Below are 72089 nucleotides of genomic sequence, written 5' to 3'. Positions count from 1 at the left end.
ATTTCCACAGAGCACCACAGGGAGACGTCTACAGAGTCTAGAGAGATGGCCTCCCAAACATATTCAACGTTGTCACAGGAACAGCGAGAGACGGACAAGGGACATGGACTGTTTGATGCAACGATGCAACCTGTTGTAAAGTTGTACAGGATAGGTATGTAAACTTATTCCTAAACTTAAGCTTAGTAAAACTAGGTCTAAACCAAACCTTATTCATGAATATAGAGTAACTAAAGTAAAACTATGCAATGTTGCTTTCTAAGAACTGCTAGAGATGCCAACACACTATTTTTCATATAAATACACAAGGACGGGTGTGAAAACCATCAGCAGTAATGAATGGTAGAGCACTGTAGTAAGTCATGTCATATCACAGGCCTTATTATTAAAGTCCTTATTGTATTCCTTGATTGCAGACCAGTGTGCAGAGTCCAGCCTGAAGGTGAAGATGAGTTGGAGTGTTTCTGTTAAACAGGAACCTGAAAACCACCTGGACAAAAGTATGTTTCATGCTCTCTCTATCCTCTCTTTGAGAATAGACCTTTAGTTTGGAAATGGAAAATGTTTTTACAGCTAAAGTTTTTCCAACTACCAAAGATATAAAACAGATGAAATGCGGCATGAAATAATGTAAAATTCAAACTAATGTCTAATGTGTTTTCTCTCATTTCATCTATTTATTCCCCCCCAGACTTTGTTTCCCTCCCTGTGTGTAAAGAGGAGCTTTTCCCTGAACATCAGGAGAGGAGTCCCAGTCTGGAGGAACCACAACCTCCACAGATTAAAGAGGAACAGGAGGAGCTACTACAAGAGGAGGCTGATGGATCAATGTTGACATTACTAGCAGTGAAAAGTGAAGTTGATGATGAAAACAGAGAGACTGAGGCTGTAGCCAGCACCTCAACTGAACACTTGAAAACACAAGATGATGTAGAGGACTGTGGAACATCACAACCAACTAGTGGTGACCAGCTCCTCTCTCCACACTGTTCTCAATCTGACGTCACTGAAGACCGTGATGAGCAGGAGGAGGCCAGGGAAGGTCAGTCGGTTGTAAACACGCTGGATTCACACAAGACAAAAAATGTGGAAGAACAAACATTGTCTGTAGGTCACAAGCTGTCAAGAGACCTGCCGTTGTCGAAACAAACGCACTCCAAAAACAGTTATGCAGGGAAGAAAATGTTTAGTTGTACAGAGTGTGGAAAAATGTTTAAGCACCGGGCATTTCTGAAGAGGCACATAGTTGTTCATACAGGGGAAAAGCCCTTCACTTGTACAGTTTGTGGCAAAGACTGTGGTCATAGTGGTAATTTAAAAGTACACATGAGGACTCATACAGGTGAGAAACCTTTTACTTGTACAGTTTGTGGCAAAAGCTGTGGTCATAGTTGTGAGTTAAAAGTACACATGAGGAGTCATACAGGGGAAAGGCCTTTTACTTGTACAATTTGTGGTAAAGGCTGTTTTCACAGTGGTGCTTTAAAAGTACACATGAGGACTCATACAGGGGAAAAACCCTTTACTTGTACAGTTTGTGGGAAAGGCTGTGGTCAAAGTAGTAATTTAAAAGCTCACATGAGAACTCATACAGGTGAGAAACCTTTTACCTGTACAGTTTGTGGCAAAGGCTTTGGTCATAGTAGTGATCTAAAAACACACATGAGGACTCATACAGGGGAAAAGCCTTTTACGTGTACAATTTGTGGTAAAGGCTTTGTTCATAGTGGTGCTTTAAAAAAACACATGAGGACTCATACAGGGGAAAAGCCCTTTACTTGTACAGTTTGTGGTAAAGGCTTTAGTCATAGTGGTGCTTTAAAAGTACACATGAGGACTCATACAGGTGAGAAACCTTTTACTTGTACAGTTTGTGGCAAAGGCTGTGGTGATAGTAGTGATTTAAAAAGACACATGAGGACTCATACAGGGGAAAAGCCTTTTACTTGTACAATTTGTGGTAAAGGCTGTGGTACCAATGGTGATTTAAAAGAACACACAAGGACTCACACAGGGGAAAAGCCTTTTACTTGTACAGTTTGTGGTAAAGGCTGTTTTCATAGTGGTGCTTTAAAAGTACACATGAGGACTCATACAGGGGAAAAGCCCTTTACTTGTACTGTTTGTGGTAAAGGCTTTGGTCAAAGTGGTCATCTAAAAAGACACATGAGGACTCATACAGGTTAAAATGCCTTTACTTGTACATGTTGTAGTTAAAGCCTTTAGTCGAAGTGATGAGCTAAAAGCACACTTGAGAACTCCTACAGGGGAAAGCCTTTCACTTATCTAGTTTTTAGGTTTAAGGCCGTAATCAAATGCAAGCTATAGACATACATATGAGGTCTCATAAAAGGGGGGGGGGGCACTCTGCTTGTACAGTTCGTGGTAAAGGCTTTGTTTAAAAGGGTAATCTAAAACACACAATCTCTCATGCAGGGGAAAAGCCCTTTGCTTGTACAGTTTTAAAAAAATACATTTTGAAAGAAAACATAAGGACAACCCCTTTAGTTTGTGGCAAATGCTTGGTGAAGTTACTGAGGATTCATACGGCGCCATTATGGACGTCATAATTAATGCCAGGTCTTGTGGAGTTGTGACCAATGCCATTTTGCTACTATGGTTGCTGTAATCTGCACATCAAGCTGTGTCACGGTAAAACTGCCCTGCATTAGTCATGGGTGTGTTGGGTGTGAATTACTTTAATCAAACCAATCAGAGTATCTACTGCCATTCCCTTTAAGATCAGTGCAAGACATGCGTTAAGCGGTGAGACCAAAAGAGTATGAAACATGCTATTGAAAGGAGAAATGTTCAAGTGCATGCATGGCCATAATATAAATGATTGCAATCCCAATAATTGCATTATAAGTTGTAGCCTTTGCCTGCATTTGAATGAAACCGCATTTGATTTGAAGTAGGCTATCACCCACATGTTACTGATTCTAGACATTTGATTTGAAGTAGGCTATCACCCACATGTTACGGATTCTAGACATTTCCAGGACATAAGAGGGGGGAACAACCTACACACTCACTCCATGTGTTTCTCTTCTAAGCTCTGGACAAACGGCTAAACCGTGAACCATTTTCTGTTGATTGTCATTATCTTGTACATGATTTCTGACTGTTTTGTAGTTTTTTTCTCCCCCTTCTTTGCTGTGCATGGCCATAATATAAATGATTGCAATCCCAATAATTGCATTATAAGTTGTAGCCTTTGCCTGCATTTGAATGAAACCGCATTTGATTTGAAGTAGGCTATCACCCACATGTTACTGATTCTAGACATTTGATTTGAAGTAGGCTATCACCCACATGTTACGGATTCTAGACATTTCCAGGACATAAGAGGGGGGAACAACCTACACACTCACTCCATGTGTTTCTCTTCTAAGCTCTGGACAAACGGCTAAACCGTGAACCATTTTCTGTTGATTGTCATTATCTTGTACATGATTTCTGACTGTTTTGTAGTTTTTTTCTCCCCCTTCTTTGCTGTACACCTTGTATAGAACTGAATAAAGTGTATCAAAAAGTTTCAGTGTTACAAGTATTTCCGACCTGAAAATATGTTTTCTGTTTAATAAAGAGCTGGAGAGACAGGGAGGGAGACCCCTTTTACTGATTAAACACTCCATAGCAATGAGTACTGTCATACTATAGAGATATTTAACATTTAATTTAACCACAGACAATAACTTATAGACTTAACCCAAATCTTAAACTATCACTATTCTTCATTTTAGTCTTCAAACTATTATGACACAGTACATTATTTATTTAACATGGCATCACAATGACAATCATGATGTTTTTTTTTCCTGTCTTTATTGATAGTGAACAGTAGACTGACAGGAAATGGGGAGAGAGAGATGGGGAGTGACACTCAGCAAAGGTCATCGGGACTCGAACCTGCGACACGCTGTCAGGCTGAATTAGCAGCGTGGTTCCTGGACCGCTACACTAGCAGCCCAGGCCCATCATCATAGGCATTCTAACCACTTTATCCATTCATACGTTGGCTATCAAGAATTGCAGATCTACAAGCCCCTGCCCAGGCGCCCACTCTCAGACTTGTTATAGCGCCATCATGAGGCTGATTTCAAAAATTTGAAGTGGCATTTCTTTCTCGACCTAGTGGGAATGTTTGTGCGCGATTTCATGATAATTGCACTTTGCGTTTGGGATTTGAGGCATTTTGTTCAAAACGGCTCAATCCTACAAACTTTGGAAGCCAATCTTAGCCAATCAGGATGGAATATGCAAAATCGGACAGATCCGTGTTGATCACATGACTGTCGAGATACCGCCGAACGATTGGTAGGACTTTTGGACGAAATCTGTAAGAGTAGTGCACAGAAATGTGTTTTGCAAACATCGGCCACTAGGTGGCGCTAGAAAAGGCCCATTTGAAACATTTAGGGCAGAGGTTCTAGATTGGCATCCAGGGAATGTGTGTGCTCACTTTGGCAGCGACCGGGCCAACGGCGACTGAGATTAGGTGCACACAAAGACGGACGGACGGACGCATGGACACACGGACGGACGAAGGGGAAAACATAATCTCCCCCATGCCTTCGGCTGGTGGAGACAATAAATACATGTGTAATTCACCCTGAAAGTTTTTTTAACCATTCAAATTGGCTTGGTGGTTAATATATATATATATTATATATATATATATATCATTATATGATATTCTGTATTGTGACAAACTCAGTATCATATGCCACTCAATGGCAAAACTGAGTGGCGACTGAGTGTCAAAACATGTGTAGCTTTGGAATTTGGAATTTGGAATTGCTCCTCCTCACTCCTATCTACTGCTGACTCCTGCTGATAACTTCCGGGTACGAAGATGTCACGCTGTAGCGAACATATGAATACTGAATATGGATACAGTATTAATATATCGTAATATTAAAAATCATATTTCATAAATAAATTATGAAACATACATTTTCTATCACGCTATTGTTTAAAAGCGTGAGTTCTTGGCAGAGTTGCAATAAATGTTCATTACTGTGAGTGTGCATACATACTGTAAAATATGAATATTTACGAAAAATGACAAATTCCCTTATCAATAATGCTCATTTATTAAAAAGGAAAAAGGCATATAATAATTCATAGAAACAACCATAAATGGAGTAAAGGATAAAAGGTCAAAATCAGGTTAAAAACCCAAAAGCATGTGCGTTAAAGTATGCAGTGAAAAAGACAGATCTACAAGCAGAACTGGTCAGATGGATAAAAGGTCAAAAAAGGTCAAAATCAGGTTAAAAACCCAAAAGCATGTGCGTTAAAGTATGCAGTGAAAAAGACAGATCTACAAGCAGAACTGGTCACTGCATACATAAAGTATGCAGTGAAAAAGACAGATACAAGCAGAACTGGTCAGATGGGTACATCCTAATAAAAGGGGATAAAAGAAATAAAATCAAACAGAATCCTTAAAACATATCTCCTCTACACTGCACTACACATTGTGGAATTGCCAATTGATACGGGAAACTGTTTGACCTGCAAACATCTGATTTCTTCGCGTCCTGGCGTGTCGTGGTGATGAAGAAAAGGGGAGGAGAAGAGGCTGAGGATTAGAGCTGGATGGTGACCATGTGGTGTTGCGTCCGTCGTGTAGCTGCTAGCATGGTAGCAAGGCGTCGGCCCATGCGGCTTCCATGTGCTGAGTGGCGGTGGCCATCTTGGAGTTGGTGGAGCAGGGCGTCGACGTGCATCCCTCAGGGCAGGAGAAGAGAGGCTGGAAGTCGAGGCGTGCTGCTGGAGTAGAGCTGGAGGTATCTTTGGTGGTTATCACCCAAGTCTGGTGTCTTTGCCGTCGATGGAGTGAGAGAGCGCTGCCTCCAATCCCACTAGTCGAGAGAGTCTGTCAGAGAGGCAGGGTAACTTGCCCGGCCGCTGGTGAGAGTCTGGCAGGGGACGTGTGTCGACCCTGTGTAGATGAGGCCACAGAGGACAATGCGTGGCCCACTCTGTGATCTCTTTGCAGGAGAGACAGCGAGAGGATGTGAGTCCAACTCTCGAGTCCCTGCTGGTTGAGCGCGAAGCTGAGCTCACAGACAGAGGACCTGAGTCGACTCTGCTATGAGTTTGGTAGGAGTCTTGGAAGAACTGAGCAGAGAGGATCTGCAGGAGACCGTACGTCTATCCTGCCTCCTTGCTGATGATTTTCCGGAGAGAGAGATGAGCAGAGAGGATGCAGGAGACCTCGGTCTGATCCTGCCTCCCTGCTAGTCTTAAACGGAAGAGACTGGGGAACCTTCCTGGTCCTGAAAGGTCCAGGCTTTTAATGGGAGGCGGAACTTTTTGTCTGTAAGCTCCGCAAAGGGAGGAGCGAAGGCAGAGATGCCTGTGTCCATCCTCCTTTGATCAAAAATGAAAACTAATTTTGATGATAAAGTTCTAAGGAATATTACTTTCCTACATCTGACCAGATATTTGTAATCATCCTTAATATGCACTCGTACAGATACCAAACATCATTGCTTCAAATTGTGTAGAGAGTACATGATGTTAAAAAGTCAAATAATGAAAGAAAAACATATTTGTACACGTTAAATTCAATATAGTTGATGTACATCATATGGCAATACAACCATATATTTGAATGGTATAAATGTCATTGCATTATGAAGATTTTGAACACATTCCATGTTCCAGTTGTCTGTCCTCTGCTAGTGAAAACTGAATATTGCATGGCAGGAGAGGCGCATGTGGGCAGGATTCTTATCTCTAGGTAAACATTCCAGGGGGCAATAAAAGTGTATCCTTGCACTGCATCAAGCCATGCGTGACAGGAAGTGGGGGTTGGTTTAGCCAAGGAGTCCCTTTAAAAAAAGAGGGTCTCTCCCTTGTGTTCAGGTCATAACACAAAAAGTGTACATTATGATTTATTAATATATAAATCATACTTCTGTTGTCCGTGACTGATCCATGAATGTCATTACAACGCGCATTCCCTCTATTATTACTGCTTTACAGGGACTTTAAATAACAGTAACAAGATGCAGCACAGCATGGTTTATTTGTCAGTAGCATTGGTTAGACAGACTGTTTTGGGGTGAGATTTCTGCTATTCAATAAACCATAATGTTCACGAGGGCTTTTTATTTTTTTATCCAAGAGAGACGCCATGAAAAACACAAATACAAATATTTATTAACCACAATGAATTTTAAGCACCTTGAATATAAACGTCCTTGTTGGTAGCCATTTGCTGTCACCTTTTCAAATGTCTATAAACTGTCCATAATATTAATGAAATTGCATAAACACCCAATGCAATGTCAATAACTTTCACAAACAAAACAACAGGTGACATACCGTGTTCAAAATATTTAGGAGCTGTTATGTTATTTTTATATTATTTCAATTCAGAGACTCTTCACAGACCTTTATATTATTTCAGAGAGACTCTTCACAGACTTCATAGACAATGAAAGAGCTCTTTCCCTCTTCAGAAACTCAGTAGTACTGATTACATGAAACGTCTGCTCTAACAGGTGAACGTTCATGTGCTTGGTGTCACAATCTGCCAATTCAACAGACCACGATGCAGAGAACATGGCAATTTTCAAGTTTTCAGAATGAAAAAATATTACAAAATGATTAACTTAATGTGAAACATTACAAAACACAAAGTTGCTTTAACGTTCAGAGTTGGGTGTAATGCGTTACAAAGTAATGCGTTACAAAGTAATGCGTTACAAAGTAACGTGTTACTGTAATTACACTACTTTGGTCGGCGACGAGTAGTGTATTGATTGATTGAAGAATTTATTAGAAGTTTGCAATAGAAAAAAGTACAGTTTCATGACAAATCACTGGTACAAGGTCAACTAAAAGGAGATCCTAGAAAGCCGAGGCTTATTTCCACAGGAACCACACTTTAATAATAATAATAATAAACTTTATTTATATAGCAACTTTCATACATAAAATGCAGCTCAAAGTGCTTTCCAGAGCAATGATTTGTACACATGATCAACAATAAAAAAAATAAAAAATACAAAATAAAAACAATAAGAAAATAGAATTAAAACAAAACAAAACAAGAAACAGCATTAGAAACGTTCAAAGACGTCCATAAGAGCTCTATAATAAAAACATTTTACCAACAGGGTGGACATAAAAGATAGCAAGCACATATATTTAAAATCACCCAAAAGCAAGAGTGTAAAAATAGGTCTTAAGCTGTGCTTTAAAGCTATCAACAGAGGGTGCCTGTCTTAAGTGTGCTGGAAGTTTATTCCAGGCTGTCGGCCCATAGAAACAGAATGCCGCTTCACCATATTTCTTATAAGTCATTGAGGGCACATCGAGCAGACCTGCAGTAGAAGACCTGAGGGGGCGGTTTGGCTCATATCTAGACAGGCAGTCGACGAGGTACGACGGTGCCAGACCATTAAGAGATTTATAAACAAGTAAAATAATTTTAAAATCAATCCTAAAACCAACTGGGAGCCAGTGTAGCGAGGCTAAAACTGGAGTGATGTGTTCTCTCATCTTAGTTTTAGTTAGGACCCTGGCTGCTGCATTTTGGACTAGTTGAAGTCGATCTGTAGTTTTCTTTGGTAGGCCAGAAAAAAGTGCATTGCAATAGTCGAGTCTCGAGAAGACAAAAGCATGAATCAATGTTTTTGCATCATCCAATGACAGATAAGGTCTAATTCTTGAAATATTTCTAAGGTGAAAGAAAGCAGTTTTGGTGACATGATTAATGTGAGTATTAAAATTTAGTTCTGCATCTATGATCACACCCAGGTTCTTTACTGAAGTATTACTTTCTTTGGCCAGGCTACCGAGTCTACTTATAATTGATTCTCTCTGTTCACAAGAACCAATTATGAGGACTTCTGTCTTGTCCTCGTTTAGCTTAAGAAAGTTGTTGCTCATCCAGCATTTTATACTGGACAGACATGACAGTAGTGGGTCAAGAGCACGGGGGTCATCGGGGGCTACAGAAAGATATAGCTGCGTATCGTCAGCATAAAAATGAAAATTCACACCGTGAGCTGTAATGAGTTCTCCCAGCGGTAATATATATAAGGAGAACAATAGGGGGCCAAGTATTGAACCCTGAGGAATACCAGATGAAATATCATGCTTGTCTGACTCAAAACCATCCAAACCAACATAGTAACTTCTGCCTGTCAAGTACGAGCAGAGCCAGGACAGAGCCGTACCTGAGAGCCCTATCCAGTGTTCCAGACGATGTATTAAGATAGAGTGATCTATAGTGTCGAAGGCCGCCGTTAGGTCCAGAAGTAAGAGAACAGATACATTTTTATTGTCAGCGGACACCCTGAGATCATTGATTACCTTTACAAGTGCTGTTTCAGTACTGTGTCCCTTTCTGAAGCCAGATTGAAATTTATTGTGGACCTTGTTGTTCTGAAGAAATATTTCTAATTGATGGAGGATAATCTTTTCAAGGACCTTGCCCAGAAAAGGGAGATTCGAAATGGGTCTATAATTGCCCGGCATGGAGGGATCAAGGTTGTGCTTTTTAAGCAAGGGCCTAACTACGGCCATTTTCAATGTATCTGGGAAGACCCCTGACAAGAGAGAGCAATTTACTATTTTTAAAATATCACCAATCACGCTGTCTAAAACCTCCTTTAGAAAGGGGGTGGGGATTGCATCCAGCGAGCAGGAGGAGGATGTCATCTGTGATATGGTTCTGCGAAGTTCCCCTTCATCAACTGCACAGAAGGAAACCAGGCTCCCCCTAGGTTTATTCGTGCTCCCATACATGGCATCACTTGCCGTATCTGCAATTAGTGAATTCAAGATACCAGCCCGAATATTCAAAATTTTAGTATCAAAGAATGACGCAAACTCATCACACCTTGCCTTAGAGGCAGGGAGCGACTGTTTGTAAGACTGGAGGGGGCTTAGGAGGTGGTCAATGGTGGCGAATAAGACTCTGGCATTATTTTTGTTGTTATTAATGATACTAGAGAAATACGCCTGCCTAGCCAGACGCATGGCTTTGTTGTAAGCAGCTGTTGATGACTTAAAAATCTCTAGGTGGATAGTGAGTTTATGTTTCCTCCAAGTTCTCTCAGCTCTGCGGCATTCTTTTTTGAGAGAGCGCATGTGCTCATCTATCCAGGGTGTAATTCTGGAGTTCCGCTTCTTTTTTATTTTCATGGGGGCCACTATGTCAAGAGCTGACTCTAGTTTTAGGTTAAAATTTTTAACCAAGTCATTTACTAAGGGGGTATCAGTTAGGGGGGGAGCACAAGCCAAATGGAGAGGAAACGCCTCAGCTGCAGATGAGCTGAAGAATCGTTTTTTTATAGTAGGCCTATATTCTCCATTGTCTATAACTAGACCAGGCACATCCATGCTGAAGCACAACAAGAAGTGGTTTGATAACTCAGGCTTATCAATAATCCTTTCTATGTTAATACTCAGCCCTTTGGAGATCACCAAATCTAAGGTGTGACCAAGCTTGTGTGTCGGCCCAACAACGTGTTGGATAAAATCTAGGGAATTTAATAACTGTAAAAAGTTTATTGCCACAGCATCTGAGGCATTGTCTATGTGTAAATTTACATCTCCGGATAACAGAGTTCTCTCATAGTCTGTGGAGCAGATAGATAGCATGTCTGATATTTCTGTTAAAAATAATGTTTTACTGCTCTTTGGAGGACGATAAATGCTGATCATTAGTACAGGGGATTTATTTTCCAATAGGGTGGCCTGATATTCAAAAGATGAGAACGTGCCAAGAGACAGACACCTATATTTCAGGGTGTCTGAAAAAATATTTGCAAGCCCACCGCCCTTCTTTCCTTTGCGTTCTGATTGAATATAGCTGAAGTTTGGAGGACATGCAGCAGCTAGTGGAACCATACCATCAGAGCCAAGCCATGTCTCTGTTAAAAACATAATATCTAAATGTTCTTCATTAATAATATCATAAACAGAGGAAGGCTTGTTTAAAAGTGACCTTATATTAAATAGGCCTAGGTTTAATTTGTGGCAATGCTGTGCTGGACTATGGCCCTTATAAGAAATTAGTGTTAAATTTGCCTTATTAGCGAAACCACTCGTTGTCCTGAGCACTCTACTAGAAATCACTGTAGAAATATTAAAAACATGCATTTCATTTAAAATGTTAAAACCATCAATAGTATCTCATATAACATTGAAAGACAGACGGATAGAACATAGTACTTCATCTAGGATAATATCAGTTTCAAAAGCACTCGTTACTTGTTACTACAATCATCATCAAAATGTATTGTCACTTAATTGACCGGTCGCTATGCCCCTCCTAAACCCGTGCTTGCCCGGGAGCGTGTCGCTATTTCGACGTGTCATTTGTTCGACGGCCCGCAATTTCGACGCGCCGATAGTTCGACTTAGGGATCGCGAGATTTCGGCGCCGCTGTTTCGACGGCACCCTTTTTCGAAAAAAAGGACGCCAATGTTTCGACACGACAACTGTCCTACACGACAACAGTTCGACGAGACGGCACGGTATTTCGACAATGAAAAAACAAGTCTCTCAGCGACACGCTCCCCCCGACAGACTCATGGTGCCAACGCTCCTCCTAACCCAGCCTTCCCCTCCCCCGACCCTTCTATCGTTTCTAGGCTATTTGTTGTTCTGCCTATCTACATAGGCCTACTGTGTTTTATCTGTCTGTCTGTCTGTCTGTCTGTCTGTCTGTCTGTCTGTCTGTCTGTCTGTCTGTCTCTGTCTCTCTCCCTCTCTTTCTTTCTTTCTTTCTTTCTTTCTTTCTTTCTTTCTTTCTCTCGTCTCTCTCTCCCTCCCTCACTCCCTTTCTCACCCTCACTCCCTCCCTCACTCACTCACACGCATAGACAGACCACAATTTTCTGTGGAGACCGGGTTGCACACACACACACACACACACACACACACACACACACACACACACACACACACACACACGCACACACACACACAACACACACACACACACACCACAGGGCGAACGGCGGACTGGTTACTGTCTTTCTCACAATGGCCCAAATGTAAACTTTTGTTCTGCTGTCATAAGCCCGTGTTTGCCAATAAAGCTCCTTTGAAGCCTATATGTTGCGAAGTGACCTGTATTCGTGACATGCATGAACTGTAGGCAGGGGTGTTGTGGCAACTTGTGGGGGGAGTGGGTCTCCAGAAGCCCTGTGCACGGATTTATTAGCTGGAGCGGTCGCATGCATGCGCTCGCGCACGTGAGTGATCGCCGATTAGGCCTATAATTAATAACCTCTTTAATATGCTCCAGACTGACCCGACAGAACTTATCACACCTACTAGATCAGTAGTGTTTTTGCGAGGTGCTAAAACAGCAAAGGGTGTTCGCGCATCTTCTGTCTGTCTGTCTGTCTGTCTGTCTGTCTGTCTGTCTGTCTCTCTCTCTCTCTCTCTCTCCCCTCCTCGCTTTCTCTCTCTCCTCCATGCTCTCCTCTCCCTCTCTCTGTGTGCATCTTAATATTATAACTCTATGGTGTGCATGCTTAAAAGAACAGATCTGCAAGTTAACATCCTGTAGGCTACTATCCGACGGTGTTGATATTATTTTTGCCTTGTACTGCCTTGTTTAAAAAAAAAACTCCATGCTCTGCAGCTTTCTATTGGACACAGACATGTTCATATGCATAGGCCTACAGCTAGGGAGGAGAGTATATTTTACGTTTATATGCACCCATATTACTGTCATGTCTTTATAATATGTTGCTTTTAACAAGTAAGATAAGTGATTGGCGGAGCCTGTTGCGCACTGACTGTAGTCATTCATTAGGCTACTCTTAAACAGGGCCGTGCAGTCCATACAGGCAAACCCCACAGGCTGGGGGCCTCATGAGATTTTGATTTTTTTTAACCATATATGGGCATGGGCCCCAGTTGAGCTGTTGAACAGAGAACAGTTGAAGTGAGGGTTAACATGAAACAATTGCTTTGGACATTTTAGCTCATTGGAATATGTAAAGAGATTGGCTCTCAAAGGTGCAGGCCAGATAACAATGGCCCTAATTTACCCAAGCAGTTCCTTCATGTGTGTTCTGTGATGTCACATACATCTTTAAGAGGCCCCAACAAACCCTGTGAAAATGTTATCTCATCCTGGGGGGCCCACTTCAAACTGTCCAGGGCCCCCAAAAATATCAATTTGGGGGCCCTCAAAACTTTTTTAAATGTAAATATTTACACAGACTTTAGAAGAAATGTATCCATTCCGGATGCAGGGAATGGGGGCCCCCCAGGATGAGATTAATTAAAGTAGCTATGGACTTGAAATATATATGAGGGTTACCAAATTGAGGTACATATATTGATATATATATATATATATATATATATATATATATTCAATCTCATTTGGGGCCCCCCTGACAGTTTGAAGTGGGCCCATGATGATATCAACATAATGAACGGTAAGCGACTTAACATAAATGTTATGTTTAACTTAATACTTTAAACAGGTTTACTGGGGCTTCTTAAAGATGGCATGCTAGTTTGTTTTACTGGCAATAATTGAAGTAGCTATGAATTGAAATATAATTAACAGGCTGCCTGTGGACACACATCCATTTACATGTATTTAGTGTGAGACAAAGGTTGAGAACCACTGCAAAACATGCACTTAAAGTTATTCTTGTTCTTATTATCATTAAGGTAGTTATTTGTAGGTAATAACTCTGATATTCCAATTATGTAATCTTGTAACTCTAAAAAAATTATGTGAGAGTGAAGCACAATTGCTTTGGATATATTAGCTCATTAGAATTTGAAAAGAGCTTGGCTCGCAAAGGTGAGACCAGATAACAATGGCCCTGATTACACAAGCAGTTCCTTCATGAATGTTCTGTGATGTCATGTACACTAATTTAAAGGATGCAGGGAATGGATCCATTTCTTCTAAAGTCTGTGTAAATATTTATATTTAAAAGGTTTTGATGCCCCCTAAATTGATATACATATGTGTATCAATTTCCTTTAGTTTTGGGGGCCCTGGACAGTTACTTTAAAGTGGCGCCCCCCAGGATGAGATCATTTTTTTACAGGGTTTACTGGGGCTTCTTAACACTTTGAGTGCCAGGGCGTCATATGACGTCAGACACGCACTTGGCAATGATGCCAGAAAATAATATTGGCGTCATATGACGCCAGATGCTTTTTTTTCATATTACAGTAGTACAGTGTTGGATCTATGCGGTAACCAAGATACAGCCCTTTTGGACGATGGGACGGTCGTCATGCATGACAATTCAGTGGCGTCAGTTCAGAACAAGCTAAGGTATGGCACCATGACTGGTGTCTGGTGAAGACACCAGTCATGTTGCCATACCTTAGCAACAGGCACGATGAAAAGTAGATTTTTATTATTTCCCCCTGTCAAGGTATGGCAGCTGCATACCCCTGCCATACCCAATTGACGCCCCTGCATGACATCACACGCTTATGTGACCAAATTCAAGCATGCTGATTGGCCGGTTCCCCCCAGAAACAAGGGTCTCAAAGAGTTCAGTGACTTTTACATTTTCCGGACACACAGCAATCAGAGGGAGAGAGAGATATATTGAGAGAATGAGCTAGAATTAGTTATAAAATCATTAGATGTAGTATTATTTAGAGAGATAGAGATAGAGAGAGAGATCGGAAGGTAGAGGTTTTACCTAGGAGGAGTGGGGGAAGGGAAGGGCTAGTTTCTTTGTAGGTTGGGGGCGTCCATTTTGTAAAAAAAGAAAACGCCGTCCCAGTTACCGGACCGTTGCTCCGCTGATCAGAGAGCAAGTCATGGCCGCACATGGAGACCAAGCAGGCAGCCGAACCATGCCCCGTGGCCGTGGACACCAGGCCCGCAGCCTGCTGCTGCCCAGCGCCGCCACCGACCATAATCAAAACCCGAAGCACCAGTTGGACTTTCGTTTGTTGCTGCGCGGCTGCGTTTGGGACTTGACTGAGGCGACGCGTGAGGATGAACGGTGATGCCGTTGAACGCTGATGCCGGCGATTTGAAGAGAATTCTGTGTTTTTGCTGCTGTGTCGGGGGAGCCAAGGAACGTCGCCAGCCATCCACAGTGGACGGAGGAGCTACGGCGGTGATCCGGACCGGAGGCAGGCTGTTTGGAGCAGTGTATCATCTTACGGCGCCCACCGGCTGCACCGATAGGTATGGCCCCGGAGAGCGGAGTTGCAGCGGGCGCTAATACACCCAAATGAGGCCGTGCGTGGACTTAGTCGAGGAGGACGACCCGGTCGCTGCGGTGCTGTCTCGCCCCTGCCCTGAAGGAAGCGGTTACACCCCGCCATTCCGAAACACCGCTATTCCGAACGTTGACTTCTAACCCTAACCCTACCCCTAACCCTAACCCTTACCCTAACCCTAACCCTAACTAACCCTAACCCTACCCCTAACCCTAACCCTAAACCTAACCCTAACCCTGCTTCGGAATAGCGGTGTTTCGGAATGGCGGACTGTTGCCGAAGGAAGCACTGCTGAGGTGTGCTGCGATCAGCGAACCGGGTAAGCATTATAAAGCTATGCTTTTTACGTTTCAATATGTTCTATACGTCTGTCTGTCTTTCAATGTTATATGAGATCAGTGCTGTGTTCTGGGGACTCACCGGGGACTACCCTCCACACCTCGCCCGACTTGGGACACCCTCGCAGGCACGGCGCCGCCAGGCGCCGGCCTCTATACCTCCGTGATGGAGGAACAATAAAATATGAACGGCGTCTGCCCTCGTGAACCTTTCAAAGTAGCGTATTTGATAGGGATTATGTACTATAGCGTCTGCCCTGGCCAAACGAATAGTAGCTGATCGTATGCCCTCAAAAAAAGTCTAGAACACACCACTGTATGATATGCATAAAGTGTGTTCCTGTGGAAATGAGCCATGAATCTGTAGGTCTACTCTAATGCAAGCTTGTAATACATTCTTCAATCAATCAATAACCGATGTCAATAAGCCTGACCTGCTATTGTTTTTTTTCCACGTAGGGTGCATTTGGTAATATACAATTCAATTCAAAGGAGCGTTATTGGCATGAGAAAACATACGTTTACATTGCCAAAGCAAGTATCACAAATACAATAAAAAAAAACAGTTGAAAATATACAGTTGGAGGGGGTACAGCATTGTTCAAACAGAGCTATGTCGCATTGTCATTTTATATATATACAGGGTACAAATAGCAGCATTATTTTCCTCATAGTACATAAAGGTATCAGCTCTGTTTCATACTGTATGTGCAGTAGGTCTAGATGTCAATCCATGGTTTGTAGTAGGTGTATGAAGTTCCTCCAACTTCTTCCAGTAAGAATACATTTCTTTATAGTTTAGTTTTTTATTGTGTGTGTATACCTAGATAGATAGTTTAGTAATACAATCAGTGTGTGTGTGTGTGTGTGTGTGTGTGTGTGTGTGTGTGTGTGTGTGTGTGTGTGTGTGTGTGACATAATAATCTATCAAATCGATCTCAAATCTGTATCAAATTTGTATCAAAGCAGAGCCTATAGAATTCAGTGGCCACGTATATATACATATATACATTTGAAATTATTTAGACTAGTGAAAACAGCCGATCTACAAGCACACAACGCCTCGCTTGTAGATCTGCTGTTTTCACTACTTTTGTGCGACAGCCTTTGCTAAAGAACATACAAATTATACAGAAGCACGTTCATTTAGTATTTTGTATTTATTTCTATCATATACAGGGCCCGTGGAGTCTGACTGGATGGAGGAAGGATGGGAGCCCGATCTGCAACCAGACCAATGACAACGCAGAGGACAGTATGATGGCGGAGATAGCGAGAGCGGAGGAGTCAGGCATAGGTCATACACACTGTAGGTTCGCTGCCTGGACCAATGTCACTCTAGGGGAGCTGAAGAACTTTCTGGGACTTCTCTTCCTCACAGCTATCGTTCACAAGCCGGAGATTGCCATGCAGTGGTCAAAAAAACATTGCCATGCCGTACTTTCCCAGAACAATGGCAAGGAACAGGTACCAGGCCATTTTGAGGCACCTGAGGTACACACACACACACGCACGCGCACACACACACACACACACACACACACACACACACACACACACACACACACACACACGGTGAACAGTACCATCTTTGACCTTGATTTGTGGTGCCTTTGACTCCTGAATGTTGGCTTGTTGAATGCCTTTTTTTGACTTTTATATTATTTTATTTATTCTTTACTTGCTGCACATTTATTTTATTTTACTTTTATCCAGTTATATTTTATTTTTGTGAAGTCATATTTGTGATTTTTTTTTTGGAAATATTTGTAAATATTGTTGAACATAAATATGTTCATGCTGGATGTGTGAGGTACTCACCAGGGTTAGGGTTCGATGTTGCCATAAAATAAAAGGTTGACATCGCTTTTCTGACTTTTTGTCTTCCTGACCTTCTAGACCAGGTAAAAACACAGTGAATTCACAGTGCATAGTTCTATCAAAATGTAAGGCAATTTCCACCTTCTGAGTCATTTCATACTTTTTCACTTTGCCCCCTTGAAACTAGACGATGGTACAATATTTTTTTCACTTTTTTTGCAGAAAATAAAGTAGGCATGCTATTCTTTCTGTCAAGGGTACTTGTGTTCCGTTACCATTTACCAATTTGTCGCTATGGCTTCCTAAAGTTTTTTTTCTTTGAACTCAAATATCTCAGAATCTAGATTTCTGAGGTTATTGACTGGTTTGCGCAGTGCGCACTCTCGAGCACCTATCTCCAAAACCGCTCACCGAAATCACTCCAAAATGTTTTTGGTAAAAAAAAAAATCCTCTTTTACCAAACCTCCCATTTTTGTTCCGATGTGAATATCGGATCATTTTCAATATATTCCCTGGAATCGGGGCAGAATGAATGGGACCTAATGGTGGCACTGGTAAGGGACGGGGGCCAGGGGGGGCTGGCACTCAAAGTGTTAAAGATGGCACGCAGTGTTTGTTTTACTGGCAATGATTAACATGGACTTAAAATATATATGCAATTTTGATGGTTACCAAATTGGGCCAGGGGCCTCAAACCGGGGTTTGCCTTGCCTGGGTCCCCCTAGGCCCTAAGCACGGCCCTGCTTTTCCCGTCCGTAAAGATTACTTTATCCCACGTCCTCAGGTAATGTTAATCCAGAGAGAGAGAGAGACAGAGAGAGAGAGAGAGAGAGAGAGAGAGAGAGAGAGAGAGAGAGAGAGAAAGAGAGAGGGAGAGAGAGAGGGAGAGAGACGAGAAAGAGAACAAAAAAGTCGGGGAGGTAAGGCTGGGTTGGCATTGTGAGTCTGTCTGTGCGTGTGTGAGAGAGACTTGTTTTTTTCATTGTCGAAATACCGTGCAGCCTTGTCGAAATACCGTGCCGTCTTGTCGAAACACGGGTGTCCTTTTTTTCGAAAAAGGGTGCCGTCGAAACAGCGGCGCCGGAATCTCGCGATCCCATAGTCGAACTATCGCCGCGTCGAAGTTGCGGGCCGTCGAACAATTGACACGTCGAAAAAGCGAGATTTCCCCGGCTTGCCCAATGCCACGTTAGCTACAGGTTACTAAGGCGGGTGCCTTATGGCAAGCTGCCATGGCGGCGTGCAGAGGAGGAGAAGCCAGCTGTCAAAATCCCATGTTAAACCTGCCACAAACGTACGTCCAGGAAGAAAACAATAGCCTATACTAAAAGTCAGATTAACATACAGTACACAAGTATTACCAGTTATATTTTCTCATGAAGTGCTCCTAAATTATTCCCGTGGGTTTGTGTAGGTCAGTGCAATCTGTTCTGTTTTTGTTTCAGTGTTTGTGACACGGAAGCGAGTGGGTGGGACGTTCGCGAACGAATCGAGTCTTTTGAACGGCTCTTTGAAATGAACGATATGATTCGGTTCACAGTAGGGAGCGGGGGAGCCGTTCCTTTCTAATGAACAGTGGTGGGAAAAGTGCTAAATTTATTTTCTTAGGTAAACATATCAATACTGCAATCAAGTTTGGAATGTTATTAATGTAGGCCCCTACTTGAGTAAAAGTAAAATAGTATTGGTATCAAAATGTACTTAAAGTACCAATATTAGAACGTACTCATTATGCAGAATGTCCTGTTTCACAGGTTTTCCAATGAGTAAAATGTAGAAAAATCATTTGCAAATAGCCGATCTACAAGCTCACAATTCATCGCAACGTGGCACATTGTGAGCTTGTAGATCACCTATTTTCAAATGCCAGAAATGCATCCAATGGCCAAAATGTATCGGCCTATTTGGGTGGAAGTGATTTGCAATCATAATCAAAATCTACAAAGTAACCGTAACTAAAATGAGACAGTCTTTTGAACGGCTCTTTGAAAGGAACGGATCTCAGAGTTCCGGCTCACTTCAAAGAACCATAAATCCCATCTCTATCTAGCAGCCAGACTCGCGGTACACCGATGCGCGCCGCCATGGCAGCTTGCCAAGTCAGCTGCGTTAGTAACCTGTTGCTAACTTGGCATTGGACAAGGACGGCTTTAGGAGGGGCATAGTGACCGGTCAATTGTCTTTTAGCCCACTGGCCCTTCTTTGTAATTATCTACTGTATATATTTTTTGCCCTGTTTTATTTTTTATTTTATTTTTTCCTGACTATATCTACTGCATAGTACTGTTCTATCCGTTTGTCATTCAATACTTTAATGGTGTCCTGTGCAAATAAGGCAAGTGCTTTCTAGGATCTCTTTTTAGTTGAACCAGTGAACTGTACCGACCTCTGTGAAGTTGGCACCCCATATGATGAATTCTTTAGTACCGTCATGAAACTTCTAATAATTCAATCAATGCATTTCTTTATTTTTCTATTGTTCTCCCTAATGTTATGCCAATTGATTCCTCCCCATGCACATTTTTCTGTGTTTTCACTGCTGTTGTATCCTCACTAGTGAATCTGTCTGTCTGAGAGACTCTATTGTGTCTGTCAGTCTGTCCGTCATTCAGTGACAGTTACACATCTCCTCCACCAGGGGGCAAAAGGCATTAAAGCAACAGCGCCTGGCTCCGTTATTGCGCATGCGTTAAACACGTTGATCCAGAAGCCGGATCTTCCGGAAGTAGAATGTTCCTCGCGTGGCGTTTCCACAACAAAGGAACTGTTGGTGTTTCATGGTGGTTTTGGGACGCGACCTGGCGTTTACCAACGAACCTAAGCATAACGGTGGTTGTCGGGGGGCAAGCAGCGCTCCGCTGTGTTCACTTGGACCGGGACGAAGATGTACTATTCTGTCCCTATCAGGACATATTAAACTCGGACGGACTTCGCAACGCTCGACACGGAGACTCGCTCGCTTTAGCTCGCTTGGCGGCGGTGTCTCACTCAGTGTTGGTGTTTCATGGTGGTTGGGACACAGCGCGTGGTGAAAAGCTTCTCATATTAAAAGGAGTTCAAACGCTTCATAATGGAGTCTGTACGGCTGAAGATAAATGAACACATGACGTCGGTGGGAGAGGAGATATTGTGTGTTTTGGAAAAGCAACAAAGTGTTGTTGTTTGTCACGTGAAGCTCGATGTCAGAGTGTTTGTGTTGGAGCGCCTCCGTGCGGCCGCAGAGGTCATGTGCAGCCTCTTCCAGAGAGAGATGGAGACACTACACAACACCACACTACACACTGCAGGTATGTCTGTTACACACACACAACACCACACTACACACTACCGGATTGTTGAATAAAAAGCATTTTTGTCCGAAATTATTTTGCTTAACATAGGACGTCCGCCTCTAGTGGACAGTCGCGTCATCGCATCATCTCCGTTCACTACAATGATCAACCGGAGATGACGCGACTGTCCACTAGAGGCGGACGTCCTATGTTAAGCAAAATAATTTCGGACAAAAATGCTTTTTATTCAACAATCCGGTAGCGGCGTGTAATGAACGTTGTGCGGCGTCAAATTGTTATCAAAGTTGGCTTAGGTAAGCACTTTATTTTTGAAATCTGACGTTCCTAGCTCAAACCGTTAAGGGCTCGATTGCCCACTACTCCTCAAGTTGAGGCGGCACCAGGACGGTCATGTATATGACCGTCCTGTATTCAGGGCTAACACAACACCACACTACACACTGCAGGTATGTCTACACACACAACGCCACACTACACACTGCAGGAATGTCTACACACAACACCACACTACACACTGCAGGTATGTCTACACACAACACCACACACACTGCAGGTATGTCTGTTACACACACAAACATACTGTCTCGGATGCAAATAGCTCTGGTCCATCGCGTCACCTCCAGTGACGCTCTGACAGACCCGTCGGCAAAAAAATAGACAGTGTTTTCTCAGCCCCTACGAGCGCTCAACTTCAGTCAAAATAAACAAAACTACTTCACTACTCACCAAACCAAAGGTAATTTTGCGTTGTTGAAAGTCTATTTTCCGCGGTGGTGAGCCCCTCAGCACCCCACCTACTCTGTAAAATACATTATTTTTGTCATGAAATAAAACGCACCCACCTCAAGCCACCCAGCGGCCACCGCAGATACAATGGTTCACAACCCGAAAATAAGCGGCGGTCGAGTTGGATGCACTTTATTTCATGCCAAAAATAGTGTATTTTGCAGATTGGGTGGGGTGCTGAGGGGCTCGCCACAGTGGAGAATAGACTTTACACAACGCAAAACTATCTTTGGTTTGGTGAGTAGTGAAGTAGTTTTGTTTATTTTGACTGAAGTTGAGCGCTCGTAGGGGCTGAGAAAACGCGGTCTATTCATTTGCCGACGGGTCTGTCAGAGCGTCACTGGAGGTGACGCGATGGACCAGAGCTAGATTTCAAATATAAAGTGCTTATTCCATGGCCACGGATGTTACAATTCTCTTCGGGTAGGTACAATAACCGTATCTTCAGTATTGTTCAATAAAAAGGCATTTAATTTTTTTTGCCGTATTTTCTCCATATGTTTCAACTACGCGACCCTATCAGTTGAGGATGTTTCGAAGTCCCAGTAGATGAGGATAACCTGCCGACACGAGTGAACGCTAAAGGCCCTATCAGAGTACAGTCTGAGGTGATAATTAAGTCATCACCGCGGTTTAGTTTTCTAGCTATCACCATAACCGGACTAGTACTGGGACCTTGAAAACAGGTCATCAAAATATTGAGATTTTGCCATCGGTTGGGGAGGTGTACTGCACTCTGATACATTGTAACTATGCAAGGAAATGGCCACTGAACGAATGAAAATGCTCTTTATTGAACAATACGGAATATTGGTCTACTTCTGCGGGCCTGAAGTGAAGTGTGAATTGTACCATCTGCGGTCACGGACTAAATACTATATTTGAAATCTGATTGTTTATGTAGATGTATGGTCTGTAAATGGAGAAAGTGCAAATACCAGGTTGAAGTCCATCAGGACTAGTTAGTGACATACAGAACATAGCATTTGAGCAGGGCTGTAGCCTGTAGGTGTCCCGATTTAAAATGAAGTAACACGGAACTGAAAGTTCCAATGATTGACCGCTATTTGCTCGCTAGATGTTCTCCCTAGGATTTCAACCATTTCCCCGAACTATGATCCAATTTGCTGTATAGTATATTTAAAGGACAACTTTAGTTTTTTACAACAAGGGTTCATATTTTAGGGGTATTTTAGGGCTTTCTATTGTTATAGAGATTCTTATTTCAGTGGTTGGGGGCATGCATACAAGTGGCTAAATATGTCATTTTACACAGAATAAGCCCATTCCCAGGATACAACACTACCTTTCATGGTTGGATGTGACTTATGGGGGCTATAAGTGTTACTGTAAATAGCAATAAAGAAACTGCTGGCTTATTGTGTCTAAAAATACATATTTAGCCACTTGTACGCATGCCCCCATGCGTACGCATGCCCCACATTTTAGCACGGTAAACACAATAAAACAATAGAACGAAGCAAATGAAAACATTTTAACACTCACTTTTTCTTTTCTCTGATTACAATCTAAAATATGAACCCTTGTTGTAAAAAAACAAAGTTGTCCTTTAAGCAATGTTACATGAGAGGGTGTGCATTATCACGGTTATCTGGCACGACAGTCTTGCTGCAGGAACGAGCCGAAGGCGAGTTCCGTAGGCAGGACTGAAGTATAGTCGCTTCTCTTGGGCTTGTTTTAAGGACCTGGTTGCTTACTCCTCTTGCACAATCTGGCAAAGCTGATCGCATGGCATTGAAGAGGAGCAGATCTACAAGCTCTCATGTCACCATGACTCAGCCATAAACCTATAAGGAGTTTGTTATCTAATCTCAATTGTGTTTTCATGGGCATGGCATCAGGCAAAAAAAAGAAGAAAAGTGAAAAAAAGAAAAAAAACGTCAGCTCAATATATGGGCTAAAGAGGGGGCACGACAGTCGCCCATATGGGCTGTCCAGATGTGGGGGAAAAGGAACAAGGACAGACAGATATGTATGGGCATATCAGTTGGATTGGTGGTGCGACAGACGTGTGAGTGCTCCGTAGTGGCCCAAACTCTTGACCTATAGTAGCAAAGATAGCCAATCTAGAAGTTCATAATGTCCCATATGTTGAGTTTGAAGTTTTAAAAACAGAGGATATGATGTTATTACCCAAAGTGCAGTGGACTCTGCATGGCAGTAGAGATGCAATTTATGGCTCTTTGAAGTGAGCCAGAGCCATGACTCTGGCTCACTTGAAAGAGCTGTTCAAAAGACTGGCTCATTTGGCTCTTTTAGCTCATTGCATATTTATATCCCATCGTTCACTTCAAAGAGCTGTTCAAAAGATTCGATTTGTTCGAGAACGTCGCATCTCTACATGGCAGGGGCGTCCTCCTCCCTGAGCCAAGCTTGTACCTGACCACATACCTGACTGGGACAAGGTGTTGTAATCCTTGTCTATGCTTTGAGAACCATGGGTGGGGATGATAAGGTCATCACAGGGTTGGGTGGAAGGGGGTAAGGGTTTCATTGGAGTCATCAGTTGGGCGCCCATCATCTTGGGTGTTTTGTTGAATTAGGCCCAGGACACCTCAGAAGGGTTTGTTTGATTTGATTACCTCATGGTATAATATACGATTGCTGAAAGATAACCAAATGTTCTTTCTACTGGTGATTTCCACAGAGCACCACAGGGAGACGTCTAAAGAGTCTAGAGAGATGGCCTCCCAAACATATTCAACGTTGTCACAGGAACAGCGAGAGACGGACAAGGGACTTGGACAAGGGACTTGGACTGTTTGATGCAATGATGCAACCTGTTGTAAAGTTGTACAGGATAGGTATGTAAACTTATTCAGTTTATAGTTTAGGCGTTTAGCAGACGCTTTTAATCCAAAGCGACTTACAATAAGCAGATAAAACATCACAATAATAAACAAGTTAATATGTCAGTACATCAACAGCAATATAACAAATGCAAATGAATATCTATCTAGAAAAAACAATAAAATCTGTAAAGAAAAAAGGTTTCTAAAAAAACTAAAAACAAATGCTACTAGCTTCATGTATGGTCATTGCTTTATCCAGTAGTGCTAAGGGTTTTACTTAACCTTAGTAAAACTAGGTCTAAACCAAACCTTATTCATGAACATACAGTAACTAAAGTAAAACTATGCAATGTTGCTTTCTAAGAACTGCGAGAGATGCCAACACACTTTTTTCATATAAATACACAAGGACGGGTGTGAAAACCATCAGCAGTAATGAATGGTAGAGCACTGTAGTTCAGGAGACGATCACTTGGGTTTAGGTATACTTTATTGACAAGAATGAAGGCAGAAGCAAGCATCGCACAGCATGGCATATTGAGCACCCTACTACAGAGACAGCATAATATCTAAGGCCTATATAAGCGCATCATATTGGCAGCCTACCTTAAGCGCTACTATAAGACAGCATAGAATCTATATCCTAAGTGAAGCATTGTTTGGCATGGGTTCTGCCTCGGGCCATTACTCGCTGACCCACGATCCCCATGTTGCCATGAGTATCGAGGGCATAATCTTATTACAGCGAGCTCTGGCCCGAGACCCCCCACGGGGGATCTGAAGCAGAACCTGACGGTGGAGCTGGGGTGGTGGCGGGGCAGTGCTATGCAACAAGACTGAGACCCACCAGCTAGCTTCCCTATGAACCCTGGGTAAGGGGGGGGGGCAGGACCCTGTGTCCCGTCCCCCTCCGCGCGCGCGCCCCCCTTGTGACCGTCCACCGAACTAGCTATGATTCTACGAATCGTCGCACTATTTCAGGAGACGATCACTTGGGTTTAGGTATACTTTATTGACAAGAATGAAGGCAGAAGCAAGCATCGCACAGCATGGCATATTGAGCACCCTACTATAGAGACAGCATAATATCTAAGGCCTATATAAGCGCATCATATTGGCAGCCTACCTTAAGCGCTACTATAAGACAGCATAGAATCTATATCCTAAGTGAAGCATTGTTTGGCATGGGTTCTGCCTCGGGCCATTACTCGCTGACCCACGATCCCCATGTTGCCATGAGTATCGAGGGCATAATCTTATTACAGCGAGCTCTGGCCCGAGACCCCCGAAAACTACAAAACCCCCAAAACACGCCAAAAGCTCAGAATCCCATGCCAGCGCTAGCCAACTGCGAGGAAGGCAGCTCTGCTGTGACTCTAGCGATTAAGAATTATCATTACTGCGGGGGCAAACTATGAACTGCCTGTCCTATTGCTATAGATGGCTATTAATACTGCTAAAGCAAAATAAGTAAGAATGTAGCCGCCTGCATGGCTTGCTATAATTACTACTAAGCAAAATAAGTAAGAGAATTAACGGCTTGCCAGAAACGCTATTAATCCTGCTAAAGCAAAATAATAAGTAAGAATATTAGCAGCTGGCAGACCGAACCAACGGTGAGGAAGGCGGTTCTGCTGACTATAGCGAAACTGAAATCTAACTGGAAGCCATACTAAACAGCCTAGTGACAAGCGGGAGCAGCAACACTGAAATATATATACAGACAGCAGAACCAGAAGCAGCGATGAGACCTTTAATTCATATAACTTCAGCACCAGACAGCTTGATATATCCTACCTAACTGACACCCCAGCAACCACCTAGCTTTGCGTGATTGAAATATTAAAGCATAATATTTATCGTGGCCCGCAACCTATCAGGGGCGCGTGCCCCGAGTAACGCAACAGAAGCAGCAAATAAAACACGCAACCTATCAGGGGCGCGTGCCCCGAGTAACGCAGCAGAAGCAGCAAAATGAAACCCTGTGGAACAACCCTGCTAATAGTGCCTGCAGCACTATTAGCATCAGCAGCAGAAGCGTTAACTGAAACGCGTCCAACTCCAGCTTGGAACCATTACGCTTCGGTCAGTCCTGTGTTGTGTGTGCTTGATAGCTTGGCGTGCAGGATCTTGAGTTAGCTGAGGGCACCAGAAGTGCTGGTGGTGTGGCTGCTCCGATCCGGAGAGAATGCAGAGTGAAGAGGGGCGGGCCGCAAATCTGGCAGCTCTCTCCGGGGGTCGTGTGACGAGGACGTCGGGCAGACAGCCCGGTGTTCAGCATGGACATGAAAGGACAGAAGGGAGAGTTAGTTCTGCGACTGACACTGGTGTACCTTCCCTGCTTAAACTGCGAGCTGCAATCTTCAGAGGCCATGTGCTAGTCGCATCTTAAGCCTGGCCTTGGTGACCGCATGTGCTTGCCGCAGAAATTACAATCTTAGCTTTAGCTGACCATAACAATGAAACCACGCCTAAGGTCGCTGACTTTTGGATCACAGAGAAATTTTCGCAGCCCACGGAGCGCTCTGCTGCAGAGTCTGCTGCTGCACATATGAGAATCTCCACGAGATACCCGTCTTGACCTTTAAAGGCAAGCTATGCAAGCCTAGAGAGCGGCTAAAGCCCAACATTCAGTACAAGTAAGACGCTGCTATGTAACTAAGGTTGCCTATTATTAGCAAGCTTAGAGAGCGGCTGAACGCTCACAGAATCGAACAAGCAAATGCGTTGCTATTTACCTGCTAGAGTGTGGCTCCTCAGGGCATCTGGGAAAGCTGCAGCTGGCGAGAGGAATGGAGTTCCCACCGCTGGTGCTGGAACTGCAGCTTCCCATGTTCCCTTGCGACCTGGCGGTGGCGACGACGGTCGCAGCCTGACAGCGCCTCCGGAAGATGGGCCGGCACCACAGGCTTCCAGCACGGCGCAGCGCTGGTTCATGCTCATGGTAGCAGCAGTAATAGCATTAACTGATGCTGTAGCAGGCGGGCGGGCAGCCGGACGGGAGGACCGACAGGCAGGTGGGAAGGCAGGCGGGCGGGAAGGCAGGCGGGCGGGAAGGCAGGCGGCGGGCTGGCGGTAGGCCACTTCCGTCTGCTGAATATGGCGCGGGCAGGCAGGCGGGCGGGAGGGCGGGCGGGCAGGCTGGCAGGCTGGCAGCTCATGGTAGCGGCAGAAGTAGCGGAAGCTGTAGTAGCGATGCCCTCTCCAGTGCTCACCGACTCCTGACTGGTCTCATGGAATTATTCAGTAGTGGACGAAACTATAAAAATAAACATGTTAGCAGAAAAACACTCAGCCGCTGCAGCGCGACGCTGCAATGATGGCATGCTGTAGCAGCCGCTATGCAGCGGCTCCATCAAGAAGCTGAAAGGACAGACATGATGTTAGCAGCAACATGTAGCAGCCGTGGCCCAAAGCTATAAAGAAAAACGCGATTTAGTTGAACATGTAGCAGCTTTAGCATAAAGCTGCCATGCTAACCTGATGCCGTGGCGGGGGCATGCCGCAGCTCCGGCCTGGAGCTGTAATGATAAATCTGTTAGCAGAAAACCTCAGCAGCTGCAGCGCCATGCTGCTATGGCGACCTGCTGTAGTAGCAGCTATGCAGCAGCTCCAGCATGAGCTGAAAGGATAGAAATTATGTTAGCATTTAGACATGTAGCAGCCGCAGCAAGAAGCTAAAAAGTAAAACACGATTAGTGGAACATGTAGCCGCTTTAGCATAAAGCAATAAAATAATAAACAGAATGTTAGCAACCAACAAGTATTAGCTTTGGCGTGAGCTGCAGCAACAGACGTGTAGCACTTTAGCCTGAGCTGAAAAGAAAGCATGGCGTTAGCAGCCTTTATCCTGGAGCTGCAATGGTGAACATGATGCAACAGTCCTGTGGCCGCTTTAATGTGATTGTAAAGATAAACAACTCGTCATTTTTCACTAGCAGTAGCCTTAGCTGTAATTATTAGCTCGAGTGCCGCAGCTACGGAAACACCACAAGGACATACAGTGCGATACGCAGTGACCCAGAACTATAACCTTAGATTGAAACAAATACGGCAGCTCGATAGAGGATAGTATCCAATGACTTCAACTTCAACGCTGCCACACTCGACGCCGCCCTGATGCCAACAGACACGCGGCAGTTTCTGGCCCGAGCTGCAAACATAAACAGATGTTAGCGTTTTCACCAGAGTAGCATCGGCAACCATCATCAGCTGCTATGCCAGCAGGCAGCCGCAGCTTGGGCAAAGCTAGCATTAACCGAGACCAGGCAAAATCCTCATGAACAGCAAACGAAGCCTGTATGCTAAGCTTGTACAGTGGGCACAAGCGAAGCATAGACATTGATAATACATGCGCATCCCTGCCCTATTGAACTGCGCGTGCACATAAAATAATATAATAACGAAAAAGAATCGTAACGGACCAGGTGACGTGGAGGTTAAATGCTAGAGAGCCACATTACCCATGTGCTCAGAATGCGCAGACCGTGCGCCACCCTTCGCTTCGTGACGTTACCCTCTGCTAACCTGTATGCTAGGTAGCTGCTGACCACGGACACACGCAACCCCCATGGAATAGGCAGCTTGAAGAGTCATTACGGAACGTTAGCAAACCTCTTTAGCTACATGAGTTCTGAGTTGTAAGCTAGCCGACCATCAACAGACAGCTCGTGGCTGCCTGGCTGGAATGAACGATGGCTCCTACCGTAGCAGAAGAGAATATTTAGCTGGAGCTACCGAGCATTTAGAGAAGACTACGATTCCCTGCATGCACTAGCGAGTTCAACTGGTGACGTCAGGACAGACAGGCACGACTGCGTTAGCGGAAGCAAAACAGTTTGCACGTAAACTGTGGCACCTATGAGCTTGCGGGTTTCCTCCTCTCAGGAGCCCACGCAGACAGACATCCTTTATAGGCTTCTCAAAGAGAGGCGATTACTGTATTTAATAATTCATCCCGCGAGGGCTTCTACGCCACGGTAACTGGCAGCAGCCCTACTGTGGTCCAAGAAGCGACAGAAACCATTTAGCTACTATGGTATAGCAACTAGCACCTCATAAGCAGCAGCTGTTAAGACGGCCAGACAGAGCAAAAAGAGGAAAACATACACATAACCCGAGGCGAGGCAGAAGCAATATAGGCCCCATACTAACTAGATTAAGCATGCTGCGAGCGAAGCTTGAATCGAAAGCTTCCTCCTGGCCTGACGTGACTAGTAATTCATACGACTCTTGCTACTAGCACGACGCCGAGGCTTGGCATGATAGAGAACTACATTTCCCACACGCAGCGCTTAGTATTCGCTGCCGAACGTCATGCCGTAAATCACCGCTTGACGTGACTCGGCTAGCTCAGAGCTAGGTGAACGCTGCCGTTTACAGCCACCTGCAACCTACAAACTGAATCCTCCTAGCGTGATTCATTACTTGCTACGGGGCCATGTTTTCACGCGGGCCGCCGCTCTATGCCTTGACATGGCTAGCACATTGATTTACCAGCTAACAACATCCTTACCGAAATAGCCGGCTAGCAATAGCCACCAGCTAGCTCCAAGCTGACTGTACATTAAACCTGTTGTTCCGCGCTAGCCGATACGGCCCGCGCCGTTGCAAAGTACTGACATTGTTATCGACAAACCCAACAACTGAGATTACTTTAACTCATGGTAGCCCAGTAAAGGCCCACCAGGGCACGAAATAAGTTAGCATTTAGCCCGTAGCCACAGCCAACTTCTATGATACTGAGTTTACCTTTAGCAACTTTAGCAAGCCTGTAGCACCTTTGAAATAGCTTTAGCAACAAACAACTGAAAGTACAGAAATCAGCTAGGCACCAGCAACGATAGCAATAAATCTGAACCTTGAAACAGCAGTTTAGAATTCAGCGATTACCAGAATAACAATCTCAAACTTCCCATACAACCTGGCCAAGAACACAGCTTCTTAGTTTGGCAGCTAAGAACATGAATTGAGCGATAGTAAAATAGCAGAAACAGCCAGAAATACTCAGCCAAGTTAGGCACCCTCTCCAAGCGGTGGGCAACAGCACAGCTACCTGCAAGCAACAAGTGTGGCACTTGTGTGTGTACTGCAGCGTGGTAGCAGCAGCAGTGCTATGCAACAAGACTGAGACCCACCAGCTAGCTTCCCTATGAACCCTGGGTAAGGGGGGGGGGCAGGAACCTGTGTCCCGTCCCCCTCCGCGCACGCGCCCCCCTTGTGACCGTCCACCGAACTAGCTATGATTCTACGAATCGTCGCACTTTTAAGTCCTTACTCATGTCATATCACAGTCCTTATTATTAAAGTCCTTATTGTATTCCTTCATTGCAGACCAGTGTGCAGAGTCCAGCCTGAAGGTGAAGATGAGTTGGAGTGTTTCTGTTAAACAGGAACCTGAAAACCACCTGGACAAAAGTATGTTTCATGCTCTCTCTCTCTCTCTCTCTCTCTCTCTCTCTCTCTCTCTCTCTCCCCACTTTTAGAAGAGCACACACATCCTATATGCTCCAACCATGTGTTGGTAAATTAGAATGTTTGTAGCAAATGGCATTTTTATTTATTTTTTTGTAATCATTGAGAATAGACCTTTAGTTTGGAAATGGAAAATGTTTTTACAGCTGAAGTTTTTCCAACTACCAAAGATATAAAACAGATGAAATGCTGCATGAAATAATGTAAAATTCAAACTAATGTCTAATGTGTTTTCTCTCATTTCATCTATTTATTCCCCCCCAGACTTTGTTTCCCTCCCTGTGTGTAAAGATGAGCTTTTCCCTGAACATCAGGAGAGGAGTCCCAGTCTGGAGGAACCACAACCTCCACAGATTAAAGAGGAACAGGAGGAGCTACTACAAGAGGAGGCTGATGGATCAATGTTGACATTACTAGCTGTGAAAAGTGAAGGTGATGATGAAAACAGAGAGACTGAGGCTGTAGCCAGCACCTCAACTGAACACTTGAAAACACAAGCTGATGTAGAGGACTGTGGAACATCACAACCAACTAGTGGTGACCAGCTCCTCTCTCCACACTGTTCTCAATCTGACGTCACTGAAGACCGTGATGAGCAGGAGGAGGCCAGGGAAGGTCAGTCGGTTGTAAACACGCTGGATTCACACAAGACAAAACATGTGGAAGAACAAACATTGTCTGTAGGTCACAAGCTGTCAAGAGACCTGCCATTGTCAAAACAAACGCACTCCAAAAACAGTTACGCAGGAAAGAAAATGTTTAGTTGTACAGAGTGTGGCAAAATGTTTAAGCACCCGGCATTTCTGAAGAGGCACACAGTTCATACAGGGGAAAAGCCCTTTACTTGTACAGTTTGTGGTAAAGGCTGTGGTTATAGTAGTGATCTAAAAAAACACATGAGGACTCATACAGGGGAAACAGTTGTTCATACAGGGGAAAAGCCCTTTACTTGTACAGTTTGTGGGAAAGGCTGTGGTCATAGTGGTGATTTTAAAAAACACATGAGGACTCATACAGGGGAAAAACCCTTTACTTGTACTGTTTGTGGCAAAGGCTTTGGTCAAAGTGCTCATTTAAAAACACACACGAGGACTCATACAGGGGAAAGGCCCTTTACTTGTACAGTTTGTGGTAAAGGCTGTGGTACCAATCGTGATTTAAAAGAACACACAAGGACTCATACAGGGGAAAAGCCTTTTACTTGTACAGTTTGTGGTAAAGGCTGTTTTCATAGTGGTGCTTTAAAAGTACACATGAGGATTCATACAGGGGAAAAGCCCTTTACTTGTACTGTTTGTGGCAAAGGCTTTGGTCAAAGTGTTCATTTAAAAACACACACAATGACTCATACAGGGGAAAAGCCCTTTACTTGTACAGTTTGTGGTAAAGGCTGTGTTCACAGTGGTCATCTAAAAAGACACATGAGGACTCATACAGGTTAAAACGCCTTTACTTGTACATGTTTTAGTTAAAGCCTTTAGACGAAGTGATGAGCTAAAAGCACACTTGAGAACTCATACAGGGAAAAGCCTTTCACTTATCTAGTTTTTAGGTTTAAGGCCGTAATCAAATGCAAGCTATAGACGTACATATAAGGTCTCATACAAGGGGGGAGCACTCTGCTTGTACAGTTCGTGGTAAAGGCTTTGTTTAAAAGGGTAATCTAAAACACACAATCTCTCATGCAGGGTAAAAGCCCTTTGCTTGTACAGTTTTAAAAAATTACAATTTGAAAGAAAACACAAGGACAACGCCTTTAGCTAGAGTTTGTGGCAAATGCTTGGTGAAGTTACTGAGGATTCATCCTGCGCTATTATGGAAGTCATAATCAATGCCAAGTCTTGTGGAGTTGTGACCAATGCTCTTTTGCTACTATGGTATGCTATGGTATGCTATCTACTATCTTTTGCTACATGTGGAACGCCCTTCCACAAGCCTTAAAGGAGAGCAAATCCCTAGCCTCCTTCAAAATTTGTATGAAAAGTCACTTTCAGGCGGCTGCTACCCGTGACTTGTAAATAGACTAAAGCCCCCATGCTCCCCCACCCTTTTTTTCCGCCTTTGTATTTAATGTTATGCTTTTGAAACTGATATTATCCTAGATAAAGTACTATGTTCTATCCGTCTGTCTTTCAATGTTATGAGATACTTAAAGTGTGGTTCCTGTGGAAATAAGCTTCGGCTTTCTAGGATCTCCTTTTAGTTGACCTTGTACCAGTGATTTTTACTGTCATGAAACTGTACTTTTTTCTATTGCAAACTTCTAATAAATTCTTCAATCAATCAATCTATGGTTGCTGTAATCTGCACATCAAGCTGTGTCACGGTAAAACTGCCCTAGATTAGTCATGGGTGTGTTGGGTGTGAATTACTTTAATCAAACCAATCAGAGTATCTGCTGCCATTCCCTTTAAGATCAGTGCAAGACATGCGTTAAGCGGTGAGACCAAAAGAGTATGAAACATGCTATTGAAAGGAGAAATGTGCATGCATGGACATAATATAAATGTTTACAATCCCAATGTTTGCATTATACACTGTAGCCTTTGCCTGCATTTGAATGAAACCGCATTTGATTTGAAGTAGGCTATCACCCACATGTTACTGATTCTAGACATTTGATTTGAAGTAGGCTATCACCCACATGTTACTGATTCTATACATTTGATTTGAAGTAGGCTATCACCCAAATGTTACTGATTCTATACATTTGATTTGAAGTAGGCTATCACCCAAATGTTACTGATTCTATACATTTGATTTGAAGTAGGCTATCACCCACATGTTACTGATTCTAGACATTTGATTTAAAGTAGGCTATCACCCACATGTTACTGATTCTAGACATTTGATTTGAAGTAGGCTATCACCCACATGTTACTGATTCTAGACATTTGATTTGAAGTAGGCTATCACCCACATGTTACTGATTCTAGACATTTGATTTGAAGTAGGCTATCACCCACATGTTACTGATTCTAGACATTTGATTTGAAGTAGGCTATCACCCACATGTTACTGATTCTAGACATTTGATTTGAAGTAGGCTATCACCCACATGTTACTGATTCTTGACATTTGATTTGAAGAAGGCTATCACCCACATGTTACTAATTCTAGACATTTCCAGGACATAAGAGGGGGGAACAACGCACACACTGACTCCATGTGTTTCTCTTCTAAGCTCTGGACAAACGGCTAAACCGTGAACCGTTTTCTGTTGATTGTCATTATCTTGTACATGATTTCTGACTGTTTTGTAGTTTTCTTCTCCCCCTTCTTTGCTGTACACCTTGTATAGAACTGTGAATAAAGTGTATCAATAAGTTTCAATAAGTATTTCCGACCTGAAAATAAGTTTTCTGTTTAATAAAGAGCTGGAGAGACAGGGAGGGAGACACTTTTTACTGACTAAACACTCCATAGCAATGAGTACTGTAATACTATAGAGATATTTCACATTTAATTTAACCACAGACAATAACTTATAGACTTAACCCAAATCTTAAACTATCACTATTCTTTCATTTTAGTCTTCATATTGTACTTAAAACTATTATGACACAGTACATTATTTATTTAACAATGACAATCATGATGTTTTTTCCTGTCTTCATTGATAGTGAACAGTAGACTGACAGGAAATGGGGAGAGAGAGATGGGGAGTGACACTCAGCAAAGGTCATCATCGGGACTCAAACCTGCGACACGCTGTCAGGCTGAATTAGCAGCGTGGTTCCTGGACCGCTACACTAGCAGCCCAGTTCCATCATAGGCATTCTAACCACTTTATCCATTCATACGTTGGCTATCAAGAATTGCAGATCTACAAGCCCCTGCCCAGGCGCCCACTCTCAGAGTGGATAGCTGAGTCTGAAATCAGGCTAGCTCACAGCATTTCACTAAGTGCTACGCTCCGAGCTTGTACATCTTCTCTTTTTATATGTTTTAAGACAACAATTTTGGATGTTTTTATTAGTTTTTTACATAAATCTTTTCTGGGTGTCCGTGGCACAAAAAAAAAAAAAAAAAAAAAAACATGGGCTAATAAGAGTGTCAATTTGGGCGTCCTGGAAATTTGAGAACCACTGTTTAGTTTAGTCCAGTGGTTCTCAACCTTTTCAGGCGATGACCCCCCAACATAATCATAGTTGAACTGGGGACCCCCACCCTGATAAGCACTTGGAATGTAGACATTAGATCTAGTTTGACTCAGCTCCACAGATAAAAACAATCTGCCATTTTCACAATTTCTACAGTTTACCAGTTTGTATACCATAGTTTATTGACTACTTTTGATGTTTTATTTTTTTTTGTATTAAAAAAGGTCTTAAAAGTCCTTCAATTGTCAATTCACTGTCCTGACAGAATGAGAACCAACGAAAATGAACACTGCTCTGCTACTTTGTTCCACCCGATTTCCAATGCAGACATTTAGAAAAACGGTCTATGGTCCTGTTTTCTGTGTTTCATTTTAGGTTTAAAAGTAAAACATGGGAATTTGGCCTTTTCCGAGTTTTATTTTGAAGAGAAAAACAAACTGGCCCTTCTTTGTAATTATCTACTGTGTATATTTTTTGCACTGTTTTTTTTTTCTTTTTTTTCCTGACTATATCTACTGCATAGTACTGTTCTATCTGTCTGTCATTCAATACTTTAATGGTTTCCTGTGCAAGTGCTTTCTAGGATCTCTTTTTAGTTGAACCAGTGAACTGTATTGATTGATTGATTGAAGATTTTATTAGAAGTTTGCATAGGAAAAGGTACAGTTTCATGACGGTACAGTTCACTGGTACAAGGTCTACTAAAAGGAGATCCTAGAAAAGACTACGCTTATTTCCACAGGAAACCATTTAAGTATCTCATATAACATTGAATGACAGACGAATAGAACACAGAACACCGTCATGAAACTTCTAATAGTCTTCATTCATTCAATCAATGCATTTCTTTATTTTTTCTATTGTTCTCCCTAATGTTATGCCAATTGATTCCTCCCCATGCACATTTTGTTCTGTGTTTTCACTGCTGTTGTATCCTCACTAGTGAATCTATCTGTCTGTCTGTCTGTCTGTCTGTCTGTCTGTCTGTCTGTCTGTCTGTCTGTCTGTCTGTCTGTCTGTCTGTCCGTCATTCAGTGACAGTTACACATCTCCTCCACCAGGGGGCGAAAGGCATTAAAGCAACAGCGCCTGGATCCGTTATTGCGCATGCGTTAAACACGTTGATCCGGAAGCCGGACCTTCCGGAAGTAGAATGTTTCTCGCGTGGCGTTTCCACAACAAAGGAACTGTTGGTGTTTCATGGTGGTTTTGGGACGCGACCTGGCGTTTACCAACGAACCTAAGCATAACGGTGGTTGCCGGGGGGCAAGCAGCGCTCCGCTGTGTTCACTTGGACCGGGACGAAGATGTACTATTCTGTCCCTATCAGGACATATTAAACTCGGACGGACTTCGCAACGCTCGACACGGAGACTCGCTCGCTTTAGCTCGCTTGGCGGCGGTGTCTCACTCAGTGTTGGTGTTTCATGGTGGTTGGGACACAGCGCGTGGTGTAAAGCTTCTCATATTAAAAGGAGTTAAAACGCTTCAAATGGAGTCTGTACGGCTGAAGATAAATGAACACATGACGTCGGTGGGAGAGGAGATATTGTGTGTTTTGGAAAAGCAACAAAGTGTTGATGTTTGTCGCGTGAAGCTCGATGTCAGAGTGTTTGTGTTGGAGCGCCTCCGTGCGGCCGCAGAGGTCATGTGCAGCCTCTTCCAGAGAGAGATGGAGACACTACACAACACCACACTACACACTGCAGGTATGTCTACAAACACAACACCACACTACACACTGCAGGTATGTCTGTTACACACACACAACACCACACTACACACTGCAGGTATGTCTGTTACACACTCATCACCACACTACACACTGCAGGTATGTTTAATTGTTACACACATACAACACCACACTACACACTGCAGGTATGTCTGTTACACACACACACCACACTACACACTGCAGGTATGTCTGTTACACACATACAAACATACTGTCTCGGATGCTCGATTTTAAATCTAAAGTGCTTATTCCATGGCCACGGATGTTAGAATTCTCTTCAGGTAGGTACAATAACCGTATCTTCAGTATTGTTCAATAAAAAGGCATTTCAATCAGAATGGTCGCTATTTTCGGCGTATTTCCTCCATATGTTTCAACTACACGACCCTATCAGTTGAGGATGTTTCTAAGTCCCAGTAGACGAGGATAAACTGGCGACGCGAGTGAATGCTAAAGGCCCTATCAGAGTATAGTCTGCGGTGATAAGTCATCACCGCGATGTAGTTTTCTAGCTATCACCTTGGTGAATGCTAACCTGGTGAATGCTAACCCAAAGCCTAAACCCTAACATTAAACCTGACCCTAACCGGACCTACTGGGACCTTGAAAAAAAAACAGGCCATCAAAATATTGAGATTTTGCCATCGGTTGGGGAGGTGTACTGCACTCTGATACATTGTAACTATGCAAGGAAATGGCCACTGAACGAATGAAAATGCTCTTTATTGAACAATACGAAAGATTGGTCTACTTCTGCGGGCCTGAAGTGAATTGTACCATCTGTGGTCACGGACTAAATACTATATTTGAAATCTGATTGTGTATGTAGATGTATGGTCTGTAAATGGAGAAAGTGCTAATACCAGGTTGAAGTCCATCAGGGCTAGTTAGTGACTAGAACATAGCATTTGAGCAGGGCTGTAGGTGTCCCGATTTAAAACACGGAACTGACAGTTCCAATGATTGGCCGCTATTTGCTCGCTAGATGTTCTCCCTAGGATTTCAACCATTTCCCCGAACTATGATCCAATTTGCTGTATAGTATATTTAAGCAATGTTACATGAGAGGGTGTGCATTATCACGGTTATCTGGCACGACAGTCTTGCTGCAGGAACGAGCCGAAGGCGAGTTCCGTAGGCAGGACTGAAGTATAGTCGCTTCTCTTGGGCTTGTTTTAAGGACCTGGTTGCTTACTCCTCTTGCACAATCTGGCATCACTAATCGCATGGCATTGAAGGGGAGCAGATCTACAAGCAATTCAATTTTAATTCAATTCAAAGGGCTTCATTGGCATGAGAAAACATACGTTTACATTGCCAAAGAAGTGTACACAATACAATACAATCAGAACAAAATATGTACAGGTGAAAACAGTTTTCATGCATCACGGTTACGTGCAGGCAGAGCAGGGATATATACAATGGTTTTTAAGGTGGTTGGGTTCCATTTGATATCCTTCTCCTATCACAGCAGCTCACGAATCTTGCTGCTGTGTTTGCACATTGTTTTACTTCACCCAGCAGGTATGGGAGTTTTTCATCATTGGTCATATTTTCAAACTCTCCTTGGGTGGTTATGATCTGTGGGAAGTATGTGTCTCTGATGTCTTGGTACAGCGGACTCTCATGTCACCATGACTCAGCCATAAACCTATAAGGAGTTTGTTATCTAATCTCAATTGTGTTTTCATGGGCATGGCATCAGGCAAAAAAAAAAGGAAAGAGGAAAAAAAACCTGTCAGCTCAATATATGGGCAAAAGAGGGGGCACGCCCAGTCGCCCATATGGGCTGTCCAGATGTGGAGAAAAAGGAACAAGGACAGACAGATATGTATGGGCATATCAGTTGGATTGGCGGTGCGACAGAGGTGTGAGTGCTCCGTAGTGGCCCAAACTCTTGACCTATAGTAGCAAAGATAACCAATCTAGAAGTTCACAATGTCCCACATGTTGAGTTTGAAGTTTTAAAAACAGAGGATATGATGTTAATACCCAAAGTGCAGTGGACTCTGCATGGCAGGGGTGTCCTCCTCCTCCCTGAGCCAAGCTTGCACCTGACCACATACCTGACTGGGACAAGGTGTTGCAATCCTTGTCTATGCTTTGGGAACCATGGGTGGGGATGATGAGGCCATCACAGGGTAAGGGTTTCATTGGGTCATCAGGTGGGCGCCCTTCATCTTGGGTGTTTCGTTGAATTAGGCCCAGGACACCTCAGAACGGTTCGTTTGATTTGATTACGTCATGGTATAATATACGATTGCTGAATGATAACCAAATGTTCTTTCTACTGGTGATTTCCACAGAGCACCACAGGGAGAGGTCTGCAGAGTCTAGAGAGATGGCCTCTCAAAGATATTCAACGTTGTCAGAGGAACAGCGAGAGACGGACAAGGGACGTGGACTGTTTGATGCAACGATGCAACCTGTTGTAAAGTTGTGCAGGATAGGTAAGTACTGTTTTATTTACTTTACAACCTGTAGTGCAGTTGTACATGACAGGTATGTACTGTTTTATTTACTGTGGTTTAAACCTATTGTAAAGTTGTACAGGATCGGTATGTAGTGTTTTATTTACTGTGGTTTAAACCTATTGTAAAGTTGTACAGGATAGGTATGTACTGTTTTATTGAATACAAGAATTATTATTCTGCCACAGAATAAATCGGGGTGAGTGTGTTTTGGGTCGAGCGTTCCGGTTACCCTTAATTCTTATGACAATTATTATTATTATGAGAGTGTACAAATGGAACCAAACGGACAGGTTGATTTGGTTCCATTTGTACACTTCCAGACTTACACCCCGTAAGGGGCCATTTGGAACCCCCTCAAGGAACCAGGGTCCCTGGACCACACCTTGAGGCCCACTGGTGTAGCAGAGTGTTTCCAGTGAGCCAACATGCACAATATCAGCACCCTGACTCTGTTTGACCAGAATGGAATTGAGCCTTCATTATTATCATTAGCAACACCTGTGAAGAAAGTAAGGGAGAGGCCCAATTTCTTTCTAATATGGCTGCTGTGCATGGAGCCTAATAGGCTGGCGAGGGGCGTTAGTACCGCTATCGTGATAGTGAATGATAGCGGCCGCCAGGCAAGTCCCGGAAAAGACACGCTGTGATTGGCCAGAGGCACTTTGAGTGACAGTTCACCCCCAAACATTATACAATATTCCTCTCTACGAATTGCGAGAGATGGCCAACCCACTTTTCTTTGTATAAATATGCAAGGATGTGTGTAAAAAACGTCGGCAGTAATACAATATAATAGTAGAGCACTGGTTATTCCTTACTCATGTCCTTATTATTCTTATTTTTTTTCCTTCATTGCAGACCAGTGTTCGGAGTCCAGCCTGAAGGTGAAGATGAGTTGGAGTGTTTCTGTTAAACAGGAACCTGAAAACCACCTGGACAAAAGTATGTTTCATGCTCTCTCTCCCTCTTTTTGTAATAATTTTGTAGTAAGACACACATCCAAACTAGAATATGCTCTAAGCATTTTTTATGCATGAGAATAGACTTTAGAGTTGAAGGTCTTCCAACTACCAAAGCTATGAAACACAAAATAATGTACAGTTCAAACATTTAATGTTTTTTTTTCTCTCATTGTATCCCCCATAGCTGTCCTGCCCATCCCTGTGTGTAAAGAGGAGCTGGACCAAGAGGAACCACAACCTCCACAGATTAAAGAGGAACAGGAGGAGCTTCTACAAGAGGAGGCTGATGGATCAATGTTGACATTACTAGCAGTGGAAAGTGAAGGTGATGATGAAAACAGAGAGACAGAGGCTGTAGCCAGCACTGTGGAACATCACAACCAACTAGTGGTGACCAGCTCCTCTCTCCACACTGTTCTCAATCTGATGTCACTGAAGACAATGATGAGCGGGAGGAGGCCAGGGAAGGTCAGTCGGTTGTAAACACACTGGATTCACACATGACACACAATGTGGAAGGACAAACATTGTCTTCACGTGACAAGCTGTCTATGGACCTGCCATCGTCAAAACAAAATCACTCCAAGAACAGCCACACAGGGAAGAAATGTTTTAGTTGTACAGAGTGCGGCAAAATGTTCAATCGCAAGGCAAATCTGAAGAGTCACACAGTTGTTCATACAGGGGAAAAGCCCTTTACTTGTACAGTTTGTGGTAAAGGCTTTGGTCATAGTGGGCATTTAAAAGTACACTTGAGGACTCACACAGGGGAAAAACCCTTTACTTGTACAGTTTGTGGTAAAGGCTGTGGTCATAGTGGGCATTTAAAAGTACACTTGAGGACTCACACAGGGGAAAAACCCTTTACTTGTAGAGTTTGTGGTAAAGGCTGTGGTCATAGTGGTGATTTAAAAGTACACATGAGGACTCATACAGGGGAAAAACCATTTACTTGTACGGTTTGTAGTAAAGGCTTTGGTCAAATTAGTCATCTGAATTCACACATGAGGACTCATAAAGGGGAAAAGCCCTTTATTTGCAAAGAGTGTGGTAAAGCTTGTAGTCAAAGTCATGAGCTAAAAGTACACATGAGAACTCATACAGGGGAAAAACCCTTTAGTTGTAGGGTTTGTGGTAAAGCATTTTGTCAAATTAGTCACCTGAATTCACACATGAGGACTCATACGGGGGAAAAACCCTTTACTTGCACAGTTTGCTGTAAAGCTTTTAGTCACAGTTATAAGCTTAAAGTACACACAAGGACTCATACAGGGGAAAAACCCTTTACTTGTACAGTTTGTGGTAAAGGCTGTGGTACCAGTAGTAATTTAAAAACACACATGAGAACTCATACAGGGGAAAAACCTTTTACTTGTACAGTTTGTGGTAAAGCTTTTAGTCTACGTAATAATCTAAAAGTACACTTAAGGACTCATACAGGTTAAAACCCCTTTACTTGTGCAGTTTGTGGTACGCTCCATGGATTTATTTTGTCACTTTGCTTCTCAGTCTGGACAGCTTCCTCTCTCCAAGGGGAGGTGGGACATCGAATGCGAGTGGAATCCAAACGTGGCTTCTTATTGGTCTGTGGTGGGGGTGGGATACATAGACCAGTGTGTATTGGCTGGCTGATGACGTAGCTACCCTAACCCTACTCTGATTTGTTGGAATAACATCCAATCAGCAACGATGACGCCTCTGTCAAAACTGATGTTCGGAAATATGAGTCAACAGAATCATGGCCAGACTGAGAAGTGAAGTGATAAAACAGGTCCACGAAACCTAGTTTAGCAGGCTGTCACCCTGGCTACATACAGGCAGGAAAACCCTTTAGATGCGGTTTGTAGCAAATGCTTGGTCAAGATACTGAGGAGTCAAACAACGGTATTATGGATGTCTTAATCAGTCTTGTTTAGGTGTGCCCAATGCCATGTTGCTATTACGCGTGCGGTATTCTGCACACTGCATCAAAGCGTTGCGGCCCTGAATTAGTCATGGGTGTGTATGGGTGTTACTTTAATCATACCAATCAGAGTATCTGCTGCCATTCCCTTTAAGTATCAGTGCAAGACATACGTTAAGCGGTGAGACCAAAAGAGTAAGAAACGGCATATTGAAAGGAGAAATGTACAAAGTGCATGCATGGTCATAATCATATATGGTTGCAATTCCATTGCTTGCTTTATAAACTGTAGCCTTTGATTGCATTTGAATAAAACCATGTGTAAGTGGGCTATAATCCACATGTTAATGATTCTAGAGAATGTCATGACAATCACAAACTATTAATTAGTGCTGCCGCGCAGTGTGAAACATTAACTCTTCAGCTGCACTTAGGTGTTATATTCATCGTATTTTTTACAGACTAACATCTCAATGGTAAACACAATTGACACAAGGAATAGAAACTCATGTCTGACAATTATAGGAAAATCTGAATCATAGAGATTTGTTGAGAGTGGGAGCCTCCCGACTCCAGACATTTCAGGACATTAGAGAGAGGAAGGGAACATACACACTCACTCACTTCATTTGTTTCTCTTCTAAGCTCTCTTATCTGAGTTCATACTGTTTTGCACATTTTCTTTTTTATGTTAACAAGTCTGTCTTTCTGTTATATGAGATACATAAAGTGGTTCCTGTGTAATTAAGCCTTACAATGTACTCATTCTTTGTTGACCTTGTTGTTAAGTAAGAAATTCACTCTAAATCTCTAAATATAACTAAAAGAATATGATTCCAGAACGGTGATGAGTAGATGTCCCAGCGTTTATTTCTAGAAGGCAGTAACAGAGTATTCCAAGAACAGCGTCCATCATAGCAAAAGTCTGTACAGATAGTCACAGCACAGAGAGCCCATAAGCAGAGCCATGTCCCCTCCACGGTGCGACAGGCAAGTAACTGTCCTCTAACATAATGAATACATTGACTTTATACTGTATAGGTCCATAGAGATGGACCATCCTAAAAGTGACACCTGATAGACAGCTGTCGTCTGACTCAAGCAATGACATGACATAGGAAATCACATATCAAAGCTTAACATCAAAGGACAGGAAGAAGTCTACACACACCAGAAGGCCTGATTGATCAGAGCTCTTCCAATATACTGTAGGTGCGACCTCACGACACCTTTAGGCTGCCAGACCCACAGCTGGCCGAGAGTAAATATGCATTGGACAGTGACTCACAGAAGGTGATGCTAAACAAAATGCTACATGTTTACAACAAAAACATATCATACATTTCTATTCTATCAACTCCCTCATTTTTTAAATATGTTGCATTTTTGTTATCTTAATTTGCAGGCATAATCAGTAGCACGCAATCCGAGTTTTGGAATAGTTCATTGGTGGTTGTGGAGCTCGTCTTTTCGTGGATTTGTGCATATTGTATTTAGTTATGTCAATTTGCATGCAGCTTTTCGTAGCATGGGGCCTGGGCCTAATATGCATAGGGTTAGAAGAGAATATGGAATATGGAAGGGAAAAACAGATAATAGGAGAAATGGAAGGAGTATCACTCTCCATTTCTATGACTTTGTCCGTTTTTGAATGATTGGCATTGTTGGTGAGTGGAGTGGTTATAGCAGCGGCGGCGATGGTCGTTTCTGGAGCTAGGTCCTCGCTCCTTGTTGGCTCGGTCATGGTGATGATGGGTGCTGCTGCTACAATCGCCTCCTTCGCGGGATGTATCACCGTTGTGTTGACTTGCTTTGCGGAGTCCTCAGCGTGCGCGTTCTCAATGCTGATGACAGCATCTGCTTCCACCGCTGTGATTGCGTCCATGATGACAGCCTCTCTGTCGGTGGATGTGTTCTCCTCGGCGGGACGTGGAACCGCTGGATCTCTTGGTGCAGAAACACAGCTGATCACTGCTATGTCTGGTAATTGACGGGGAAGGCGGCCTCGACGACGATGACGGAAAGTCAGTTTTGATTGAAGTTTGGGGCAAGCGTGCACAGTGTGTGTAAACGCACCACAATAAAAACATAGGCTGTGTTCTCGGCGGCGCCGACGCTCCTCGGTGGGCAAGCGGCGGCCCATGTCATTCTTGGAAGCATTATGCTGGGCTTCAGTCTTCGTAGCCCGGTTCTTTGAAAAGGCCGGCAAGTCACAATCAGTGACAACAGGGCGAGTTGTACGTCCTGTTAAACGTCCTCTCAAACTTTTCTGATCCAGTCCTTTGTGTAGTTTTAACTGGAAGATTTCGGCTTCAAGTACAGCAATTCTCTGCAACAGTCTTTGGCAATTAGGAGCCATGCTTGGAAGTCCTCGTTCTCCTCCTAACTATAGCTGCAAAAACAACCACTACATCACCTCTCAATTGTCCATATTCTTTTTCTCCGGTTCGCTGGAAAACGTCAATCGGCAGTGTCACTCTAGACAGCTCTATCCGATATATTGTTTTCCCGGCCAATGCACCATTTGTTAAGTAAGAAATTCACTCTAAATCTCTAAATATAACTAAAAGAATATGATTCCAGAACGGTGATGAGTAGATGTCCCAGCGTTTATTTCTAGAAGGCAGTAACAGAGTATTCCAAGAACAGCGTCCATCATAGCAAAAGTCTGTACAGATAGTCACAGCACAGAGAGCCCATAAGCAGAGCCATGTCCCCTCCACGGTGCGACAGGCAAGTAACTGTCCTCTAACATAATGAATACATTGACTTTATACTGTATAGGTCCATAGAGATGGACCATCCTAAAAGTGACACCTGATAGACAGCTGTCGTCTGACTCAAGCAATGACATGACATAGGAAATCACATATCAAAGCTTAACATCAAAGGACAGGAAGAAGTCTACACACACCAGAAGGCCTGATTGATCAGAGCTCTTCCAATATACTGTAGGTGCGACCTCACGACACCTTTAGGCTGCCAGACCCACAGCTGGCCGAGAGTAAATATGCATTGGACAGTGACTCACAGAAGGTGATGCTATGTCGTAATAAGGCATTATAGAGACTTTGACATTAAACAAAATGCTACATGTTTACAACAAAAACATATCATACATTTCTATTCTATCACTTGTACCAGTGATTTTTGTGTTACGAAACTGTACTTGTTCCTATTGCTAACTTCTAATAAATTCTTCAATCTATCAATCTATCAATCAATCTATCCTTTTGTATGTGTACCACTGTAGTGACTACATTTTTTCCCAGTTTTTACTGTTAATAAATTCAATTGATTAATGTTGTGTGTTGCTCCCTCTATTGTATGCAATTTACATCCTGTACATAATTACACATCAAACTCTGAACTCTGACTGACTGGGGAGGGAGTCTGGACTGGGAGAAAGGTGAGTTAAAATAGGTGAAACATTTTTAAATAAGAAAACAAAGTTTTGTTATGATTTTATTTTATTTTTTAGTCTGAGCCTTTCGTGTACAAATTGTGAACTTTATGATAGAAGCATGGAACTTGGCACACAGTTAGAATATGCTATATGGATTTTTTTGGCTACAGGGCCATCGCAATTTTGTCTTGGGAAACCAATCAAAGTTGGGCTCATAGACTTTACTATAGGCCTACAGTAAAATAATACAAACAATAAATGCTTTAAGTAGGATGTGAGGGGTCAAACTCTGGATTTTTCGCCAATGCAAGCAATTGTTTTGCACAAAAAATATTCCTTTCCTTAACACGGCCCCCACCCAACTGTGAAAAGTGACGACTCATCACTAAATCATAGTTTTATGCGCGGCCGTTTTTAGCCCAAGGAATGTTTTTCGTGCAAAACAAATGCTAGCATTGGATTCAGAATCATGAAAAAAAAAACTAGTTTGACCTCTCACATGCTACTTAAAGCATATTTATTTGTTGTATTAGGTTACTGTATAGTAAAAGTCTATGAGAGCCCAGACAAATCTGCGATGGCCATATAGCCAAAAAAATCCATATTATGGCATGTTCTAACTGTGCCAAATGTCATGCTTCTATCATAAAGTGCACGATTCCATCAAATTAAATACTGCCCGGAAACGCCCGGACTATTTACCCCTTATACTCCCCAACGTAGTAGATATTCCAATTAATTCCTCCCCACGCACATTTCTGTGTTGTCACTGCTGTTGTATCCTACTGTCTGTGTCTGTCTTTATGTCATTCAGTGACAGTTACACATCTCCTCCACCAGGGGGCGAAAGGCACCAAAGAAACAGCGCCTGGATCCGCTATTGCGCATGCGTTAAACACGTTGATCCGGAACATCCGGAAGTAGATGACGAGCCTGTTTTGGGTTTGCGACCTCTACGTTTGCGACCTTATTAATCTTATATCATCTTCATCCTACATACATGTTTAGTTTCCCCCCTAGATTCCTTTAGTTTCATAGACATTTATATCTAGTTTCATAGACATATTAGTCTATATCTACGTTTATTTTCATAGGAATTTTATATATTTAGTTTCCCCCAACGGCTGAGCTGTCAGGACATAACTCGGACCAATTTCGCCACGCGCGACAGACTCGCTCGCTTTAGCTCTTTCGGCGGTGTCTCAACGCGGCTCAAGTCCGCTTGAGACGGCGCTCCTCCGTCGTCTCCAGGGAAAGCAAACGCTCCCTGGGCCACCCGCGGCCCCCACCGTTGTGCTCAGAGCAGTTGGGAAACGAGCACAGTCGTCGCGTGTTTCCAAAACAAAGGAAGTGTTGGTGTTTCATGGTGGTTGGGACACACACAGCACCACACTACACACTGCAGGTATGTCTGTTACACACACAACACCCAACTACACACTGCAGGTATGTCTGTTACACAACATCCAACTACACACTGCAGGTATGTCTGTTACACACACAACACCACACTACACACTGCAGGTATGTCTGTTACACACACAACACCACACTACACACTGCAGTCTGCAGGTATGTTTGTTACACACACAACACCACACTACACACTGCAGGTATGTCTGTTACACACACAACACCCAACTACACAGGGTTTCCTGCAGGAAAAAGTCTTGACCAGGGGGGGATCTCATGGTGCACGCGCTTTGCGCGTGCGCCGAAATTTTTTGATAATTAATTAATTAATTCGAGTAATTAATTCACTTAATTTTTTATATTAATTCTTATTTTTGCCCTATAAAAAACACATGAATGTGCCCATGATGACGGAAAACACAACTACATGCTATCATTCACATTTATTCAACATTGAATAACTACGTTTTTCACAGGACAGTGTAACTTGTTTTTTTCCCCCAGGTTAATCAACCAGCACTCGTGCCATATAAATAGAAGTCTACAGCACAGTAAAAAAAAAAGAAACATTGGTGTAAAGTAACTAAGTAGATTTACTTAAGTACTGTACTTATACTGTACAAAGGAGATTTTCAGGTATTTGCACTTTACTTGAGTATTTCCTGCATTCAGGAGATACCAGCCCTTATGTTTTCTTCAAATGTAAACAAACATGGCTGCCATGTTTGAAAGATAGGGTTGGTATGGGGGTTAAACATGCAATTTCGCGATCGCGATCATGCCTAGTACATTGTTGGAGGTCCAAAAAGTTTTTTTGAGAAAAAAAAATTTTTTTGAATTTTTTTTTTTTTTGTTTTTGTTTTTTTTTTTAAATACCCTTGGGGGGGCGGGGGGGTTTTCAGGCCGGGCGGGGCGCCTGGCCTGTAAAGTGCTGCAGGAAACCCTGCTACACACTGCAGGTATGTCTGTTACACACGCAACACCACACTACACACTGCAGGTATGTCTGTTACACACACAACACCACACTACACACTGCAGTCTGCAGGTATGTTTGTTACACACACAACACCACACTACACACTGCAGGTATGTCTGTTACACACACACCACCACACTACACACTGCAGGTATGTCTGTTACACACACAACACCACACTACACTGACTACACACTGTCTGCAAGTATGTCTGTTACACACACAACACCCAACTGCACACTGCAGGTATGTCTGTTACACACACAACACCACACTACACACTGCAGGTATGTCTGTTACACACACAACACCACACTACACTGACTACACACTGTCTGCAGGTATGTCTGTTACACACACAACACCCAACTGCACACTGCAGGTATGTCTGAAAAAAGGCGAGGCTTAGCTTGTAAGAAAAAAAAACAGCGGCCCTACAAGCTCACAACGCGTCGCACGGTTGACGAGCCACAAGCTTGTAGATCTGCTATTTTCGGAGTCTTACGACTAACCAGCCGCACATTGCAACACTAGATTTTATTTTAATCGGATGAAACTAGGGTTGCAATACCTCCCATAAGCCAGTTCGCAAATACCTTGGATATTTCGCGTTGCATTGTGAGTAAGTGCAAAGCTATCTGGGAGTAAATGGGTCCATGAGCGTCTCAGCTGCTTGGGATATGCTTTGAGTGTACGCGTCTTTGCTCTCTACGTGCCGATTATTAAACTGTTTTATGTTATAGCGCTGCACTTCTTCCACTTTATCACAAATGCAATCTGTTACTGTTTTTTTATAATTAACTAGATATAATGTCTATATCTACTCATGCAGACTCAGAGGGCTTGCCAAAAAATAAAATGAATAAAGTTGGCGCAAGGGAATTGCTTGTGCGATGCGGTCGCACAGTAGCCTACCAATTCATATATGATTTGGGCTTTTACATCTCATTCAACCTTAATATGCAAACATGTTTTGTTTTGTCAATTAGGGTCTTTGGGTCACTTTGACCCGGTTTTCAATTTTCAACATCAAGAAAAAGTATGTTAAAATATGATTTTTTTCCATGAAACTTCTTCTGCTTGGCTTATTTACGGTACTTAACATGTGATATGAAAATGGTACATGTCATGCATTTGCAACACCCCCCTGTATCAACATATAACACCCAGGGTCTTCGGGTCACTTTGACCCGGCCATTGAAAGTGGCTAATATTTAGACCATTTCTTTCTGAAAAAAAACATTGGACACATGGATTTTGGAGTACATAATTTGCTCGCCATTACAAACTACATTGATAACAATTCAATCAATATTATCTCCGCCAGGCCGGGATGGCCAAAGGTGAGGGATTATGTTTTCGTCGCTTCTGTCAGTGAACAGCTAATCTCAGTCACCGCTGGACCAGTCAGCGTGAAACTTTACATGTACTCCCCCGGGAGGCCTAGGAAGATATTCATCCCCAAATCGTCCTGTTATAGCGCCACCATGAGGCAGAATTGAGCAAAACAAGTTTTGGGGGTTATTTACAATACCGATTTTCTCTTGTCATTTGATCAATGTCATGACCTACAGTATGTGTCACATTTTCTATTCAGATTGGCCACGATTCCAAAGATGCTTACGATTTTTGCGGGAGTGGCACATTTTGCTACCAAATGGGAACTTCATCCCTATGCCACTTTACAAATTCCAAGTTCCACAGCATTCCGACGTGATTTGTAGCATTTATTTTATTTTATTTTGAGTAGCCAATTATAGTTTACCCTCTTTCTCCCCAATCCAGTCCTTATGCCAATTAATTCCTCCCCTATGTTGTCACTGCTGTTGTATCCTACCGAATCACCTGACAGTGAGGAGCCCCCACCGAGAGGACGTAGGGCCTTCGCCCTTCGTCCTACTCCTCCCTCCCAAAACCAGCGGCCGCCCAGCCTGGCTGTAGGAATACATGTAGTGACAATTATCACCCTCTCCACCCAGCTTCCCTTCCCTCGAACAACAATTGTGTTTGCATAGATGCCCCACGATTGATTCAAATCCACAACCTCTGTGGTGGTGGCAGGGACACTGTGCCACCCGAGCACCTGTAGCACTTTGTGCAAATCAGAATGGGACAAGAAATATTTGACATATAGTTCTTGATCAAATGACAATAGGGATAATATGTACCAATTGGTGTGAGGTTTGGACAAAGTCTATATGGTAATACCAACAAGATATTTTGCAAAGATCAGTCTCATGGTAGTGCTATAAAAGACAGATGGGCCTCCTGGGTGTATGTGTGCCAAGTTTGATGCTGAAGTGGTGCCTGAGATTAGCTATTCACAAAACGGCCTGATGGTGGCGCTATACGAGGCCAATGTGAAGAATTTGGGGAGGAGGTTCTTCCTAGGCCTCCCGGGAGTGTGTGTGTGTAGTTTCACACTAATTGGTCCAACTTGCCTGAGTGAAAACGTAATCCCTCACCTTTGACCATCCCGGCCTGGCGGGGATAATAAAAAATATTGATTGAATTGTTAGTAAAGTAGTTAGTAATGACAATCAAATTGTGTTTAATATGATTTTGGGGGATTTCTAACTACTTTAGAATGGTTTAATATGAGCCGGGTCAAAGTGACCCGAAGGCCCTGGGTGTGACTAAAACACGAGGATCCTACGAGGGTTAATGTCATGATGGCGCAAGCAACTTGCCTGCATCGTCACCAACTTTCACCACTTCGCACTTCATCCATCCATTGCTGCGATCAAACAGTCACTGTTCTTGCTCGTATCCAAGTGATTCCATGACCAATAGAAGTTTGTGTCCCTGTTTTATTATCCTCAACCGGGTTCGGCACGCGCGTTCCCCGCCGCGGCACGGAGTGCAGTGCCGGGCCTCGACCCGACCCGTGACCAATAGAAGTTTGTGTCCCTGTTTTATTATCCTCAACCGGGTTCGGCACGCGCGTTCCCCGCCGCGGCACGGAGTGCAGTGCCGGGCCTCGACCCGACCCGACGCGCGGTTTTCCCGAACCGGCGTAAAACGTTCGGAATCTCCTTATGCGGGGCTGATTGTTGACATCCGGCTGTTCCGGAGGAAATCGGCGCAAGCGCTGACTCATTGTGACATCACTTCATAAAAGGCTCTGACATCACGTACGCCACATGAGTCAGCAAAAAATCTCTGTGAGTGTGTATGTATGTATGTAATCCGCGTATCTCGAGAACCGTTCGTCCCACGGGCATGCGTGTTCTCCATATATGGGCATAAAATGAATGCCCCCATATATGGGCATAAAATGGATACAGACAGATACAGATATCTCCATATATGGGCATAAAAAACAGGCAATCAGATGGTCAAAACGGGTCCTATGACAACAGGTATGATGGGGTTTGGATTAAAGGGGGAACAAAGAGTGTGACTGGGAGTACATCGATGATGCAGATTTAAATTACTTTACAGCTTTTGCTGAAGAGAACAAGGATCAGTAGTGGAGATCTGGGTTGGCTGAGATGCAGACGGAGGAGACAAACATAAGACAAGCTAAATCAACAGCACAAGACTGAAAAAAAACAAGTTCTCCAAAAAAAAACTCTGAATTCACTCTCCCGCTCCAAAAAACAAAAAGAAAATAAAAGAGACAAAGACAAACATAAGACAAGCAACAAAGCGTGGGACTGGGAGGATGACTTGAATGATGCAGATTTAAGCAGGCTGCATATTCTGCTTAAAGAGGAAACAAACAAAAAGCGACAGATCTCATAAATGGGCATAAAATGGACGCAGATAACAGATGTCTCCATATATGGGCATACAATGGACGCAGAATCACAAAGATCTCCATATACAGGCATAAAAGGGGCACAGACAGACAGATACAGAGATCTCCATATATGGGCATAACATGGACGCAGATAGACAGATAACTCCATATATGGGCATAAAATGGACCCAGAACTATATCTGCAGTGATCCCCATATATGGACATAAAATGGACGCCGACAGACAGACAGACACAGATATCTCCATATATGGGCATAAATGGACACAGGCAAACAGATGGTCAAAACGGGTCCTATGACAACAGTATAATTGGGTTTGCATTAAAGGGCGGGGCATTCATTCCCTATTTACATCGTTCCCGAGTTGGCCAGTTCGGGCGGCCCAGCTTCTAGTAATAATAATAATAGGCTTAAATTATAAAATAGCCTAATAACAGCATTTTCCCAGGCGGCCACTGTAGCTGGTGGTCTTTATAATAGAGGCCTATCTGGGCCCGCCCCTTTCCCCCCTCCCCCTGAGCGGCAGCCATGATGGAGTTACTGCTGCAGCAGTGTGTAATCGCAAAATGTTTTTATGGAAACACTTCAAAATGCGAATAAACTTTCATTATCCGCAAAAAAAGTTATCCGCTTGGAGGAGGAGGATTTTGAGCCTTTATCGAATAAACTAAATGCGCTTAAGTGAATGGAAACGGGTCAGACAATACATGCGAATAGATGATGACGTTCTAGGTCCATTTCCTCATCCCCTGCCGCTTTGTCCATGGTATAGCGTTAGCCCACAAAACAAACCTGTTGTTTGTTACACACGGAGTGACACGGACCATGTGTAAATTCCTCCCGTTTTCACCTCAAGCCATCGGTGGCGAGCGAACCCTTCCTCATCCCACGGTGTTGCGTGCCTGACGTATCCAATCTACAAGCTCACAGGCACAGCAGCAGCTCGCATCCACGTCTCCGCGCCGCGTTGAGAGCTTGCAGATCGGCCACCTGACCTTCCAGAGGACGCTAAAACTTGCACTGTGCAACTGCAGCGACGCGACCGCGGTTTTCCCGTTGAACCGGTAGCTTTATGTATTGAGAGGAACTCTTGCCAATTTCGTAAGAGACTCGTCGCCAATTGTATTTAAAAGTTATTTGGGGCCATGATGATGATAACACCTTCTTCCCACTACTAGACAGCGACCGAGTGACAGCAGTCAGACGTGCAGACGGTGCAGTGCTCAGGTTCGGTCTGATAAAAATCAGCCCGATCAACTCTTGCGACGTCGCTAATTCGAATGACACCCGCAAATGGAAACATGCTAAATTCGCTTTGTCTTAATGCGTATTTCTGATAATACGCTTCCCTAATTCGAATAAGTTTATGGAAACGCCACTTATGTCTATGTCTATGGAGATGGGACTTTTAATGAAAATAGTCATTACCAGTCCCATCTCCATGATATTTAGATCTAATTCCTTCGCCAGTTCCATCCGCATGATTTGTAGATCTAATTCTATGAGTCCCATCCCCATGATTTGTAGGTCTAATACCATCGCCAGTCCCATCATTATGATTCGTAGATCTAATTCTATCTGTTCCATCTCAATTATGTTTAGGTCTAATTCCATCGCCAGTTCCATCCAAATGATTTGTAAATCTAATTCTATGAGTCCCATCTCCATGATTTGTAGGTCTAATTCCATCGCCAGTCCCATCCTTATGATTTGTAGATCTAATTATATCTGTTCCATCTCAATTATGTTTAGGTCTAATTCCATCGCCAGTTCTATCCGCATGATGTGTTGATCTAATTTTATCAGATCCATCCCAATGATTTTTAGATCTAATTTCACCACCAGTTCTATCCTTATGATTTGTAGATCTAATTCCATCAGTCCCATCTCAATTATGTGTAGGTATAATTCCATCGCCAGTTCCATCCACATGATTTGTTGATCTAATTCTATATAGTTCCATCCTCATGATTTGTAGATCTAATTCCATCGCCAGTCCCATCCTTATGATTTGTTGATCTAATTCTATTAGTCCCATCTCAATTATGTTTAGGTCTAATTCCATCGCCAGTTCCATCCCCATGATGTGTAGGTCTAATTCGATACATTCCCAACTCCATGTTTAGATCTAATTCGATAGTCACATCCCCATGATTTGTAGATCTAATTCCATCACCAGTCCCATCCCCATAATGTGTAGGTCCAATTCCATCGGCAGTTTTGCCAGTTCCATCTGTATGATTTGTACATCTAATTCTATGAGTCCCATCCCCATGATTTGTAGGTCTAATACCATCGCCAGTCTCATCCTTAAGATTTGTAGATCTAATTTTATCAGTCCCATCTCAATTATGTTTAGGTCTAATTCCATCGCCAGTTCTATCCGCATGATTTGTAGATCTAATTCTATATAGTTCCATCGTCATGATTTGTAGATATAATTCCATCACCAGTCCCATCCCCATGATGTGTAGGTCCAATTCTATCGCCAGTTTCATCCGCATGATTTGTAGATCTAATTCTATCAGTCACATCTCAAATATGTTTAGATCTAATTCCATCGCCAGTTCCATCCCCATGATTTGTAGGTCTTAATTCGATACAGTCCCATCCACATAATTCATCTGCTTACAATAAATGTGACAAATCTCTGTGAGTATGTATGTATGTATGTAATCCACTTATCTCGAGAAACGTTCGTCCCACCGGCTTCAGATTCGGCACATGAATTAGATCTACAAATCATGTGGATGGAACTAGCAATAGAATTAGACATACAAATGATAGGGATGGGACTGGTGACGGAATTAGATCTACAAATCATAAGGATGGGACTGGCGATGGAATTAGACCAACAAATCATGGGGATGGGATTCATAGAATTAGATCTACAAATCATGCAGATGGAACTGGTGATGGAATTAGATCTACAAATGATGGGGATGTAACTGTATGGAATTAGATCTACAAATCATGCGGATGGAACTTGCTATGGAGTTAGACCTACACAAAATTGAGATGGGACTAATAGAATTAGATCTACAAATCATAAGGATAGAGCTGGCGGTGGAATTAGATCTACAAATCATTGGGAAGGATCTGATATAATTAGATCTACAAATCATGCGGATGAAACTGGCGAAACTGGCGATGGAATTGTACCTACACATTATGGGGATGGAACTGGTGATGGAATTAGATCTACACATTATGGGGATGGAACTCGTGATGGAATTAGATCTACAAATGATGGGGATGTAACTGTATGGAATTAGATCTACAAATCATGCGGATGGAACTTGCTATGGAGTTAGACCTACACAAAATTGAGATGGGACTAATAGAATTAGATCTACAAATCATAAGGATAGAGCTGGCGGTGGAATTAGATCTACAAATCATTGGGAAGGATCTGATATAATTAGATCTACAAATCATGCGGATGAAACTGGCGAAACTGGCGATGGAATTGTACCTACACATTATGGGGATGGAACTGGTGATGGAATTAGATCTACAAATCATGGGAATTAGATCTAAAGAATATGGAGATGGGACTGTATCGAATTAGACTTACAAATCATGGGGATGGAACTGGCTATAGAATTTGACCTTCACATAATTGAGATGGGACTGATAGAATTAGATCTACAAAAGGATGGGACTGGCAATGGATTTAGATCTACAATGAGGATGGAACTGTATAGAATTAGATCTACAAATCATGTGGATGGAACTGGCGATGGAATTATACCTACACATAATTGAGATGGGACTGATGGAATTAGATCTACAAATCATACAGATGGAACTGGCGAAACTGCCGATGGAATTGGACCTACACATTATGGGGATGGGACTGGTGATGGAATTAGATCTACAAATCATGGGGATGTGACTATCGAATTAGATCTAAAGAACATGGAGTTGGGAATGTATCGAATTAGACCTACACATCATGGGGATGGAACTGGCGATGGAATTAGACCTAAACATAATTGAGATGGGACTGATAGAATTAGATCAACAAATCATAAGGATGGGACTGGCGATGGAATTAGATCTACAAATCATGAGGATGGAACTATATAGAATTAGATCAACAAATCATGTGGATGGAACTGGCGATGGAATTAGACCTACACATAATTGAGATGGGACTGATGGAATTAGATCTACAAATCATAAGGATAGAACTGGTGGTGAAATTAGATCTAAAAATCATTGGGATGGATCTGATAAAATTAGATCAACAAATCATGCGGATAGAACTGGCGATGGAATTAGACCTAAACATAATTGAGATGGAACAGATAGAATTAGATCTACAAATCATAAGGATGTGACTGGCGATGGAATTAGACCTACAAATCATGGAGATGGGACTCATAGAATTAGATTTACAAATCATTTGGATGGAACTGGCAATGGAATTAGACCTAAACATAATTGAGATGGAACAGACAGAATTAGATCTACGAATCATAAGGATGGGACTGGCGATGGTATTAGACCTACAAATCATGGGGATGGGACTCATAGAATTAGATCTACAAATCATGCGGATGGAACTGGCGAAGGAATTAGATCTAAATATCATGGAGATGGGACTGGTAATGACTAATTTCATTAAAAGTCCCATCTCCATAGACATAGACATAAGCCGTTTTCCAATCCGAAGGGTTCGCACTTTGAAGTGCGCATATGAAGGGCTATGACGTCACTTGGCCGTGCCATGTGTAGGGCTTGTCCTATGAAGTGCACTCCACAGTGCCTGTGGAATGGGACAGCACTACCAAGTCCATAGCCGAGAACTTCCGGTTGCAAAAATCATTCCTCCGCCATTTTTTCCTCCGCGGTGCTTTTAAACTACGTATTTTACCTTCTTAAACGTCCAAACTTATTTTTTTGTGAGGCGGAATTAACTTTTAAGACATTTTAGGATATTTTGAACTTTTTGGGGGGTCACCTAATAATTCACAGCTATTTTGACGTTCGAGGAGAATTGAGAACCAGCATCACTCGAACCGAGGCAGGCAGTGAGAGTCATGACTCATGTCATCCGTCCAAGGCATTCGATCTTCGGCTTGGGATGAGCGTTGCATGTCCTGTTGCTTACCTGCTCTACAAGCTCACAACGCGGTGCAAAGCGACGCGTTGTGAGCTTGTAGATCTGCTGTTTTCACTAGTTTGGATCCAGGGCAAATTTATTTATTTTTTGGGTCACGTACAGGCTAAAAAGTTTGGGAAACACTGGCTATAGACCTATACATGATTGTGATATGATTTATTGTGGCTACAACTTTCAGACAACCCGTTTCAAATAGTTTTCTGTTGATTAGATATTAAAGAAACTTTGGTTTTGTCATAATTAAAGGTCTGAGGTCTGACAGTCACATAACTGTATGATGAGATTGTTCTGAAGCACAAGATCATGAAATCAAATAACAGTTTATTAACACGCTCTATTACAATTCACACTGTAACAACATGTATCTCATGATATTCATATTATGCATAATGTAAAAGCGGCTTCGGAATTAACATCATTTCAGGTCATTTATTGACAGAGAGAAATATGAAAAGCCCGACCTTCGTTTTAAACAAAATGATTTGTATATTCTGTGATATGTTTGTGGTTGAAAATGTGTTTGCCCTGCCTTTCTGTCACATCACCGTAATCTGATCATCATCATTAATAGCAGCAATTTTAAGCAATACAAGCCCCAAAATAAAAATGCAACATTTCATATCATGGTCAGGCATAATTCATAGTAAATCATAAAGCAAACATTCAAATGGCTTCAATGCATAATGTACCGGTAATTCTTTTTACGGAAATATGACAAAGATCTGAAGCTTTATTTAGTTATTATAGTGAAGACTGAATGCCGAGTTCTAACCCACAGATATTACACTAGGATAGGCCTATAATCAAATGGACCCTAATACAGTATTTTCTCATTCTGAAGTGTGTGAAGGTGAGAGAATAAAACATTTCCACTAAATGTCATTTGAGTTCTGAGCATCTGTTTTGTATATTACAGAGCAGTGGAGAATAAAGCAAAAATAATTGTTCCCCCATCGTTAACGTTTATTTATTTATAGCCTATGCAAATTTAGGACTAAATCACACATTATGTCAATAGCTATTATTGTTTCACGTAGCCTATTCATAACATCTGTAATTAAGGGAAATACTCTATTCCCGATTTGATGTTGCCATAGCCTAGTAGGCCTACTCTCTATCCATTTCTATTTACAGTTCATTCTGATGTTTGATTATATTCTGAATTGGTTCCTCGTTTATTAGTGGACACGTTCACACGTTGTTATAGGCTATAGACCTATATTATTTTAAACAACACTCAAATACCAAACCTGATGCTCGAAGTTCTTTGCCACGGGAACTCAGTGGTAGTTAGATTGTTTATTTAATTGGAAATAACATAACGCACATATACAATACACTGGACAATCTGAATTAATAACGGTATGCTCAGTAGAATATGCAATGAATGGTATAAACTATATAGACTAACATGAGTTCGTCATGTTACTTGAAAACATTGAAAACAAAACATTCAACCAAGCATTATACAGAGGCGGTTTCTTTCATATCTAATCATATTAAGAAAACAATTTGATGGATTGCCTGTTAATTAAGCCACAACAACAAATCTGTCAGTCATGTTCCACCACCAATTCCAAGGGAGGGGAGCAGAGCCGTGGAGCCGAGAACAAGTTGCCTTCAGAGGGATTCGATGCGTAGAGCTGCCCGCCCCGAGACGAGACACTGCGGTTCTCAGATCCTTCCGACAACGCCGATCATATTTTTAAATAGGCTCTGTCATGATTAATTATGAAGTTTATACAACTAAATACTATACCTAAAACACCTTACAATTAAACTCTGTGGCACCAAACAAGAAGTTAGAGAGCTCTTTTGTGGATAAAAGTTATGCGATGGACAGCAGACACTGTTGTTTTTGTTTTGATCCGGGTTGAATCGTGGAGGCGCGTTGCATTGTGGAGTAGTGCACATTCCAAGGGTAGGTTACCCTAGGTTAACGCAGTCTACTAAATGGGACAGCACTAGGCGCGGCCCAGTGACGTCATAGCCCTTCATATGCGCACTTCAAAGTGCGAACCCTTCGGATTGGAAAACGGCTATAGACACACACTGCTGCAGCACACTGCTCCATCATGGCTGCCGCTCAGGGGGAGGGGGGAAAGGGGCGGGCCCAGTAAGGCCCGCCCCTTTAATTGTCCTATTAAGGGACAATTAAACATTTTAACAGTCAATGGCATATACTGTATGCCTATTTATTGCAGCAAACATGATATGATTCTCATTAATAGACTTAATATTTGTTTGTTTTTATCCCACGATTTTGTAACCCATGTTTCACCCAGAGTCAATTATATTATCTAATGTAATCCTGGGCGCTACACTCCCTCTGCCAACCTGGAGACAATAACAGACTATTAGACTTACTTCTATAGCACTTTGTAACAACTGTGGATAGCATGACGTTTTCCCAGCCGTTTCGGAAGGTATCAGGATCGGGAAGACAAATTATACCCTCATCTAAAATTAGTTTGGACCTCCTCTGGTTCTAATAGCATATTGTTTTAGTGTATAGGTTGCAGATAAGCAGATTTAAAAGACATACTGCACGGCAACAGGCAAATAAATCCTTCTTTAATGCATTTGACACTACAATGTCACGGTCTAATAAATAGCGTCATAGCTGAGGAACATTTAAATTACGAAATTGGTCATCTGCGTCCGTCATCCTCCAAGACTATCATCAAACCCAATAGGCTCTATGCATATACGCCATTTTGTCCTACTTCCGGGTGTCTTTCGACTTCCTTCACAGGTGTTACTGATGATACTAATGAAGGGTCTGTTTGATTTATTGTACAGTGGTTCTTTAATTTCAAGGACCCCCATAACTCTATACAAATGGAATCAACAAATGGAATCAAATGGACCCTTCCATTTTCTTCCATTTGTACACTCTCAGAGTTACACACCTGTATGGGGACATTTGGAACCCACTCAAGAACACTTTGAGACCCACTGGTGTAGCAGAATGTTTCCAGTGAGCCAACATGCACAATATCAGCACCCTGACTCTGTTTGACCAGAATGGAACAGACCCTTCATTAGTATCATCGGTAACACCTGTGAAGGAAGTCGAAAGACACCCGGAAGTAGAACAAAATGGAGTATATGCATAGAGCCTATAGCGGCTCTGAGATGCGCCCCCTAGAGTTGGATGCGCATGGGCGTGTATCAAAACAGCGGCGCAGTTCGGCCAGTGGAGACGCCCCTTTACTCTATAGAGACCCCCCTCTTAACAACACACACGCATATATATATATATATATATATATATAAACTGTTAAAGCCTGCACTTGACACTTTTGTGCTGTGCTCAAAATAAACTTGACACTTGTATTGTGAAAGGCCTCTCATTTTATTTATCTTCTGTGCTGGTTTTTTTTTATAATGGGTTGGCATGGTACAAAAGAGAAATTAGAATTAGTGAAAACGGCTCCCAACACACTTTGAAAAGATACAAATATACTGTCTTGTTTTGTTCACTACTAGAAAATGCAGACATAACTGTTTATTTACAACAGCCAAAAATGAATACATTTGTAAAACATGGGCTGTAGGAAACAATTAAGGAAACCATAAAATGTGAATTAACGTTCATAGTCAGCATTTCCTTAAAGCTTATTCGAATTCGCTTTTACTTTAACATTAAAACCCGAACTACTGTCATACTCAAGATAACTTATAACGTGTCGGGTTATTGTTAAAGTAACGCGCTACGCGCCTGACAGAGATGACAGCGTCCCCACCCGGGTGCCGCCACGGGCTTAGGCCAATCAGAGGCAAGCGGAACGAGAGGGGCGTCTCCACTGGCCGAACTGCGCCGCTGTTTTGATACACTGCGCATGGACCTAATCAATCCCAGAGACCTTTGCGAATACCCAGAATGCATTGTGCGATATCCAAGATGGCGGTATTTGCGAACTGGCTTATAGGCAGCCAATGCATCAACACAGTTTTTAGCTATCTGATTGTATTAAACAAAGTCAAACTCACCAATATTGGGGCTCTATGGACAGCTTGGAGTATCCTCTTTCTATCTGCAAAGTGTTTGTTTCATAAAACTCCACTGTAGACATGTTATGAGCTACTTTCTATCAAGAAATTGGCTTCAGGTGATAATTTCTTTCGAAGTGCTGGAGTTTGGAAGCGCTTGTGGGAAGTCACTCAGCGGTCCTGTGTACCAGCTGGTTCTAAATGACACATAATGCAGGAGGCAGCGGGACGCTGCGTAATAGAAGACGAGCGCTTCCGAAGTTCAACACTTAGAAAATAAACCATGTCTGCTCGGATTTCTTGACAGAATGAAGCTAATAACATGTCTACGGTGGATTTTTATGAAACAAACACTTTGCAGATAGAAAGAGGATACTCCGAGCTTTCCATAGAGCCCCAATATTGGTGAGTTTGACGCCGTTTAATACAATCAGATAGCCAAAAAACTGTTTTGATGCATTGGCTGCCTATGGGAGGTATTGCAACCCTAGATTCACCCGATTAAAACAATATCTAGTGTTGCAATTTGCGGCTAACGGCTAACCTGGTTTTGGAATGGAAACCCGCCCCCGTAGGCTTTTTGTGTTTGGGACTTTGATTTGAGAAGTCACTCTGCCATTAAAAGCCATTAAAAAGAAGTTGTGTTTTTAATGGCTTTGTGTAGCACGAGGTGCATGCAGAAAGCACAAGGAAGTACAGTTCAATAAGTAAAAAGGACATTGGATGAGTGCTCCAGCTAGTGTCCTCAGAGCTTTCCTTCTGGCCAACGAGGAGATCCTGCCATAACTTTAAATGTCCCCATCAGTCTGCTACCTGGGAGGACATAGGAGTGATCTATGAATATATGAAATGTAGGGGTCGACATTAAGGGTTATCCAGGACAACTAATACATCTTTAAGGACGTGCCCATTAAAAGTATAAGTTGCTTGTAAATAATAGTGGTTGCGCTTGTAAGCTTGCAGATCGGCTATTTTGAGATACCCAACGTATAGGCTATATAAGGTTTGAAGTACTCATGTGGCCTGCCCTATAATCGGTTCTTTTGGGCTTGTTTTCATAGACCTGCTTGCTTTCCTCTGACAAAAAAATGCTGATCACATGACTTTGAAGAGGAGCAGACCTACAAGCTCCCAACATGTCATGCTGCAAAGCGCTGTGGGCTTACAGATTGTCTATGTTGATAGAAAAAAAAAAATATATATGTGACTCAGCCTGACTGAGGGGCAGTCATTTCGGAAGGCAGGGTTTTTCACTACTGCTAATATGATTTTTTATTTTTTTTCTAAAATGAAAAAAGTCACAAATGCATCTCAAAATATCTAGGCTACATTTCACTTAAACGCCAGAGCTTAACTCTGCATGTAAATAAGACTTTTTTTAAATTAATGTGAGAGATTGTCAGGTCATTTGCAGGTTAGACATTTATTTAGAACTTGAATATCTCAAAAGTAGTATTTCAGCATGGCATCATTCTATAAGCCATATCTTCAAAGCTGTTGGGTCGATCTCCACAACCAATATATCATTTTGTAGCTATGATCCCCAGCTTTCAAATGAAATGAAAAAATGAAAATGAGCAAAAATGCAATGATTAGCCGTCGGCCGCGCTGGGACACATATAATGAAAAATAAAACACAAATAGTTTTTAATTTGTGCCATCGAACAAAGCTCCAAACTGCTTGTGCCAGTTCTAGTCTTAACATGTTTAAATGGCCATCTGCCTTCCCTATTCTGTAGATATTATAATAAAACATTGGACGGTAGCGTCCTCACTTCCCACATTCACACACCAAAGGTGTGAGGCTAGCACCGACCAGCTCATTGGAGGCAATGTGGGCTCAGTGTCTTCTTGCCCAAGGACACGTGGACATGAGGAGCCGGGATCATCGCTCAACCTGCTCTACCTCCTGAGCCACATCACACTGTCCCTGACCAGCCATAAGCATATAACCAGTTTGTTGCCCAACCTTAAATAATACAGATCTCCATACATGGGCATATATAGATACAGAGATATACATAATATATCGTCGTTGTCGGGTGAAAACCATGTATGTCCAAAACCGTTCGTTTTGCATTTATCGTTTTAAAAATTAACTAAACTAGTGAAAACAGCAGATCTACAAGCACACAACGCCTCGCACCGCGAGGCGTTGTGTGCTTGTAGATCGGCTGTTTTCAATACTTTTGTGCGACGGCCTTGTATGATGAAGCAGGGCTTTACTTTGTGAAAGAACTTACAAATTTGAAACTTGGAGATACGAGGTTTCCACCCGACAACGACGATATTGTCATATCAGTCATATTGTCGGTCTGACGTAGGTGTGAGGGCTCCGTAGTGGCCCGAACTCTAGACCTCTAGAAAATAGCCAGTTGCCACACATGAGCTTGTAGATTTTTTTTTTTTTTTTTTTAGCTTGGTATTTACTTTAGGATTGGGACTGTAAAGGCAATCGGGCTACAAAAACTTGCCACTGAGGGATATGGTAACCTCGAAGCTCTTTCAATGCGCGTTGTGGTGCAGTTGACAGTAAACAGGTCTTGAGTGCATTTAAAATGTTTATTTTGACGCAGGAAGATAATGACACCGATCCCGATAATACTCGTGAAAAATACTCGAGTATCATGGTGCCGATCCCGAGTATACTCGCGAAAAGTAATATATTACTGTAATGGTGGTTCTCCTACCCTGTTGCTGCGCAGAAGGTCCTGAGACCATCGCCCTCGCTGATTCATCATCATCACCGATCCATGAGCACAAAATAGTAATCCCATAACATTGAGGCAGACGGGGAATCTCATCTTTAATGTCCATTATCTCCAAACAACACTTTCAAAGGGAGGATGGCAGTAGATTCTCGCTTATATAACACATGTTGAAAAGCACCGATCCGCCATTACACAACAGCATGTTGACGACGAGCGATTCCGGTGAATGACGCGATGACGTCAAACCGGAAGTGTTTACGCTATGGACTTCTGGCCTTCAAAATAAGACAACGGTCGTGGATGCAGCCTGCGGGAGGCACGCTGGACATTTTAATCCGTTAATTTCAGGAGCACGGAATGAGTTAAACCGGGAGTTTAAACTGTAAATCAATAACTAACTGGTGACTGGAAATAAACTAAATTAACTGAAAACAACTGAAAACAAACAAAAAACAAAGGCACGCACAGACGGTTGAAAAACTTTGTGGCTTCCCACTGTGATTGCCAATCCCTGGCAGCTGTGCCCCAGTGACACCCTAATGTAGACTCTGGCCCTACATTGGCTGAATTCCAACCTATGCCCAGGTCTAGCAGTAGTCATGGCAACCTCACAGAAGCACCTTTACATAAATTAAATGCATTGCAATCAAAATGATCAAATTGGCTACAACAGGAACAATAATTATTATATCACTTACAACAACTAGTGACTGCACCTTTCAACTGAACATAACATGGTAGACGCCTATAGTTTGATTTGATTACGTCATGGTCTAATATACGGTTCCTGAATGATAACAAACGTTCTTTCTACTGGTGATTTCCACAGAGCACCGCAGGGAGAGGTCTACAGAGTCTACAGAGATGGCCTCCCAAACATATTCAACGTTGTCAGAGGAACAGCGAGAGACGGACAAGGGAGGTGGACTGTTTGATGCAAAGATGCAACCTGTTGTAAAGTTATGCAGGATAGGTAAGTACTGTTTTATTTACTTTACAACCTGTAGTAAAGTTGTACAGGATAGTATGTACTGTTTTATTTACTGTAGTTTAAACCTATAGTAAAGTTGTACAGGACAGGTATGCTGTGTTAAATACTAAAGTATTAAATACAAGAATTCAAGCCCAAAACACACTTGCCCGTATAATGACGGCGACCTCGAAACGGTTTTACGGTTTTACATACACATGCAAGGATGGGTGTGAAAACCATCGGCAGTAATACATTGTAGAGCACTGTGGTAAGTCCTTAATCATGTCATATCAAAGTCCTTATTATTTAAGTCCTTATGATATTCCTTAATTGCAGACCAGTGTGCGGAGTCCAGCCTGAAGGTGAAGATGAGTTGGAGTGTTTCTGTTAAACAGGAACCTGAAAACCACCTGGACAAAAGTATGTTTCATGCTCTCTCTCTCTCTCTCTCTCTCTCTCTCTCTCTCTCTCTCTCTCGTTCTGTTTTATTGTAAGGTTATCCTCTTATCAACCAACAAAAGGAGCATGCACATCCAAACTGGAACATGCTTCAAGCATGTTTCGGTAATTAGAATGTTTGCAGCAAATGGCTTTTTTTTATGAACGAGAGAGACTTATGGTTTGGAAATGGAATATGTTTTTTAGAGATGCTCCGATCAGGTTTTTTGGGGCCGATACCGATCACCGATCAGCTGGAATCAATATCTGCCGATACCGATATTACCGATCGATCACAGCGTGTAATCAATATCTGCCAATCCCGATATTACCGATCGATCACAGCGTGAAATCCATAAATTATTCTATTGTGTCACTGTAGGAGCATTTATATATATATTTAATGATTCCCCTTACACAAGATTGACATTGTATTATGTTAATTTAAATCAACTTTATATTCTAAGGTCATGATTCGATTAGATTCTCAATAGGATATATTATCGTATTGTAAATCATTCTAGTCCTAGGAATATTCCTCCTAAAGAAAAAAAAAGAAAAAAACATTTTCCTATAAAGATAGTGGCAATATTATATACCCTTAATGATTTTCAAGGTTATTTTGTTATAATGGTTAATAGCAACAATAATAGGCCAAATAGACCCTTAAGATTTTCTGTACACTGTATTATACATTTGGGGTCCTTGCTCTTGGCATGAAAATGTTTGAGAACCACTGTTCTTGGGGGCACAGTGGCGCAGTGGTTAGCGCTTCGCCTCACAGCTAGAAGGTCCTGGGTTCGATTCCCGCCGGGGGACGCTGTGGGTGCTGGGGGCGTGTTTCTCCCTCCGCGTCATCAGCACCCACACCCTAGGTGGGGTTGGCGATAGGGCCTTTCTGTGTGGAGTTTGCATGTTCTCCCCGTGCCTCCTAGGGTTGATACCCTCACAAAAACATGCAGTAATCCTGGTCTCAATAATGCCTCTCCCTGGCCAGCCGGGGCGCCTGATGGAGGGGCAAGGAACTGGTTGGAATAACGTGTTCCTTCCACGTGCTACGTCCATCCCGGGGAAAATCCCCCCTGTCAGGTGAAAAGAAACAACTTGGACTACTCATGCATTGAAGGAAGCATGAGGTCAGTCTGTTGTCTCCCCAGGCGCGGCAGAGGGAGAGCATAGCCCAGGATTACATTGGCACTGGGTGAAAAATGGGTTGCAAAATCGTGGGATAAAAAATTAGATCAGGAAAAAAAAGAGAACCACTGTTCTTAAACAATATCAGACAACGTTTCTGTTTGACTGACCTTCCCCAGTTCTTTTTTTTTTTTTTTTTTCTTTGCTGGCAAAAACAGGATCTGGCAACACTTTATTATAGACCTGTTTGCTTGTTTCTGTCGCAGAAACTGAATGGCAACACTTCATCCTCCTTTCATCTAGCTAATAACTCTTAGCTCCTGTGGAAATGACCGTTTTAAACTATATAAGGGAACTACAAACTTTATCTTTAGATCGACAACAACTGTTGTCCATATCTACTCCAATGACTTTGGAATTTTTTGGAACTAAGTTTACAGCAACGTTACAGCAGTTATCGCACGTCAGAGAGAGAGAGAGAGAGAGAGAGAGAGAGAGAGAGAGAGAGAGAGAGAGAGAGAGAGAGAGAGAGAGAGAGAGGGAGAGAGAGAGAGAGAGAGAGAGAGGGGTCATTCTCTACGAGCCTCGTTAACCTAAGAGAGAGAGCGAGAAACGTGCATCTATGTCAAATCAGGGTCATTCTCTACGAGCCTCGTTAACCTAACACAGCTGGCTGGCAATAGTGTTGAAAACGCATTCACCGTGATCACTTCTCTGGATTCTAGTCCAAGCAAATTGGAGAATAACATCGTGGATTTTACTTTGAGATGACTACAAAGGTAGAAGTAGGCTACTTCTACTTCTATATTCTGATCTATGATGAATTATTCCAGTGGTGTATCCACTATCCAATATGTTTAAAACAAAGTATTTTGAGTCTCTCTCTGTCTCTCCTCTGGTGCAGCGTGCATGTGTGTGTAGAAGGGGAGGGCGGAGAATTAAGTGGCTCACAGAGAGAGGTGAACATGGAGCCGCACGCTCTCTCTCACACACACACACACACACACACACACACACACAAACACACACACACACACACACACACACACACACACACACACACACACACACACACACACACACACACACACACACACACACACACACGAAAGAGAGGAGAACAGAGCACTCCTTCGTCAGAAGCACGCATGCACAACGCACACGTGGATCGAACGTCAAAGTCTTTTTCGCTTCAATTCCTTGATCGGCTCGCTTTGATCCAATTATGGAAACATCGATCAAAACCGATATGGCCTTGATCGGCCGATCTGATATCTGCGCCGATCTGATATCTGCGCCGATCAATCGGCGCATCTCTAATGTTTTTACAGCTTATGCTTTTTCCAACTACCATAGCTATAAAACAGGAAACACTGGATGAAATAATGTAAAGTTCAAATCTTTAATGGTTGTTGTCTCATTTTATCTGTTTATCCCCCCCTAGACTTAGTTTCTCTCCCTGTGTGTAAAGAGGAGCTTTTCCCTGAACATCAGGAGAGGAGTCCCAGTCTGGAGGAACCACAACCTCCACAGATTAAAGAGGAACAGGAGGAGCTTCTACAAGAGGAGGCTGATGGATCAACGTTGACATTACTAGCAGTGAAACGTGAAGGTGATGATGAAAACAGAGAGACAGAGGCTGTAGCCAGCACCTCAACTGAACACATGAAAACACAAGCTGATGTAGAGGACTGTGGAACATCACAACCAACTAGTGGTGTCCAGCTCCTCTCTCCACACTGTTCTCAATCTGACGTCACTGAAGACCGTGATGAGCGGGAGGAGACCAGGGAAGGTCAGTGGGTTGTAAACACACTGGATTCACATAAGACACAAAATGTGGAAGGACAAACATTCTCTGTAAGCCAAAAGCTGTCTCTGGACCTGCCATCGTCAAAACAAACTCACTCCACGCAGAGCCACACAGGGAAGAAAGGTTTTAGTTGTACAGAGTGTGGCAAAATGTTTAATCACAAGGCACATCTGAAGAGTCACACAGTTGTTCATACAGGGGAAAAGACCTTTACTTGTACAGTTTGTGGTAAAGGCTGTGGTCGCTATGATAATTTAAAAGTACATATGCAGACTCATACAGGGGAAAAGCCCTTTACTTGTACAGTTTGTGGTAAAGGCTGTAGTCAAAGTAGTGATTTAAAAGCACACACAAGGACACATACAGGGGAAAAACCATTTACTTGTACAGTTTGTGGTAAAGGCTGTGGTCAAAGTGGTAATTTAAAAGCACACATGAGGACTCATACAGGGGAAAAACCCTTTACTTGTATAGTTTGTGGTAAAGGCTGTGTTCAAAGTGGTGAGTTAAAAGAACACATGAGGACTCATACAGGGGAAAGGCCCTTTACTTGTACAGTTTGTGGTAAAGCTTGTAGTAGAAGTGGTAGGTTAAAAGTACACATGAGGACTCATACAGGGGAAAAACCTTTTACTTGTACAGTTTGTGGTAAAGGCTGTGGTACCAGTAGTCATTTAAAATTACACATGAGGACTCATACAGGGGAAAAACCCTTTACTTGCATAGTTTGTGGTAAAGGCTGTGGTACCAGTAGTCATTTAAAAAAACACATGAGGACTCATACAGGGGAAAAGCCCTTTACTTGTACAATGTGTGGTAAAGGCTTTGGTCAAAGTGGTGAATTAAAAGTACACATGAGTACTCATACAGGGGAAAAACTCTGTACTTGCACAGTTTGTGGTAAAGGCTGTGGTACCAGTAGTAATTTAAAAAGACACATGAGGACTCATACAGGGGAAAAACCCTTTACCTGTACAATTTGTGGTAAAGCTTTTAGTCAAAGTAATAATCTAAAAGTACACATGAGGACTCATGCAGGTTAAACCTCCTTTACTTGTGCAGTTTGTGGTACGCTCCATGGATTTATTTTGTCACTTTGCTTCTCAGTCTGGACAGCTTCCTCTCTCCAAGGGGAGGTGGGACATATAATGCGAGTGGAATCCAAACGTGGCTTCTTATTGGTCTGTGGTGGTGAAGACTTTATTAGACGTTTGCATAGGGTTAGGGTTAGTTTCATGACGGTACAGTTCACTGGTACAAGGTCTACTAAAGGAAATCCTAGACAAGACTATGCTTATTTCCATAGGAAACCATTGAAGTATCTCATATAACATTGAAAGACGGATAGAATGCAGTCGGCCGCATTGCTCTGCATCTCCTGAAAAGCTCAAGGCCACTTGTGGTGAAAATACACTGCAAAGTTTAGCTAACAACTAAATGAGAAAATTACAAAAAAGAACATCTAAGAGATAAAGACCACACTCAATTTTCAGTCTGAAGAGATGAGCAATTTGACACATTTGCTGACAAAACAACATTATACACTAACCGACCTGATGAAGGAGGTTTTGGCTCTGGTCAAAGAAAGAGATAAAAGGATTGAAGAATTGGAAAAAAGACTGGATGAAGTGGAACAGTATACAAGGCTGGAAGATGTTATTATTTGTGGCTTACAGGTAAAGCTGTTCTCCTATGCCAGGGCGGTTGAACGCAAAAGCCTCAGTGAGGATGCCCCGTCCAAGGAACGATAAACCCTTGACAAGGACAAGGAAAACATCGCTGCTTGTCATACACTTCCAAGTAAGGATCGTACACCAAATCTGGTTATAATCATGAGATTTGCAAACAGAAGACACAAAGATCTACTGTTGACGTTCTCCTCTTCGTAGATATTCATATCTTGCTAAAGTATTTGCTGTCTGGTTTATTGCTATTGATTTTGCGAGTCCCTCCGGCCGCCGCTGGTTTTATTTTTTGATCGCCCGTTTCCGACTGCAGATAAATAGGCTAATGCCTGTGCTGCAATTTTGCGGGGGTCCTGCGGTTACATTGTGAGTTGAACTTGAAGAATGAATAAACACAGGGAGATAGAAGAGGCATTATTATGCTGCTTGGATACATAATAAACACAGGGAGATAGAAGTAAGCAATTTACCCCGAGTGAGAGGACATTATGCTCTGATAATGTCCTGTGTGAGGGGGTGATCGGACGAGGCGAAGCCGAGTCCGATAACACCCTCACACATGACATTATCAGAGCATAATGTCCGACCCCGAGTGGTAAATAGCTTTTCTACCACTTTTTTCCGTATACATGAAAGAAAACACATAGTTGTAACTTGCAAGGATATTAAGTTACAATCATTATTGCCTATAAAACTTCCGCGACGACAGCAAATAGTTCCACAAACAACATCTTCTACTCACCACCAGATGACGCCAACTCCATGCAGAGAAAGATGTCTAGCATACAGCTAAGCTAACGTCAGTTAGAAGGACCGTTCCGGCCGTAAATAGAGGCTGTTCGCTTCCAGAAAGGCATAGGTTCAGAGAAAAGGGGCTTTAAAGTTGGCGGATTGCATTGGATCCAAATAAATCGGCGACGTCGTACGCACGTTAGTAAACATAGGACCGCTACGACCGTCATATGTTGGTTGGGGGAAAGGTGTTCCGACTACCTCCTGAAGTCCCCGGATGTACACTGAGGCGCATTGATCTCGTCCTCACACAACTGCGGCGGTTGTTCTGCCATAACCTCCGGAATTTAGCCAATCAGAATCCAGTATTTGAACATGTGACTAGAAAAAGTGGTAGAAGAGGCATTATTATGCTGCTTGGATACATACATGTGCCATGGACAGACGTGGACGATTCCTTGGTTCGGATGACAAAGTGCAGTGTGAGCGCAAACGTATCAATTAAATATGCAAGAATGTGGCAACTTCACCCCTCCCATTCGCATGACTAAACCGAATTATATTATGAGAATGTGGCCTTAGTGGTGTAGTGTATCTTGTACACCAGGCCCATTGCAAGTTGCTGTACTCTGTCATCTACTCTAAGCCACCCCACTCTTAACTGGTGAGTAGTGGTGAGGTGAGTCTGAAAGGGAAGGTTACGCAGGACCCTAATTAGTTTGTTTTGGGCTGTCTGGAGCTTAATTTTTAGGGCTTGTGGGGCGTCCCGATACCATATGTGGACTCCGTAGTCGAAGAGTGGCTGGACTATTGCACCAGCTATGGTCTTCAGTGTGTTAAAATTGACCATCGGGGTGATCCTCCGTAGGAAACGAGTTTATTGTATTTATTACTTTAGAAGTCATCTTTTCACTGGAAAGATTAGCTTCAAGGATACATCCTAAGTAGGAGATTTCATTTTTACGTGCTATGATCTTGTCACCCACTTTGATTGTGAAGTTATCGACTTTTTTGATTATGTATTATTATCGACGTCGCCTCCGTCAAAACTGATCGGAAATACGAGTCAACAGAATCATTGCCAGACTGAGAAGCGAAGTGATAAAACAGATCCACGAAACGTAGTGTAGCAGGCTGTCACCCTGGCTACATACAGGCAGGAAAGCCCTTTAGCTGCGGTTTGTAGCAAATGCTTGGTCAAGATACTGAGGATTCAAACAACGGTATTATGGATGTCTTAATTAACGCCAAGTCTTGTTTAGGTGTGACCAAAGCCATTTTGCTATTATGCGTGCGGTATTCTGCACACTGCATCAAAGCGTCACAGGCCCTGAATTGGTCATGGGTGTGTATGGGTGTTACTTTAATCAAACCAATCAGAGTATCAGCTGCCATTCCCTTTAAGATCAGTGCAAGACATGCGTTAAGTGGTGAGACCAAAAGAGTAAGAAACGTCATATTGAAAGTAGAAATGTACAAAGTGCATGCATGGCCATAATCATATGGTTGCAATTCCAATGCTTGCTTTGTAAGCTGTAGCCTTTGATTGCATTTGAATAAAACCATGTGTATTTGGGATATCACCCACATGTTACTGATTCTAGAGAATGTCATGACAATCACAACCTATTAACTCATTGACCGGACCAACCGAGCAATCAGAAAAATGTTGCTATGTCTTTCACTGGCTGGCTTCTCTTACCTTTTAACGTGTGCGCTAGAGTTTCCATCGTGCGCATTGTGTGTGTCCAGCCGTTGTCTATTTGTGAGCTGTGTTGTATACACAGAAAGCAAACGGCCGCAATAGAGGATGGACCATCCTGCTTCCGGTTGTGGCCTCAATGTTAATCGGTCTGTCCACATAATGGGTCCGCGTTGAAACCGAACGCGGAGGATTATTTCCGGCCTATTTTAGTTTTGCTGCAATAAAATATATATATTTTTAATTAAAGCGTATTAAATCCTCAGGTTCCTCGGGCCTGGCGGACAAGCAGTA

The sequence above is a fragment of the Nannobrachium achirus genome (assembly GCF_963921795.1).
Source record: "Nannobrachium achirus genome assembly, chromosome: 6".
NCBI classification, from domain to species: domain Eukaryota; kingdom Metazoa; phylum Chordata; class Actinopteri; order Myctophiformes; family Myctophidae; genus Nannobrachium; species Nannobrachium achirus.
Note: the sequence above shows the minus strand (reverse complement) of the source record.